General features: G+C 42.3%; 1 pseudogene; it reads right to left on the minus strand.

Annotated features, from left to right (window-relative positions):
- Positions 1–15,290: 15,290 nt before the first annotated feature.
- On the minus strand, positions 15,291–42,614 carry LOC116675094 (deoxyribose-phosphate aldolase-like; annotated as a pseudogene).
- Between the last annotated feature and the right edge of the window lie 24,149 nt (positions 42,615–66,763).

Here is a 66,763-nt window from a genome sequence, read left to right on the forward strand (position 1 = left end):
TATAATTATTTGTTGTTATAATTTTCCTCTGTCCAGGTCCCAATTTGATGGAAAATAGATATTGAAACAGTTGTATTATATACACACCCAAGAACTTCATTACAGACAACCAGTCAATTTAAAGCATTGTTAGAATGTCAATATCTAATATAGCAATAATCTATTCACATCTCTCTTTGGCCTCTGTGTCCCTGCTGTTCTTTGGATTTGCCATCCTTGTGACCGCCTCCGTTAGTCCCTGTTAAAAGACAGTTTACACTAGAAACAGATATTTACCGTTATGAATGCTAACACAACTTATTACATGGGAAACTACTCATACATGTTAGCCTTCATTGAACATGCTAGAGAAGGTAACAAGGTGCAGTGTTACCACCCGTCTACAGATACAACTAGTGATGATAACACAACAATCTCTGCTAACGTTACGCATATACGGTAACGACATAAAAAAGAGATGAAAATGCCACCGGACATTAAACTTTACAAAGACAGTAACCTAATGTTAAATGATAGGTTCAGTTAGCTAACGTTAGGTCGGGGTGTATCTACTTAATTACTATAGCAATTTGTACCAGCATTAAAGCGTTAAGCTTTACATTAACGGAGATTAATTCTGTCTTTGGAGGATCCTTCCTTGACATTAAGAAACGGATGCTGATTCATCTTCTCCATCTCAACAAAATAATTGAACAGCACAGTTAACACAACCATTTTCCAGTATTTTTGAAATACGCGGCAAAACGAATTCAATGACGCAAGCCCGCAATGACGTGCACTTGATAGCCTGTTCCATTGTACATGTTCTCCAAATGTTAAGGAGGACTCTGACCTGCTTCTGAAGGATCCTTCCTTGACATTGAGAAACAGCACCTGTCCTGGTTCTCCCTCAGGGCCTTTTTGTTAGAAAATTTCAAGATGATGGTACACTAAAACAATGTGTGAAAGGCCATTTAACAGAGACAAAGGGCCCAAACAGCCAGGGTGCTCAGCAATTAACCCAGCAGGCGGTTAGTACAGGGGGTCGCTAGTCAATAATACTGTTGCAAATGTTTGGATGTCGCCCTATTTGTATAACTATTGTTGTTTCACAGACTCTGGTGACTTGTTTTGCAGCAGTTGGTTTTAGTATGAACTGCAGATTGAGGTCAATTTTTACTTTGACCTTTCTTTGATCCTTGATCTGTCTTCACCCCGTGCCAGAAACAGGCGGGTCTTCAGATTGTTGTTACGTGACTACTGCCACCTCCTGTGGTGAGTAGGTACCCTAAACACCTGCTTGACTGTGTCTCTTTGTGAACAAATAGCAGAGAAAACGCTGAGAAAACAGTACTGAGTGTCCTGGCTAACATGGATCATTAAATTAGTAGCCTTGGTTCCTGGAGTAGACTGCTCTGCTGACACAGGAGCCCAGCTGTGAGCCAACACCCAGCCTACGGCCCACCAGAACAGCAGGCCGCGGCGGGCATTTGGCAGTTCAGCCAAGGAAATGGTTGTGTCTGTAAAATAGAATGTAGAATAAGGTGTGTCATGGAAGTACAGAGCTAACTCTGCTTGAGTGACAGCTGCTCAAAACCTCTTGCAGACTTGCAAGATGGCACCTGACCTGATTGTTGCTGCATTTGTGTTGACTGTCTTGGTATGTATTCATCTTTTGGATTAGCTCTATTGTTTGACAGCTGTCTCTTTGCTGCTCGGACTATCTATCGGATCGATATCTATGCACATTGTTGGGCAGCAGACTCTTTGACAGCTAGGAGAGTTTCAACAAACCTTTCTGCCCCCTTTTGTGTGCCCTGCCTCCTCAGTGAGTACCTGCGCCTGTTTACATCCTGGCGGCCTGGAAGTCCCAAGACAAGCAGAGGAGAAGGTAAAGGTACTTTATAGTCACATACACGTACATGTAGCGAAATTCATTCTCTGCATTCAACCCATCCCTCAAGTGAGCAGTGGGAAGCCAATCACAGCGCCCGGGGACCAACACCAGATCTGAGCCAGTGCCCTTGATCAAGTCAAGACTGGGAAATAGTACTCATGTTTTTTGTGGGGGGAAACTGGAGCACCCAGAGGAAACCCTTACAAACTCCACACAGAAAGGTCTGGAACGACCCGGACTCTAACCCAGAACCTTGCTGTGAGGCCACAGTGCTAACCAATGGGCCACCATGCTGTGGAAGGGGCCGGAGCTGTCATAGGTAAGTAATATTCCCTCTAGCATACATAATAAGGCAGTAAAGGGCAGTAGTGGAATGCAACTAGTACATTTACTCCAATACTGTACTTATGTCCAAATGTTGAGGTACTTGTACTTTACTTGAGTCTTTTCTTTTCATACCACTTTCTACTACTACTTCGTCGAAGTATCCCCTGAGTTGCCCCCAATTGTTGCCCCCATTGGAGTGTAATGTGTGAATGTTTATCTGATGAGCGGGTAGCACCTTGTGCTTTTTATGAAACAAGTTTTGCGTCGAAAGTGGCGTACGCACGTGTTCAGCCCCGTTTTGTGCTTACCACCACGTTTAGAAATGAGACCCCTGGTGTTTATACTGGATTTTCACTATTTCACATTAGTATTTAACGGCTCGTCCAGTCTTGGAATGATTTGGGGATTACACCACAGGATTAATAGGGATATAAATATTTATGGTCTCTATCATGCAGCTGTCTCAGCTGCTAATCTGTCTCACATAGAAGCCCTCTTGAGTTTTATGCTTTTGATTTGGGTTCCATTTACATTTAAATGGCTTGTAAATCTATTACTTTAAGTAAATTGTATCTCAACAGTTACCTTTAACCCTTTGGGGTCTAAAGGCATTTTTACTACACATGTAATCACATGTGCTATAGTACAATAAGTAACGTAAAATCTTTAATCTTTGAATTAAGGGGCTTCTTGTTAATTACTCAACAAAGTAGGCTTATCAGCATTTCTATCATTTGTGCTTTGGTTGTTGTGGTTTCCTTTCTCTCGCTTTGTCATGTCTTACATTTTATCACTTATTGCACTATTAAGAAGCACCAACCATCATCAAGGCAGAATGGCATTTCTTCCAAAACGTGTTTGCTGTTGTAAATAAATAGGATATGAAACTAAATGGGAGTGGCAGTAGTTCAGTTGATAAGGAGTTGGGTTGGGAACCGGAGGGTCGCCGATTCACATACAGACTAAAGTATGGGGGTGGACTGGTAGCTGGGTACTGCCAAGGTGCTCTTGAGCAAGGCCCTAAACTCCAAACTTCTTGGGGCGCCTTTCCATCGGCAGCCCCCCCCACTCTGACATCTCTCAATTTTGACATCGCTCCATTTAGTGCATGTATAGGTACTGAGCATGTGTGTGTAATAACAGAGTGTAATTTTCCCTTGTGGGATTAATAAAGTATACATTATTATTATTATTATTATTATTATTATTATTATAATTATTATTAATCTACTGTAGATGTCCAGGAGACAAGTTTGGACAGTAGCTCGCTACCCCAGCTTAATATGTTTTTACTCATATTAATTTAATGTCTGACATAAAGTGAAACTAAGAGTGTTGATGAATCAATAATTGTAAATATGTCGTTGACTTCATGCTGTAAAGAGCCCTGGTTCTGTTTGAATAAGGTTAGTAAGCTGCTGTCTTTAGGCTCCAGCTCCTTACCCAGTACTGTGTTGTGTTCTATAAATCACACCGCTGGGCAGAGCTGCACAACGTTCCTCAGCATGGGTAACCTTTGAACAGAAGAACATTTTAAAGAAGGGAAATGAAAGAAAAATCAATGAGGGTGGATTTTAGTTTGAGCAGGCCAGTGTGAAAACTACAGCCGAGTATTTCACATGCAGCGGAGCCCAGCGCTGACCTCCATACAGCGGCAGATCAATGGGCCGGACGCAGGCCACCGGGGTATGGTTTGATTAATCAAAGCTAATGTTCTTTTGATCAGCCTATTAACCGGCGGAGGCAGAGTAAAACCGCGTGTTTTTTTTACTGCTTCAGGTCCCGGGTTGACTCCTGCTGCAGACTTCAAACAGACTGGGACAGGTCTGTCCTAGCTGGGATTGTTGGAACACGTTTCCCTCACAGCACTGTGGCTTGCTTTTAATCATAAGCAGTTTGTTAAAAACATCTCTGAAAGAAGACTTTCTCTTTTGAACATGTGCCATGTGTGTTCTCCGTACTGCGACAAACACATTATTCAATTTAAAGCATTTCCTTTACCTTATTTATGACTTTGTTGGTTTGATTGTTCACTAAATAATACTTCATCACAGCACCAAAATACAGTAGGCCTACATAAAAGAAGTTTCAAGAAAACACATTGCTGCTGCTGAAATGCTTGTATGCATAGCACTATCGGTCATGAACTACTCCCATTTCAGCCTTGAAGATTTATTTTTTACAGAAACTGATTTGATTCATTTCGCCAAATTGGTACACTCTCTTGGCAGTTCTCTGGAGTCCCAGAGGGCCATGGTTGAGTTTTTGAAATTACTTTTCCTCACATTCCAGAAAGTACTGTACATGTCCAAGACACATCCGCGCCGTCTTAAGGCCGTTTTATGGTCGTGTGGAAGCTCTACGCAGAGCTTTTGCCATAGCCTAAGTAAGTGGCTGGATGTTTATACTTGTACAAACAACGCCACAGCCAAGAGACGTGGATCCGGGGTCCTCCGTTGATTCTACGCACAACTATAAAACAACCTTTATCCTTGTTTACCATGTGGTACTGATTGTGTCTTTTTCCTGGCATGAAGAAATGGCATCCATGATGAGACGTATTTGTGGACTGCAGACTGAGGCAGGCTAGCTGTTTCCCCCTGCTGCCCCCCTTCTTCATGCTAAGCTAGGCTAACCCCGTCCTGCCTCCAGCTCTGTACTAAACACACAGATGTGAGACTAATATCCACCTGCTCATCTCATTGTCAAAAAGCAGCAAAATGAAAAACTGTTCCTCAAACATTTGTTTCTATTCTAAATGGTATCAGAAGGTTTTGGCTAACTAATGCCGAAACAATTTAAAGTTCATGAAAACGTATTATGAAGGAACAAAAACTACTACGAGGGAACACAGAAGTTTCAGAAAAAATGCTCCCACTGCACTTCCCCCCTTTTTTGCATTTAAATTTTTTTTAGATATGAGGCTCCATCTCCAACGCTACATTTTGGTTGTTAAGCGTTTGAGTTTTGAGGGTTTTTATCTCCAGTAGAAGAACTAGTCTCTTTAACTCAAACCTCATATCTCATCAACATTCTGGTATACTGGACATAGACAAGAGGCAGGGTGGAAACTCTACTGCTGGCAGTTGCCATTGTAACATTAGTAGCTTTAAGTCTCAGAGAACGAGACGTCGGGACCGATAAGACCCAATCAGGTTGAGAAACGTTGGAATCAGTATCGCTGTTGCAAAATATCTCCGTTTACAGTCGTTGGGACTGAAACACAACCCCGCAGATTCCAAATGCCAGAGCAGGGGAAATGGGAGGGGGAAACGTTGCAGAAGATATTCCTTTTTAACTGCAGCAATGTGAATGTAACCAGAGTGTCAGCATGTTGAAAGAAGAAATAAGATTGTTGCTAGGTACCACTATAGGTTAAGTAGTGGACGACACACCTTAAAATGTTAATTGTAGTAAATACATCGTCCGCTTATCCAGTGTCGGGGGCAGCATCTACACCAGGGAACCCCAAACTTCCCTTTCCCGAGCCACATTAACCAGGCCAGGTTGGAGATATAATACCTCCACCTAGTCTTGGGTCTTCCCCGAAGCCTCCTCCCAGCTGGACGTGCCCAGAAGCATCCTTACCAGATGCCCAAACCACCTCAACTGGCTCCTTTCGACACAAAGGAGCAGCGGCTCTACTCTGAGCTCCCCACAGATTACTGAGCTTCTCATCCTATCTTTAAGGGAGACGCCAGCCACCCTCCTGAGGAAACCCGTTTTGGCCGCTTGTAGCCTAGATCTTGTTCTTTGGGTCATGACCCAGCCTTCATGACCATAGGTGAGGGTAGGAACAAACACTGACCAGTAGATTGAGAGCTTTGTCTTCTAGCTCAGCTCTCTTTTTGTCACAACGGTGCGAAAAACTTAATGTAATACCGCACCCGCTGCGCCAATTCTCCGTCCAATCTCCTGCTCCATTGTCCCTTCACTCATGAACAAGACCCCAAGGTATTTAAACTCTTTCTGTTGGGGTTAGGACTCATTCCCTATCTGAAGAAGACAATCCATTGGTTTCCTGCTGAGAACCATGGCCTCAGATTTAGAGGTGCTGATCCTCATCCCAGCCGCTTCACACTCGGCTGCGAACCGATCCAGTGAGTGCTGAAGGTCACAGGCCAATGAAGCCATTACATCATCTGCAAAAAGCAGTGATGAGATGTCCATAAATACTACAAACAAGATTGGTGACAAAGCGCAGCCCTCACCTGGAACGGGTCCGACTTACTGCCGAGAACCCGGAGACAGCTCTCGCTTTGGTCATAGAGATTGGATGGCCATGAGAAAGGACCCCTTTACCCCTTACTCCCGCAGCACCTCCCACAGTGTGTTTCGGGGGACCCGGTCATACGCCTTCTCCAGATCCACAAAACACATGTAGTTCGGTTGGGCATACTCCCAGGCTTCCTCCAGGATCCTTGCATGGTGAGGATCTGATCCGTTGTTCCACGACGAGAACGGAATCCGCATTGTTTTTTCTTCAACCCAAGGTTTGACTATTGGCCGAACCCTCCTTTCCAGCACCTTGGAGTAGATTTTACAAGGGAGGCTGAGAAGTGTGATAACCCTGTAATTGGCACACCCCTCTGGTCCCCCCTTTTGATGAGGGGAACCACCACCCCGGTCTACCACTCCCTAGGCACCTCCCAGACTTCCATGCAATGTTGAAGAGACGTGTCAATCAAGACAGCCCCTCCACATCTAGCGCTTTCAGCATTTAGGACGGATCTAATCAATCCCTGGGGCTTTGCCACTGTGGAGTTGCTTAACTAACAAACTCAATACTCCAACTCAATAACAAAAAAAGTTCAGTAATAATTCTGGGGATGAGAGGCTGAATAATAGAGCAGAAGAGCTGCTGTAAGTGCTGCTGAAGGCCAGTCCAGTCCTAATCAGCCTCCCAGCTGTTTCTCCCAGCATGCACAGGAAGGCAGAGCAAGCTACCAACCACAACACGGCAATCAGCATCATACATTATGTGTTGCATGCTGCGCGGGGGGGGGGTGGGGGGGTTGTTCATAATGGAGGAGCTGTGTTGTGTTCTGCCACTGGGCTGTGTTGAGGGGAATGACACTGTTCTCTGCTGAACCTTCAGACCACCTCATCCCCCCCCCCCCCCCTTTTTACCAACAGAACTTGTTTTATTTCCAAGTGCAGATATTCAGCAACCCCCTCCTCCCCTGAAAGCGCTGCTTATCATTTCTGAGGTGAACGCTCCTCCATCTTCCTTCATTTGAGAAGCCCCTCATCCCCATTCCCGCCCTTGACTCTCTACAATGTCAGCGCTCACTTCAAAGCCTCAGAATGAGTTCTGAGGACTCCGTGGAGATTTCCCATTGCTAACAATTATTCTGTCCATGGTTATTTGACAGAGATTTCTTAAGATTTATATTACCAAGCCATGAATCAAATATCTCTGTCTCAGTGGGGCCTTGTGCGTCACAGCGATTATGCTATTGACCAAAACCTTGAGCTGAATGTTGATTATCCTCCGTTGAGGGATCAACGAACTGATTTCAGAGTAAGATTTTGGAGAGCAGAGTTAGGGAAAAGAAGATATTAGATCTAGGCGTCTTACCATTCAGAGTTTTTGGGTTGCAGAAGTTCCCAACTACTATGTAACTTCTGAGTGTTTCTGATGCAGCCCTCCTCCCTCCAGTCTCCTCTTTCCCTGAGCTCCCAGCACCTCTCTGGCCTCTGTACCTGGGATCTCCACCTGGGCAAGGGGAGGCTTTCATGGTGTGCATCTGTATCATCCAAATACATAAGAAAGCTGTTGCCACAGGAAGGCACTGTGAATTCTCCCCAGCAGTGGTCCCACACAAGCATCCAATGAGAACAAAGCCTGTAGCTTTAAAAGAAGCTTCAGCCCAACACAGCCCCTTTCCCTCAGGGAAGAACCCGCACAGATACAGCCATGTCCTGGAGGGGAAATGAATGGGAGTAAACATGGCTGAATAAATAAATGCATCAACTTTCTTTTTCTGAATTTCAGATTTTTGCTGGAGGACTTTAGAACGAAGTTTGAATCCAACGCGGGCCCACCTGAGACATCATGAACGCCCTTTGTTATATATCATGTTCTTATGATTCAATGCAGACTTGTTTTTACTGCTCAACATTTTTCAAAGGATGCTGTAAAATAATACTTTAAAATCTGAGTTGTGTTTCATACCTTCAAACGTGGGTTTCCATTCCTTATCTAATAAAACTAACCGAAGACATTATTGTTCATTTCCGAGCTCCAGGTCGAGGTGCAGATACACGGTGGCTGGGTTAGCTCAGTTGGTAGAGCAGGCGCACACATGTAGAGGGTTACTCCTCGACAAAGCGGCCGCAGGTTTGAATCCGAGCTGCGGTCCTTTGCTGCATGTCATTCCCTCTATCTCTCCCCTATCACATCTTCATCTGTCCTGTGGACATAAAATGCCCAAAACGTAATCTTTAAAAAGATGTACAGATACAAGAATATAAAAATTAATAAATATAAATATTCTATATGCTATTCCTGCTCATACATTCCCTTAACACACACACGCAAACACTCAGGCACACACGCAAACATGCGCACACACACACACACACACACACACACACACACCCAGCTGTCATCCTTTCTCACTAAAGTCTTCACTCGCACATACAGCACATTACCATGAATAGAATAACAACTATAACATAACAGAATATGCATAAGAAATGATTTCCCCTTATCAAAAACTGTAGGTATAAAAAGGCCCATATGGTGTGAATGGGTCACACGTGAAATACTGTCAGTCTGTCCTCAGTGGACCCAAAGAACTCCTGTATCAATTTATTTCAAGGATTATCATTCCAACATCTGGGGAACAGCTGAGAGGTATCAGTGTTTGGCCCACTACACATTAGCACAGCAGTCAGGACTGATTAAAGCATGGTGTCAGTACGTGTACAGTAGATATTGGTTAGTAAAAGGTGTCATTTTGTTGAAGGGCACCACTGCGTCTGGGAGCTGAGCTCAATCAACTTCTCTAATGAACACGGGCTGGAAAACCTGCGTGGAGACAGGTGAGCCTGGACTGTTTTGATCTTTCAAACATGTATTCCATCTCTTCTCTCACCACAAGGGTGCCTCCAACCAAGGTCAGCGTCAAAGGCAGAGTGCACCATGGGAAATGAGCCCGGGCGAGTGTGTGGGATCAGCGCGGCATCAGAAGCTTCAGGCTGACACGAGTGAAGTCTCTCGGTATTACCTATCACTACCTGTTTGTGCCTCAAAGGAAACCAAAGGCTGCTCTAATTCTATCATTAATATCATCGCCGTCTGAGGGCCAATTATTCTCCTTTGGGTTCCAGCTGCCCAGTCTTGAATCAGCCTCTGCTCGGATATTTGAGCACATGATGGATGGAGAGCTGTTCAGTCATCTGTGATCAAAGCTGTGTGGATTGTGGCTTCGAGATGCAGCCAAGTTGAACACACCCCAGTCCAGCATGCCTCCGATGGCTCCTGATGGGAAAACAATGCAGTGTGATGCAGAGGCTAATGATATTCTTACATGAACATCATCTTAACTCTCCTCAACTTTGTTTCAATTTTAAATACACCTTCAAAAAGCCCTTTAATCAAGAAGACACAGTCTCTGTAGCATGAGGAATCCACAACAACGAGGTTAGTGTGCTGGATAAGAAATGTGATCAACATCTTTGTCAGATCTTTCAATTTAGAAAAAGAATAACTCGAGGGAATTCTACTGTGGATCTTTAATTCCTGGTATTAACTGGGAAAAAGCTTGGTTGTTAGTAGTAGTAAAAACTGAATTACAAAAAAAAAGTAAAGTAGGTTCAAATAAAAATTATTGATTAAATATACCCCGTTACTGTAGCCAAATATGCAACATAAGTAGTGCTTGTTACATCTGTGGTGATACGGATGAAACATTATCACACCTATTTTTTGAATGTGCGAAAACTTTCATTTCTCAGGGACTTAAATAGTCACCTTTCTGATTCACCTTACTCTCTTAGCATAACAATTTTTCGTTTTTATTTTGATATTTTCCTGATAATAGCACTTTAGAAAATATAGTTAATCTTTAAAGTTTTTTATTCATAAACACAAATGGCAAAAGGTACAGCCTTCCTTCCAGGTATTTAAGTTAGAAAATAGAATTGCTCCTTAAATCACTTAATTTCATTAAAAATAAGCAAAGAATTATCGGCTTATGTGTCTCCTCTACACAGTCTGTAAATCCTTAAAAGTTTTCCTCTTTGTGTTGTATGTTAAGTCTTATACAGCTAACCAGCAAGCTAGCTAAAAACGGCATAAAAACTACCAGACATTTTGGCACCTTGAAATGAGAATTTAACAAGAAAAACCGCGTAGTAACACACCGTATGCCGCCTACCTGGCAGGATAACTGAAACAAGAGGGGAAAAAGTGGCCGGTCAACAACACAACTACACACTATAACAGAAATACACACAACAGAAATACACACACTGCAACAGAAATAAACCCTACAACACAAATATATATGCTATGAAGACATTTGCACCATAAACTGAAAACTAAGTATCAGTATTTTAATTTGTATCATATTATTTATATTTTTATTGTATTATTATTCATGTATTAAATTATTATAGAATTGTTATTTATGATATTATATTTGATATTATGATGATATATGATATTATCATTTTACATTATTAAAGGTGGACCCTTGTAACTACTGGCATCACTCCTCTGCTGTAAGGACCGAGAGCAGCGCTGCATTCCGCGATAGGGGTGATCCGAGTATCCGGCTGAAACGAGTATCCGGTACGGATAAAGCACTTTTGCCGAGTACAAGTATTATCCGAGTAATATGAGTCAATATCCGTGCTCGGATTGAATACAACTCCTCAACTGGCCGCGCAGCGTTCTGTGATTGTCACAGCGCCCCACCCCCCGCCAACAAACCCACTCGGATCAATCACACACACACAGAACATGGAGAAATGCTCTCTCTCTCTCTCTCTCTCTCTCTCTCTCTCTCTCTCTCCTCTCTCTCCCTCCTCTCTCTCTCTCTCTCTCTCTCTCTCTCTCTCTCTCTCTCTCTCTCTCTCTCTCTCTCTCTCTCTCTCTCTCTCGCTCCGTCAGGCAGGCAGTCGGGTCTGCGGATCTGTTCCGTTAACGTTTAGGGTTTCTTCAGCTTTAGGTTTGTTTTTAACTTCGGTTTGTAGTCCTTACATAGTAACCAGTAGATTTCTGGTGAACGTGGGGTTTGTAGTCCTTACATAGTAACCAGTAGATTTCTGGTGAACGTGGGTTTCAGACATGCTGCTTGGTTTAAATGCGACTCCCGTTGAGTCTCTGCCATCGGAGATTTGTTTTTTTTTTTACTGTCAGCTGCCCCTTGCCCCCTCTCTCTCTGTGTCTCTCTCACACACACACACACACACACACACACACACACACACACACACACACACACACACACACACACACACACACACACACACACACACACACACACACACACCTGGTGTGGAAATAAAAAATAAAAAAAGAACAAAAAATAAATAAAACAATCACACTGATCATAAAAAAATAAATAGTTAAAAAAAGAAAGTTATACTGAGAATTAAAACTCTTGTTCATTACATTTTACTTCATAATTGCAACATGTGTTGTATTCATTGTTGCAAACTGTTCTGTATATAGTTTGTTTGTTACCATGACAACACCATTGATCTGAAGCTCAATGCTGTCATGTAAATAGTTTTCAAATCAGCAATACAAATAACAATTTTTGATCAACTCATATCAATTGCATGCTTAAATAACATACCGTTTAAAGCCCCGCACATTTCAAGAGAACCTGACCCACTTCCTGGTTAAATCTGACCACTTCCGGTTTAGGCCCCGCCCAGTCCGAGTACGATCCGGATACAGATAATTCATGTGGTAAACAGATACAGATACAGATAATGCTGTACTCGCTCATCCCTATTCCGCGATATTAATAAAAGCATGGGTAGCGTCTTCTGCAGCCACACACAGCATGACGGGGACTCATAATGGACACAGTCCAGCCATTACTGCCACTGTCCCCCACCAGCCATCTTTTCTCCATCATGAAGTGTGTGTGTGGGGGCTCAGAATGTGTTGATTCCTTTCACACCTGCTGCCGGCTAACGAACACCGATGAATTAAACAACAGCATAGCAATCAATCCGAGCGAGCCGACCTGTCAGGTGTGAGCGCTGGATCAGCAACGGCTGCTGCTTGTTCATCCAAACAGCCACCTCCACTGGTCCAACGAGCTCATGGTGTCCTAACCGCTGTGGTCAACGTGGAACAGTCCGCCGTGTGTCTCTGTGGCACACCAATGGGACAAACAAGCATTTTACATATCCAGACTCAGCTACCATGATTGCGATGAAAATAATATTCTCATCAGTCCTGAGCATTAGAAACTAAATGTGTACTTGCCATGCATGGAGTTTTATAAATAAATAAATAAATACATGAATAAAGCACTATATAAATAGACTAAATGTGTTGCCAGGAAAATTGGAGACAATCACTTTATTATATGCGTGTGTGTGTGTGTGTGTGTGTGTGGTGGTGTGTGTCTCATCAGGTGGCAGTGTGCTGCCCGATGGTCCAGATTTGAGATGATCTACACGCCGGTACGTAAATGGGATTAATCCATCAAGAGCACACAACAAGCGCTCACTCCATCATCCCTGCTCACACAGAGCACTGTTTTGCTGTAAAGTCAACAATTCTTTCATTCTTTGGACTATGAACTTCGAATTATAATGGCCTGAATAATAAATCAGGCCAGCAATATAATTGCCTCCCACCCCAAAACCCCCCTAACATAACTCAGTTGCAGCACTCAGGAAAGCAACTATAATCACACAGGATCCGAAACGAGTATCCGGTACGGATAAAGCACTTTTGCCGAGTACAAGTATTATACGAGTAATATGAATACTGGCCGCACAGCGTTCTGTGATATAACTTAATTTGGATTAAAAAAAAGGTGTGGATGGAAACTTATCTACTGTTTTGTTTGTTCTTTGTTAAAAGTTGGGAGCAACGGGCTCGAGCGCCCGACAGTAGCCGGGCAGACAGCACGGTCACGGCGTGTGTGATTCCATGTTGTAAATGTGCGAGCAGTGAGAAAATAAACACCGTTTGTGAATGGACAGTCTTGGCTGTGGTTAGTGCCGAGGCTGACCCACGGTGGCAGGGAGACCTGCTACAGCTTCGTTAACCACACCTGAAGGCCAAACAACAGCAGTTTACAGATATAACACCTGAAACACATTGAAACAAGTATCCAGCAGTCCATTCTCTCAAGGAGAATAAACAAGAAAAGAAGTCTGCGTTGTTGATTTATCTCTGCTCCCAGGAGCTTTAATCGCAGTGATAGAAGGGTACTCACAGAAGGGACTTTAGGATCCTGAACATGGGTGTATTTTAAACCATGGGAATAGAAATTGGCCTAAAAAAAACAACTAAAAAGCCCACATGCATTCTTTTTCCAGAGCTTTGAACCACTTTTCACTTCACTTTCCTAATGTCCAGAGCATAGGCTTTCATCCACCAGAACATGAACAAAGAGCCGTGGGCCCGGGGAATATCAGAGAAATCCAACCACTTTTTAAACTAGGACTTTTTTTTGAAAATAATCTAATTGCGATTTTATTTAATTTTTTTCCCACCACCATTGCGATTTAACATGAGATTCTTTTTTAAGCGCTTTGTCTTCTGTATTATTCAACAAAGATAGCAATAAATCATGGTATAGTATGAACAAGACAAGATTTGATAGATTAAACCAGCTGTTCTTTCCTGTATGTGATGATGAAAATAGGTGATGCATAAATGTACATGAATGACATCTTTTACTACTTCAATCCCTGTAGTATAATGACCAACCAAGCCGGATGGAAACATCACATGAAAGTCAGAAACAAATCACACAAACCAAAGTGTAGATTGCAGAAATATCAAAACAAATGTGGCTTCATCCACACTTGTGTTTACATTATTATTTACTGTAATAAACATGTGGATTGCACTTTTAAATACTCTCTTTGAACTTTATCAGACAGTTAATAAGTATATTTATACAAATCTTGGAGTTTAAGATATACACAGCAAATCGAGTCTAGTAGTTGAATGAGATTAGTTTGTGTTGTACTGAGAAATATAGAGCGAGCAGGAGACAAACTTAAATAGAAATGTATTTCAAAGTTTCAGGCAAGCACAGACTTACTACTAATGAACTATTCTGCAAAATAACATTGAAAGGTGTGTATGTGTCTGTGTCAAACAGCCAGCTATCCTTCCTACAGTGCATGGCCTCATTCCCAGCCTTCCACCACTGTCCTGGAGACAACCGTCTCCCACCAGCATCTCATTTAATCCCACATTTTCTCCCCAAAACTCCACCACCCCACCCCACCCTTATTAATTCACTCATTTATCCTCTGTTCCAGTTGAGGTCGAGGCCTGTGATATCTTCATTAAAGAAGAAAAGGAAGAAGAAAGTTTTCAGTCTTCAAATGAAGCCTCACATTTGTGAGCTGTTCAATGAGATCTTTTAAACTCGTTTAACCCCCGATTAATCCTCGGCGCTCTTCAGTTGGCCAAGCTCCCCGCTAATGAAATTAAGAGCAAAGACGCGCCCATAAGAGATTCAGCACATGTCGCTGGGACAATCACGCAGCAGCATGAACACAAGAGTGATCCCTTCATTTATCACTGTTATCCAATATGAGAACAAAGGCACATACATTCAAGCACAGCACAGCTCTAAGTGCACCGTTTTCTAAACTGTACCAATGGTTTTAATGTCATCTGGGTTGCGATATCTCTGCTCTACAATACAATCCTGTGTTAAAGATTAACTGTTAAGTGTTGACAACAGCCGTCAGTTAAGTTATGTTTGCAGATTTTATTTTGTCAAAGATCAGCAAGGAAAAAGATTAAACACATTATCTGGATTTGAAGGACAAATTGATTAAATTAACTGCTGTAGATTAAATCACTAGTTTTTTCAGTGATTAAGCAAATTAGGTGTAACTCAGCACATCATTCACAATGACACAGTTTATTATGAAACAAAATACTGTGACAAGTGACTAATGTAGTACAGTAATATGCTTCTGAAGAAGCCATTCTCTTTGTGTCACAGACATTGGTCCCAGTCTTCAGTTAAAGCACTGAACAACACAATCAGGCTTGGCTGGTGAGTCTGAGGTCATTAAAAAAGGAAGTTACAGCATCAGGCCATAGGCAGCTCATGATAGGCCGCATACTGTCCTGTCACATGATGGTAGATCTGTCCAGACAGGAAGAAATGGAAAAAAAATCAAAATGGTATTGGCAGAAAAGTCAGCTATAGAAATAGGTGTGTGTGTGTGTGTGTGTGTGTGTGTGTGGCCCCCACCTGCCTCTCGATGTCAGCCAATAGGCTGCTGGCTCCAAGGCGGAAAAGGTGCGGGCAGAGCCAATCGTGTCCCAGCTCCTCTTTGATCAGTGTGAGCCACAGTAGAGACTCGTGAGCCGTGCGGATCCCCCCCGCTGGCTTAAAGCCCACCTGAGGAACACACACACCTCTGTCACATGACACACACTTCACTGTATAATAGTTTACCTGCTATGTAGAAAACCGTAGGGCTGTAATGATACACCCAACCGAGGGTTCGGTATGATTTTGACCCACGATTCGATACAAGCCTTGATTATTTCTTCTTTTCTTTTTGGGGGGGTGGTTCTCAGTAAACGTAATACAACTTTTTTCTGCCACATGGCATTGTTTTGTCATTGATTACATCCCACTTTGCCGCACAGTTATACAACAGATACCTTATTTATTCACATTGATTTCAATAGTGATCGGTCCAACATCAAAGATTATTTTGTACCTTAAATAATGTTTCCAAAATCGTTTCAGTGGTTCATTAACTCGTTGGAATGAGACATAAGAATAATGGCAATGTAACAGTAATGGACTATCCTCTTCCAACCCGTAGGGGGAACGAAAAGGAAAATTCTTGGTGGGTAACGTAAGATTACAACACGCTCAGTTATTTTTAGAGTGATTGTTTGACCATGGTTAACAACTCTGGAATAACGCACAAATTCATCAGTAACGTTAACCGTACAGATAGATGACTAATCTAACGGTACTTTAGCCAGCTAGTACATCCCTGTCTTCTGCCTCAGTCTCCCAGCGCTGCAAGGCTTCAGTTGGGATGCGAGCCACAGCCACGTCCAGTCATTCCCCAGCCAGCTAGCAACCATCAACTACCATTACAGCCCCGAGGACACATCCACAGTCAGCCCCCAGCCAGCTAGCAACCATCCACTATCATTACAGCCCCGAGAATTGAGAAGTCATCAGGTTGCTCCTGGCTGCTGATTCCGGATCAGTTGTATAGAGCGTTGCCTGAACTCTTTGCATTAGTTAGTTTGATGTTAGAAGTGAAATCATTCTGGTTTATAGATCCATCCACACTTGTTAATCCCTACATCAGCATTGGAAAGACACTCTGCCTATAATGGTTTTTAATTCTCAGTGGTGTCTATGTTTAGTAATACCTGTTTTTTGTACTATAGTTCATTGTTGTGAATATGTAGTGATCTCCAGACACTACAACAGAGTCAGATGTGTGCACACATTACAAGATCATTACATACATTTCAGAGAAATTGACTTTTGATTTAACATTTATGTTTGAATCAGGTTAAATAAGGTCATGTTCATGTCAGGGAAGTCCTCATGTTGGCTAAGCATCTTTTACTAAAATAAAAACCCATCGTATTTATCACTGTCTAAAGTATTGACATATTTCAAACCACCCTGTTTGATGAAGGAAACGCTTCTGTTGACTGTTTCTGTGTCTGCTTTTTGATCCACCTTCTGCCATGCTAAATGTGTAACAGCATGACACGGTCTACAGTGTGAGCAGCAGAGGGGATAGCCTGACGTTGTCATACTCAGATTCTAGTCAGAATATGAGCCTGATACTGCTCCATTGCACTGGGATTATGGTGCGTGTTTCAACCCAACCAGGAAAGAAAATCCCTCTGCACTCAATTGGATAGACCTACAACCAATCAGAGAAACTGAGTGTATGCCGTATGTTGAACTTTTGCCGAATCTCGTAGGAAAGACGTCAAAAACATCTTTCCGATCAACAAATGCCTTGATTGCAGTTCTCTGTTCCTCTTTCAAAATGAACGTGCTGTTGATATCTTCCATAACAAAGGCTAGAGAGGAATCTACACATCTCAGTTGTCCAGCAGCAGCCATCTTTATTGTAAACAAATTCAAACCAAGCGCTCTTTGGTGTTGTGGTTGATTACATTACTGTTTATTATCATCATCTAGCCATCATTTTATTAAGCCCGACCTGACAATCTAATTTGAGTACAGTTGCTCCACAACGGATCAAGTCCAGACCGAACTTCCCAACCTCAAATCGTGGGTGGGGCTAAATTTAACTGGCATCCAGGCTACAGATGAAAGGAACTATGTTGCTGTTAGAGAAGTGGTACACAAAAGGCAGAAGTACATGAGCTGTACCTTATGGCCTGTACACAGGTAGTAGTCCCGGATTGCCCTCACCATCACTATGGCGACAGGGTATGTGGCGTTGACAGACTCCTTTCTGTGGATGTCTTGATGAAGTCCGAACCTGTCAGGGTAAAACAGGTGACATGTACTCTTTAACACAGCAGACTCTTCCTTTATCCATCAGTGTGTTCAGCTGTTGTACAGGACATCACTCTGACAGTCGGACATTCCTCTGACAAACAGACGGGACATTACTCTGAAAGCTGGACCTGGTGAGAACAGAGAGGACATTACTTGACAGCAGGACATGGCCAAGGACAGCGAGGACATTTCTGACAGCCTGACCTGGCTGAGGACAGACAAGACATTACTCTAACAGTCTGAGAAAAGACAGGACATTACTCTGAAAGTCTGAGAAAAGACAGGACATTATTCTGACAGCTGGACCTAACCGAGGATAGACAGGATATTATTCTGACAGCTGGACCTGGCCGAGGACAGAGAGGACATTGCTCTGACAGCCGGACCTAGCTGAGGACAGGGGGACATTACTCTGACAGTCTGAGGACAGACAGGAACATATGCTGCTGATGAGGGCAGCTGCACGCTCATCAATTAAATCATCCATTTTTCCTTCCCTTCCTTCACAGACAATTATGTTTTATCAGCTTTCCTGATAAAAATAGAAGATTAAATGACACTCTTTAATAGATTACCCACAAACTGGGAGCTGCAGGGAAAAAAAACCCATCCCTTCTGCCTTGCTGTAATGACTGTTCATTACTGAACAGAACAAGATGAACATTTTCCAGTTCATTAAAGAAATGTTCTATGTGTTTTTCCAGTCAGGTCTTTCTTTCAGCCTCTTTCCCCTCTTCCTCAAACTGGCATAATCCTTAAGATTCGTTATGGGGAGTCTTAATTACCACATAATGGATAACGGTTATTAAATGCGGGTGGCGGTAATGAAGCTCTATTCATTTGCGTGAGCAGGGGGATACTGGCAGGGAACAGCAGAGTAAAATAGCCTGCATCAGAGATTAATAGGTGAAATTATCATTCAATTTCAGGAATCTCATACGCAATTCATAGGAACAAGGGGAGATTAAGGAGCGAGTGTGTCGACAAAAGCAATGCATTTTAATAATGATCTCTATCAGAGCCCCTGACAATTTGGTTCTCTAATCGGCTTATTATGTGATGGCTAGTTAAGCATGCACGTGTTGTGTGTGTGTGTGTGTGTGTGTGTGGTGTGTGTGTGTGTGTGTGTGGGTGTGTGTGTGGGTGTGTGTTGTGTGAGAAAGAAAGGACCTTGCATGAGAAAGGTTAAGTAGCAGCGCCACAAGCTGGAAGACCGCAGGAATGAGACCAAGCCTTTTACCGACTTTAAACCTTTTAAAACCTCTTCATGTCACATAAAAACACACGCATGGTGGCAGCCTGCCTTTCTGAGCGCTGTCATACAGTAACCAGACTGAAATGGTTGAGCCGGCTCAGCCACTGACATCATGGACCATCATCACAGTTTAACAAGTTTCAGCACAGAGACCAAAACTCTACTTCAGCTCCAGCTGCTGACAGAGAAGAAGAGGCTTTCAGACAGCGGCCCATGTGTCCACACAGGAGGCGGAGTGACTGCAGCCTTTATCCTCACTCTGTCTACACAAGATGCGTTCAGGCTCAGTATTGAGTGGAGGTCACCAGTGTTTTGGCAGGGCTCAGACTTCAACACACAATCACTGTAGTTACATGTGTAAAACAGAAGGAAAGGGTTCGTACACATATAGCGTGACTGAAATGCAAGCAGTTCCTCAGCCTGTTATTCTGTGTGAATAAAAAAACCTTTGTTGTGATTATGCATATTATAACATATTTTCTGATGGCAGCACAAGATATGTTGTATCATTTAACAGACATTCGTCTGATAGGGAAAGGGAAACGGGGAAAGGGGAACAGGGAAGATTCCTACACAGCCAGTTCAGCAGAGTGGACCAGTCCCAACACCAACTGCTGTAGAGCTGTAGGATGTTACTGCCAATTTACACGCAGTACTACAATTCTGTCTGACTCTTTGACTGATTTATAGATATAATTTGGCATTAATGGTTTCCTTTAAAGACATGAACTTTGATAAATAAATCCAGTCATTTGAAGACACCATGCTGTTATACAATGGTCACAGAAGGTGTTATCCAGCTGTCGTGTAGCTTCAACAGCTAACAGAGCATCCAGGGCCCCTCACACATCTTCAGGGTGACACCTTGACATGGTTCATAGTCACACACACATATATATTTAAGGCAACAGCTATATTACAGCCCACTGTGGAAACATGTATTCAAGATCAGTTAGTTCAGTTCAGTTACTGCTGCAGGGAAAGATCTCCAAACTGCCAGACTGATAACATTCTTCTGATCTCACTCTCAGAGAAGAAATAAGTCCGGTATGAATGTGTTACTGTGTGAATGTGATTAGGGCATTCCTATAAAATAGAGGCTTCCTCTGATAAATTAAGGTTAAAAAACACAAAAAAGCCTAAATGCTAAATGTTGTAAATAATCATGGCAACTCATCCTTGAATGACACAACCACTGACTATGACAAGCAGACTGACCGGCCATCATGGCTACCAGGCTGGCCTTGTACACATTGGTGAAGGTGCCCAGCTCTCCCACGGCCAGGATGGTCTTCATGTGGGCGTCCCCACAGGCTTCCCGGAACTGACGCACCTCGTCGTACATGGCTGTCAGAGGGAAAAGAAAAGCCTTACTAAACAAACTTCATCCATGATAAAAATGGGAACAAAATGTCAGCACATCAGCAGAACACCGGCTGAACCTTCTCAAACTAGGGGTGTCACAATTCTCCCATCCTCGTTTGGATTACATTTTCAAACTGAGGTCATGGTTGGTTAAAGCACAGGTTGCTATGCCATTTTAGACTGCAATATAATATTCTGACCTTTGTTTGCAATGTACCACCAAAAATCACAAAAAATAATAATAATTAAACATCCATGTCCATAGTCTTCTCTGAACAGTTAAGTGTCTTATACGTACATAGCAGAGCTTGCAAACTGAAGCTTTTTTTGTTGACAACATGAACATAGTCAACATAACTCACTGCAAATCCAAAATGTCTCAGCGTACCTTCCCACTGTCCCGTGAGCGCCAGCGTCCTGTTGATGACTATTTCGATCTCCGTGGCTCCGTCAGCCACCGCCAAGCGGACTTCCAGCAGCCGGGTCTCCAGTGCGGTCTGGCCTGCTGGGAAACCAGTGGCCACTGGGAGACGAGGAAGAACACAAGTCTTATTAATGTTCTACAACGCATTTCAGCTCACCATTCATGTCCCTCTGGCAGCAGACGCTTCCTGTGGCTGTGACTCAGCGTCAGTTGACCCACCTAGGCCACAGCTAGGCTGGAGTTGGCTGCTTTCAGTGACTGAACGGCATCAGCCACCGAGACGGATACACACACACGGCTGCAGTAGTTAGTCCTGAAACACAGCCAGAAACAACAAAGATGGGGATAAAGTGGTCTGTGTCGCCCTCTGCAGGTTGGAGTCAGAGCAACAATCTGAGATGACCAAAAAATAACATTTCCCTGTCCACCTTTGTCTCGTCTATAAAAGTGTGATTCCCCAGGGCCCGTCGGATCGTCTGACTGCTTCCCTTTCTTATCATGCTGCTGACCTGTTTGCCCTGATGTCACCATGTTCCCACAGCTTTTAACGTATTATTACTGAGATAACTCTATAAAATAAAACTCAAATTAACCTGTATTATGTCTGTACTATGTTACGCATATCTGAAACTATCGAGCCAATTAATCAGTTAGTCAATCAAAAGCAGATTAAATGACAGTCATACTTATTTGCTATCATTTCTAAAGCAAATACCAGTGATATGCTTTTCCCTATTTTATATCATAGTTAACTGAATACTTTTTGGGCTTCTTAACTGTTGGTAAAATTAGATACTGGGATCTGTATTTTTTACTATTTTGAAACATGTCATATATACCAAAGAACTGATTGATTAATTAAGAATGTATTGAGTGTTTATTATGTGTTAATTCTCCCTGAAGTTTGCATAAAAATCACTGTAACCCATCCCAGTGACCAGTGTTAACAGGACGTCCAGCTGCCTAGATGTCTCTGGCAGCACACCTTGGTTGTGCATGTCCATCTTGTTGAGCAGGTGGTATGGGACCGGCTGGATGGCTTTCAGACACAGCCGGTGGACGTTGGACGGTGTATCATCTCCAGCGAGAGTTGTCAGGTCGATGCATGTGACAGCCTTCAGCAGCCAGGCTGCCTGCGCCACAAACACAACATCAATGTCCCATCCCTCTGCTGGCACACCATCTCACATGTTGTTATTATGTGGAGGGTTAGAAAAGGATCTATAGTTTTCTCTCACACTGTTAATACTTGGTCCCCTGTAATAGACATTTCTGAGCAATGTTTCATGTTCTGTGACTTTATACGTACTCCCCACTCCTAATCAGGGCCCATCATCATGTCCGAACTGATAAAAAAGCCTCTTGGAGCCATACCCTAACCAGCGATGTTCAACTGGGGGTCCACAACGATACTGCAGGGGGTCCCCCAAAATTGTAAAAACAATTTGTGTTTTCTTTTTTTATATTGGCAATACTAAAAACAATAATAGGCAATAATAAGCTAGCCTACTTAAAAACATAACACTTTATTCCCATGATACCATGGGTGATTAGGATACCGCCTTTAAAAAAAAGAAGAAGAAAAAGAAAATGGGGTGCACGCTCTTACTGGGTGAGCTAGAGGCTGCCCAAAAATAGTAAAGCTTTTTAGCTGTCGTGGAACGGAGTGGGCATGGCAAGGTGTCAAACCTTAATGTAAGGCCATGACACAGGAAGTGGTTTGTAACTGGACTGTTTTTATGAACCCCACAACTTTGAGGCAAGGCCCGCCCTTCAATAGGATTCACACACTAGTATTGATTACACAAAGTAAAGTAACACGATTTGTTCAGGTCTTATCCCCTGACCAATCGACTAGCCTAACCTTAACCACTCAAGGTCAATGCCTAAACCCAACCAATCAAGCTGCTTTGTAGGGCGGGACTTGCCTAAAAGTTATGTGGGATCCATATCACGCGTCCCATCTTCCTTAAACTTCATTCATATAGTCAGAGCGCCCCCTTCTATCAACAGGAAATCAGAGCAACTTAATGCATGTTTAGTGTGTGTGGACACACACACACACACACACACACACACACACACACACACACACACACACACACACACACACACACACAACACACACACACACACACACACACACCTGCCACTGTTTCTTGGGGTCTTGTGTCCCTGGATGGTCTGAGCTCTCTTCAGGACGGCCTGTGTGTTCACTTTCACTTTAGATATCCACCCAGGTCTGACGCCCAGGAGCAAAAACAAAATGAGTTGTTAAAATAGAGAAAGTATAATATATAACATATATATTACAAAAATTATAAAACAATCTCACAGTTAGCATTTGGTTAGATGACAAAACTGACTTTTATCTTGATGTATCCACTTCAGACCCTCCCCACAGTGTGTTTAGCCAAGCTTAGCACCAAAGCGTGATTTATGGTCCTGCGGGGGCTCTGCGCTGAGCTTTCTCAGTACCCTAAGTGGCCCGAAGTTTATACATTGCCTGTGTCTGTGTGTGTGTGTGTGTGTGTGTGTGTGTGTGTGTGTGTGTGTGTGTGTGTGTGTGTGTGTGTGTGTGTCAGGCAATGGATAGGAAATGTCACCCCAGTAAACAGTTGCTCTATCCCATAACATGTAACAGTTGTTATATAGTATGTTATCGTATTTGCCACTGTGTTTGTGTGTTCCAGCATGTTCCGCGGGTCAGTAACCTCTACCATTACGTTACTTATTAAAGTGTCACGAGCTAGGGCTAGCTAGCTTAACGTCCCTTTCCTGCCTGTTATTTTGAAAGAAAACTTTAATGGAACATGCCAAGGAGATGTTTTATTTTAGGAATGAACACATAAACGTTACATAATGCTGGTCAAATGAAAAGCGAAAGGTAACGTGAGATGTCCACATGTGTACGGTAGCTATATGTTAAAGTTTACGTCACGGAAAGATTGCTAACGTTCCTTACCGAGCTTCATTCCTGGGTTCCTGGCAGACATGTTGAAGGACAGATAGGATCTAACCACAGGCAGATGTTCCAGCCACCTTTAACCATTGACTGGAAAGTCCAAGAGACCTGTCAACACCATTGACAGTGGACGAAGACACTAGTCGTCGTCGTCGTCTTCTTCTTCTTGATTAATGGCGGATTGCAAACAACTTCTAGGTGCACACCGCCACCTACTGTAAGGAGTGCGTACCATCATGTCATTTTACTATTTCTACGGCAGTGTCTTTTCCTGGGGATTCTGTCCAGCCAATAAAACACGTTAACCCTTGGGTTGTCTTCCCGTCAAAATTGAAAAGCAACACTTTTGTTGACACTTTTTAATCAAGATTTTTTAAATTTTTCTTACGGTTTTTGTCCCTTTTTGTCAACACTTTTTTTTACGTTTAACACTACGCAACACTAATTTATAAACTTTCCTTTTTACGATTACTTTTGGAATTTATGGTCAATAAACCTCATTTTTAGGAAATTATAGGCTACCCATGTTCGAGTTAGAAAAGCAGAAATTAGGATTATTTAGACTAAATTTAAGGAATGTATGTTGATGGATAATCGCAGACTGGAATGTGTCAACTTTTACTCAATACTACTTCAAACCACTTCATTTTTTTTTTCAAACGCTATAAAATTGAATAAGACACCATAAAATGAATGGAAGTAGTAGAATGTTATTTTGGGTTATTACAATTGGGTATTAAAATAACATTGATATAGGAAAATGGGTCAATTTGACCCGAGGACAACATGAGGGTTAATTGGACATTTTAGCCTTTAATTTTAAAATCCCACATCAGAATGCTCTGATATTACCTAAGTAACCCACTGGATATGTTTCATCTCACCCTGAGTTGGAATGAATCCGGCTTAACAAGAGGATTCATTTTTAGTGTACCCTGAACATGAGTAAAAATATGGCTTTCATTAACAACCTAATAAAAAGTTAAAATACAACTATAATTAGACATTTAAGCATTTAATTTTAAAATCCTACATCAGAAGGGTCCGACATTACCTGAGTGACACACTGGATATGTTTCGTCTCACCCTGAGTTGGAATGAACCTGGCTTAACAAGAGGATTCCAAGAGGATGTCCCCAAGAGGATGGTCAATAAAACTAATTTTTTTTGTTCTCCGAGAGGTTTTTATTTTTTATAAAAAGTTCAGGAGCAGGGTTCCTTCATCATGTGTTAAGTGCTTATAATTGATATACCCACCATATTTAAAATCATTAATTTTTTTTAAAATCATTGTACTGGGGAGGCCATTCCAGTCAATTTTAAGTTTACAATATTCATCTATAAAATCACCGTAATTAATAATATATTCTGGTCCTTGTCTTGCTCGGCCTCTCCTCTTCCTCCACCTGGAGGAGTCACCAACCCAGAGAGCATTACTCGATATTGCTGCTGATACATTTTTTACGAAGGAGATATATAATTTTATTCCCACATCCACTGCCCCCATTCTCTGCTTTTATACATGATCTCTCTTTTTGTAACCTCTCTCGTTGTGCCCCATACCAGATTTACACATTGTTTATTTAATTGGATTATAATTTTGTGAGATGGAGGAAAGATGTTAGTGATAAAAAGGAGTTTGGATAGGATGAAGTTTTTTGATGATACTGACTCTTGATTTATAAGTGGTGTTTTATTTTCCCATTTTTTTACTTCCTCTTTTACCTCACCGAGTTTAAGCTCCCAGTTTCTTTCACTACCGTCTTTATTACAAATGGTTAAACCCAGGATTTTAATTTCATCCTTTACTTTAATGTTAATATCACGTTTTGCATGTTTCGATCCTATCCAAACACCTTCTGTTTTATTATGATTTAGCTTTGCACCAGAAGCCAATTCATAGAAATTTTAAAGATTGGTTAAAACATCCATCTCCCTCTGGTTTTTGATAACTACTCTGACATCGTCTGCATACGCCACGGCGGTGACTTTGGGCGCGAGCCCGACATTCGTACCTGATATAAGGCATCCATCCATCTTCATCCGCGTATCCGGTATCGGGTCGCGGGGGCAGCAACTCCAGTAGGGGACCCAACTTCCCTTTCCCGAGCCACATCAACCAGCTCCGACTGGGGATCCCGAGGCGTTCCCAGGCCAGGTTAGAGATATAATCTCTCCACCTAGTCCTGTATACAGCTTGGATGATTCCCCGCTTCCCCCTCCTGAGGTGGCGAACGGTTTTCCAGAAGCACCTTGGTGCCGACCGAAAGTCCTTCTCCATGTCTTCTCCGAACTTCTCCCAAACCCGCTGCTTTGCCTCTTTCACGGCAGAGGCTGCAGCCCTTTGGGCCAGTCGGTACCTTGCAACTGCCTCCGGAGTCCTCTGGGATGGCATATCCCGGAAAGACTCCTTCTTCAGTCGGACGGCTTCCCTGACCACCGGTGTCCACCAGGGTGTTCATGGGTTACCGCCCTTTGAGGCACCTAAGACCCTAAGACCACAGCTCGCCGCCGCAGCTTCAGCAATGGAAACTTTGAACATTGTCCACTCAGGTTCAATGCCCCCAGCCTCCACAGGGATGCACGAAAAGCCCAAGGTGTGAGTTGAAAGTCCGTCGGACAGGGGCCTCCTCCAGACGTTCCCAATTTACCCGCACTATCCGTTTAGGCTTACCAGGTCTGTCCAGAGTCTTCCCCCACCCCCTGACCCAACTCACCACCAGATGGTGATCAGTTGATAGCTCTGCCCCTCTCTTCACCCGAGTGTCCAAAACATACGGCCTCAGATCAGATGAAACGATTATAAAATCGATCATTGATCTTTGGCCTAGGGTGCTCTGGTACCACGTACACTTATGAGCATCCCTATGTTCGAACATGGTGTTTGTTATGGACAGTCCATGACTAGCACAGAAGTCCAACAACAGACAACCGCTCTGGTTTAGATCAGGGAGGCCGTCCCTCCCAATCACACCTCTCCAAGTATCTCCATCATCACCCACGTGTGCGTTGAAGTCCCCCAGCAGAACTATGGAGTCCCCTACTGGAGCCCCATACAGGACTCCATTCAAGGTCTCCAAGAAGGCCAAATACTCCGAACTCCTGTTTGGTGCATATGCACAAACAACAGTCAGAGTTTTCCCCCCCATCACCCGCAGGCGTAGGGAGGCGACCCTCTCGTCCACCAGGGTAAACTCCAACGTAGCGGCGCTCAATCAGGGGCTTATGAGTATACCCACACCCGCCCGGCGCCTCACACCCTGGGCAACTCACTCCAGAGTAGGACAGAGTCCAACCCCTATCCAGGAGTACGGTTCCAGAACCGAGACTGTGCGTAGAAGTGAGCCCCACCAGATCTAACTGGTAGCGCTTAACCTCAACAAGTTCCGGCTCCTTCACCCACAGAGAGGTGACATTCCACGTCCCCAGAGCCAGCCTCTGCCACCCGGGTCTGGTCTCTCAAAGCCCCTGACCTTTGCTGCCACCCTCACGGCAACGCACCCGACCCCATTGGTTCTTCCCACAGGTTGTGGGCCCATGGGCTGGAAGGAGAGGTGCCACGTAGCTTTTTCGGGCTGTGCCTAGCCGGGCTCCGTGGCAAACCCGGCCACCAGGCGCTCGCTTACGAGCCCGCCATCTGGGCCTGGCTCCAGACGGGCTTCCACCGGGCAGGGTCCCTCGATCCCTTCCTTGATTTTCCATGAGGTTTTTGAACCATTCTTTGTCTGGCCCCTCCCCTGAGACCACTTTGCCATGGGAGACCCTACCAGGAGCACAAAGCTCCAGACAACACAGCCCTCAGGTTCATAGGGACACACAAACCTCTCCACCATGATAAGGTGATGGTTCCCGGAGAGGCTGATATGAGGCAGTCTGAGTTAATGGTCTTAATCAGGGGCTGATGGCCAAGATGTATAGAGCAGCACTCAAGGGGCAGCCCTGTTTTACCCTCTCTCCACTTTAAAAGGCTCCGTTAATACGAACACTGGACTTAACATACAGACAGTCGATTAACTGAATAAAGGTTTCTGGGAACCCATAATGCCTCATCACCGCCCATAAATAGTCTCTGGAGACATAATCAAAGGCTTTCTTTTGGTCCAGTCCTGATTTTTATAAAAGTCTTTTTTCCCAGGTTTAGTTGTCATTTCTCTGTGTGCAGAGGTTGTCCCACATCAAATGACCTTTTATGAAACACGTTTGCTTTCGCCCTATAATTTCATCTAATATTTTATTCAATCTATTCATAATTACTTTGGCTAATATTTTATAATACCTGTCTTTCCACCTCGTACCATGTGCAGTATATGAAATGTTCAGCATTTCCTTTAACCCCACAGTTGTCACCATCCATCCATCTTCATCCTCTTATCCGGTATCGGGTCGCAAGGGCAGCAGCTCCAGCAGGGGACCCCAAACTTCTCTTTCCTGAGCCACATCAACCAGCTTCGACTGAGGGATCTCGAGGCGTTCCCAGGCCAGGTTGAAGATATAATCTCTCCACCTAGTCCTGGGTCTTCCCGAGGCCTCTCCCAGCTGGACGTGCCTGGAACACCTCCCTAGAGAGGCGCCCAGGAGGCATCCTTACTAGATGCCAGAACCACCTCAACTGGCTCCTTTTGACGCGAAGGAGCAGCGGCTCTACTCCTAGCTCCTCTCAAATGACTGAGCTTCACACCCTATCTCTAAGGGAGACGCCAGCCACCCTCCTAAGGAAACCCATTTCGGCCGCTTGTACCCTGTTCTTTCGGTCACAGTTGTCACAGTTTCCACTATTCCTTTTCCCCATTAAAAACAAGGTTCCCTCCAGTCCTGTGTGATTCTTGTCTTTATCATTTCCTTCCACCTGGTCCTTTCCCTATCATTCTTTTTATTGACAGACTTTCGTATTTTATAATACAAAAGTATTAATAATCTTTCTCTCACCATTTCTGCCATATTTTAATTCCTTTCTTCTTGACCACAGCTTTTCCCTCTTCTTCTCCAAGAATGGAATGGAATTAGAACTGTTTTTTTCCTCTTTTGCTAGTTTGCACCCTTGTTTTCTTTCACCCCCTTATGTGCACACCCAACCGAACTGAACATCTCTTCCCCCTGGTGTAAACTTAGCAGACTGTTCTAAAAGTAGGTCTTGACTGACATATGTCATTGACTGTATGCTAAAGATCTGAGGTCTGACCTGTTCAAACCACTGGAGTGCAATGATGGCTGTCACTATTTTTGCTGTATACAAAAGTGTTTGTTCTTTGATCCATTTGTGTACATTTTGACATAGCTATAGTAACTATTTCTCAGGTAAATGCTTGCTTTAAGTCCCACTTGCGCTATTCTCTATTCTCTTTTCTTTTCCAGGATACTAACATCTGCCTTTACCTCTGGAAAAAGCCATGGTGGAATGTTGATAACTGGGGTGGCAGTGGTTAAAGCGAAGGCTTCCATTTCATATTCCCTCACTCTCCTTTCCCTTGTCCATTCCTGCCCAAGTTCCTCAAACTTGAAACACTCCTAACACTCCTGTATTGTCTCCTTTGTAGGGTTGTTATTCCCAGTTTCTGTCTTTCTCTCTTAACTCCAGTGGTGTCTTTGAGTAGGCTATTACGTTTATGGGGGTTGACTTAATAGCTCCAACGCATACACGCAATGCTCCATACTGTAATTTTTTAGTTTTTTCCAATGTTGATTTAGCTGCTGCTCCATAAACTACAAAACCATAATCTAAATGTGCTGTATTTATATAGCGCTTTTCTAGTCTTAACAACTACTCAAAGCGCTTTTACATCATATAGGAAACATTCACACACAGTGGCCGAGGCTGCCGTACAAGGTCTGCTCATCAGATAAACACTCACACACATTCACACTCTGATGCGCAGCACCGGGGGGCAACTCGGGGTTCACTTCGACATGGGACTGCAGGCCCAGGGATTGAACCACCAACCTTCTGATTGGCAGGCAACCGCTCTACCACTGATCCACAGCCCCCCCAATCTATTTGATGGATCAAAGCTGCTCAACAACTGTGGAACAGGCTGTATGGTTGGGAACACAATTATCAACCCCCTGATGTACGCAAATAATGAGGTCAAATACTTAGGGCACTGTATGACTGATGACCTGTCTGATGATAGGGACATTCAGACAGTACTGTATAATGTATGCACAAGCTAATATGCTGAATTGCAAATGTATTATGTGTTCATTGTCTGTGAAGACCATGCTTTTTAAAGCTTACCCCAATGTATACTGCCCACTTGTGGAGGCGCAAAAATAAGCAGTATGCAGAAAGTCAATGTCGCATACAATAATGGCATGAGGCTGCTGCTTAAAACGCCACAATTGAGCAGTGCAAGGTGTATGTTTTGTAACTGTTGATGTATCCACCTGTCCTGCTATACTCAGGAATCTCATGTACAGATCTATGTGTAGACTAACTGAGTCTTTCAACAGCATAATTGGAATAGTGAACCCTGCCATGAGTGCAGAGAGGTTCACTTTGAGATTGTGGAACCATTGGCGTGTTAGTCTATATGCTAATATCGGAACACTCTTTCTGTGTATTGTGGAACTCTGTTTCTTATTGTATGTGTTTTATCTTGTATTTGTCTGTTGTTTGCTATGTTTTTCTATTGTGCTATGACCATTTTTGTGTGTGTAGATAAATAGATGATGATGACGATATTGTTGACCTTATGCATGCCCTATGTCAATTAATGACTCTTATCCTCCCCCAGTCACATCCAGCCACAGCTCTCAGCAGGTTCATGACTTTTTTGCACTTAGTTCCAAATGCTTTATGTGTTTACATAATTTTTTAAGTTTCAGACAGACAGAATGACATAGAGACAGAGAAGAGAGAGACAGACACACAGAATGACAGAAAGACAGAGAGAGAACAGACAGAACGACAGAAAGACAGAGAGACGAGAGAGAGAGAGAGGGACAGACAGACAGACAGACACACAGAATGGCAGAAAGACAGAGAGACAGAGAGAGAGAGACACACACACAGACTGACAGACTTTACTTAGCACCATACATACGTGACCCCAGACTCAGAAAGACTCTGAGCAGGTTCAAGCTGAGTGGACAGTCTGGCTGTGGAAACCGGTCACCACAGAAGATCTGGCTGCCTCGAGAAGACAGGCTGTGTCAGCTCTGTCCACAGAGACAGGTGGAAACAGAGCAACTCTTCCTGTTTCAGTGTAGCCCATGTACTGACAACAGAACTCAGTTCTTTACCAAAATTAAATGAACAATCCCAGATTTTGATACACTCTCTGACCAGACAAAATGAAACCTCTACTTGGAGAAAATAGTGTGAGCACTGTAGAAGCAGCGAAATATGTGAGTGCATGTCCCAGCCTGAGAGACAACCAGCACAAAACACGTAACATCTGGAGTTCATCTCCCCACAGTTTACTCTTCCTTCTCATCTAGTCCTCTACTTCATGAATTTTTAATTGTTTTTGTTTGTTTGATTCTGTCTTTGTTTTTTCATACATTTGACACTTGGGATCTTACTATACACTCACCTAAAGGATTATTAGGAACACCTGTTCAATTTTTCATTAATGCAATTATCTAATCAACCAATCACATGGCAGTTGCTTCAATGCATTTAGGGGTGTGGTCCTGGTCAAGACAATCTCCTGAACTCCAAACTGAATTTCAGAATGGGAAAGAAAGGTAATTTAAGCAATTTTCAGCGTGGCATGGTTGTTAGTGCCAGACGGGCCGGTCTGAGTATTTCACAATTGGCTCAGTTACTGGGATTTTCACTCGCAACCATTTCTAGGGTTTACAAAGAATCGTGTGAAAAGGGAAAAACATCCAGTATGCGGCAATCCTGTGGGAAAAAATGCCTTGTTGATGCTAGAGGTCAGAGGACAATGGGCCGACCATTCAAGCATTGATTCAAGCTGATAGAAAAGCAACTTTGACTGAAATAACCACTTGTTACAACCGAGGTATGCAGCAAAGCATTTGTGAAGCCACACCCCGCACAACCTTGAGGCGGATGGGCTACAACAGCAGAAGACCCCACCGGGTACCACTCATCTCCACTACAAATAGGAAAAAGAGGCTACAATTTGCAAGAGCTCACCAAAATTGGACAGTTGAAGACTGGAAATATGTTACCTGGTCTGATGAATCTCGATTTCTGTTGAGACATTCAGATGGTAGAGTCAGAATTTGGCATAAACAGAATGAGAACATGGAACCATCATGCCTTGTTACCACTGTGCAGGCTGGTGGTGTAATGGTGTGGGGGATGTTTTCTTGGCACACTTTAGGCCCCTTAGTGCCAATTGGGCATTCTTTAAATGCCACGGCCTACCTGAGCATTGTTTCGGACCATGTCCATCCCTTTATGGCCGACATGTACCCATCCTCTGATGGCTACTTCCAGCAGGATAACGCACCATTTCACAAAGCTCAAATCCTTTCAAATTGGTTTCTTGAACATGACAATGAGTTCACTGAACTAAAATGGCCCCCACAGTCACCAGATCTCAACCCAATAGAACATCTTTGGGATGTGGTGGAACGGGAGCTTTGTGCCCTGGATGTGCATCCCACAAATCTCCATCAACTGCAAGATGCTAACCTATCAATGTGGGCCAACATTTCTAAAGAATGCTTTCAGCACCTTGTTGAATCAATGCCACGTAGAATTAAGGCAGTTCTGAAGGCGAAAGGGGGACAAACACAGTATTAATATGGTGTTCCTAATAATCCTAAAGGTGAGTGTATATTGATACACAGTAGTTAGGTATAGGCCTAAAATATATAGCCTATCTAATCACAACGTTCAGGTACAGCAAGTAGCCTACTTTTTCTCTGAAAGGGTTGTCACCAATACTATGTACTGTTTTTATAATTACAAGTTTGTGTATTTGGGGTTTCTGTATCCAGTGACATTTTTTTTTAGTGCAAATGTAATGGCATTGTATTTTTTGGCTGAGGCTCATTTATAAATACAATCCCAATTATCATCATTGGTTTTTAGATGTTACTTGCTGTGAATACATTGTCTTTTGGCTACAGTATTGTGCTATAGTATCAGGACATCCTGGCTAGTGTCTGTTGTGCACGGCTAGGGTTGATCGCGGATGATGGCCCATTTGGGAGAAAGTCTGTTGTTGGCTTTTTTTTAGCCCCATCCGTCCCTGGCTGATGGTGAAGCTAACTAACCAGAAACAGTGTTCCTCATCAGTTGATGGTGAAGCTAACTAACCAGAAACAGTGGTCTCAGTCAGCTGATGTTGAAGCTATCTAACCAGAAACAGTGGTCTCAGTCAACTGATGGTAAAGCTAACTAACCAGAAACAGCGGTCTCAGTCAGTTGATGGTGAAGCTAACTAACCAGAAACAGTGGTCTCAGTCAGCTGATGGTGAAGCTAACTAACCAGAAACAGTGGTCTCAGCCAGCTGATGGTGAAGCTAACTAACCAGGCTCACATCTGTCAGACTCAGACAGACAGGTCAGAGAGAGAGAGAGAGAGAGACAGGCTCAGTGACCACCAATTGGCCATAGAGACATGAAGACTCAGAGAGAGAGAGAAGAGAGAGAGAGAGAGAGAGAGAGAGAGACAGGCTCAGTGACCACCAATTGGCCATAGAGACATGAAGACTCAGAGAGAGAGAGAGAGAGAGAGAGAGAGAGAGAGAGAGAGACAGGCTCAGTGACCACCAACTGGCCATAGAGACATGAAGACTCAGACAGAGAGGTCAGAGAGAGAGACAGGCTCGGTGACCACCAACTGGCCAGAGACATGAAGACTCAGAGAGACATGGCTGCTCAACAGGAGAGCTAGAAACTGAGATACACTTCTCTCCTTCCTGTGAAAAATTCTCTTCTCTAAGTGATTTACACTATGGAAAAAATAGCCAAAAATAGCACATTTCCCAATGTTAACACCAGAAGAGAAGCTGGTAGTTCTCCGAGCAGAAGGGGCAGCATCTCCACTGGCAGCTCAATATGGATACACCTGAGGGACTCACAACTAGAACATTCCCACATTAGACAGTGGTTTAGGATTGTACAGTAAGTAAGTTGTACAAAACTGTTAAGTATGATATCGTGTTACAGTTTTGTAATGCAATATGTTGTATACTATCAGTGCATAAAATGTATAAATCTATGTGACCTACTGTATGTATATTTTTAACATGTGATATGTACTATATATGCATTTTCTGTAAACTGCCCATGCCAATAAAGCAAATTGAAATAAACTGAATTGAGAGAGAGAGGGACAGACAGACAGACCATAACGTTTTACTTTCCCTATTGCTTTCCTTACATTTTCAAACATACACACCTTCCATTCTCTCATCCAATTGGCTCCATTGTCTGTGTATAGCGCTGAGAGACAGACATACAGAACACGTCACTTAGTTAACCCTGATGCTGAGGCCTGCCCAGCTATTTCTTTTGTTCCAAGAACATTCTGATTGTGCATGTTATCATGGACTGTTCCCATAATGTTTTTAACAGGAAGTTTTCTGTTGGTTCGCACAATGGGGATGTATTGTCATTTGTTGATGTATATTTAATATGTATTATACAGTAAGACTGGTATCTATTTTGACAATGTTATTAATTGGTTTTTATATATTGGATATACCAATGCATAACATATCAGTTTGTTTATTGTATTCAGTATATTTATAAACCATTTATATATTATATAGCCAATGTAATGTCTAAAGTTACGGGTTAGGATCTTGTAGTTTTATTGAGATATTTATGTAATTATAGTGTATTTTATAATTGCATGTGTTAATTGTCCAGTGCCCTAGTGGGTGCTAGGCCTATCTGTTGGCATGGTTAAGCAAATTATTTTTTCAGAAATTAACAGCCAGCGTATTTAATTAAATTTCTTTATTTCCACTTCTTTCCAGTCCCCAGTGCTACCCAGCCTGTGGCTTTGTACCTGCCCAGATTCCCTAGGTTTGAGGCCGGTAACACTAGGATAACATTGTATACAAGTGTTCTAAAAAAAAAAATTGGGTAATAACCTTCTTAAAATGTTTCAGTTGCACATTTGTAACATTCCCAGAATGTTATTTTAGAATAGGCTATGCTTTAAAACCATGATTTAATTGTTTTATGGCAAGAAGAGGCGGACGCCAGAGACTGGAGCGAGTGCGAGAGTCCGGGGGAAGCAGAGGAAGCTCTGGGGGGAAACGGGGGAGACCGAGGGCAAGAGGCCTAGGGGAAAGCACGGGAACCCGGAGAGCTGCAGAGGGGAAGGCTTGAAGCACCTGGAGGCAGGGAGCCGTTAGGAGGGGACCGGATGGTGAGACCAGCTGACTTGACGTATCAAGTGGTCAAGATGATGGCTGTAGGAGCAAACACAGAGAGAGGGATTAGACAAAAGGCAATAACAAGGGATAGTCCAAAGAGCTGTTACGTGTGTCACCAGGTTGGCTGAAACAACGGATGGTGAGTTTATCCGGAGTTGAAGTACTGGTCTTGATTGGAGCTAATGACAGGTCAGTACGGCAGGAGAGGTGATGATGAGATGAGGAGCAGGTGTGGAAAGTCAGCTAGCCGGTGCAGGCAGGGGACGGGGGGGGGGGAGGAAAAACAAGGGAGAAAAAGAGAGGCAGGGCAAACAGGGAAAACGTCAGGAAACCAAAGCAGGAAACACAAAAGGGAACAAAAGAGAAAAACTTGTGTTATTAGCATTGTCATTGCAATCAATCAATTACAATATTGTTATTACGTGTGTGTGTGTGTGTGTGTGTGTGTGTGTGTGTTTTGTCCCTTTTGCGTTAGTGTTTTGCTTTATTGTTTGTGTGGAACCATCTCGGCCACCGTACAAACCCACTTTAACCCTATAACCCAACATCTGGATGTCAACATCTGGAAGTCAAAATTAACAGTTTCTTATTTTGTTTCACAGAAGATTTTGATCCCAGGATTCTTGTCAACTTGTGATTCCACTGAAGCTGTCTGGAGTATGAATGTGAGGAGACCTAAAGAGAGAAGCCTCCTGCACTCAATTAGCTTGAAGACGACAATGGGTTATCCTTGGTAAACAGTGACATCTAGTGGTCGCATTGCAGGAGAGGAGGCTCACTTTCTACAGCCTTTAACCCTCATGTTGTGATGTCTGTGATTATCCATCAAAATCCATTCCTTTGATTTTAGTCAAATAATTCCTAAATTCTTCTTTTCTAACTCAAACGTAAGGTATAATTTCCTACAAATCAGGTTTACTGCCATAAATTCCAAAAATAACTGTAAAAATAAAGTTAATAAGTTAGTGTTGAAAATGTCAAAAAAAAGCAACAAAGTGTTGAAAAAGGGACAAACGTAAGAAAAACTTGAAAACAGTGATTAAAAGCCTCAACAAAAGTGTTGATTTTCAATTTTGACGTGAAGACCACACAAGGGTTAAAAATAAGACTATTTTGCAAGAGAACTGTTTCTGCTCCAGTTTGAGGCTATGCTCCGAGAGGTTTTTGATCATCCCGATCACTGCGGTGACGCATCCCGCCACCTGTTGGAGCTCTGGCAGGGAGTCCGTACTGTGGCAGATTTCTCGGTTGAATTCAGGACCCTGGCCGCTGATGTGTGTTTTCAGGAAGGGACTGAATTAAGTAATTAAGAACAAATTAGCGTCAAGGGATGAACCTTCCAGTTTGAACTCTTTAATCTCTCTGTCTATCCGGCTCAACAACCACCTGCATGAGCGGCGGAGGAAGCTTGCTAACCGGCCCACCACAGGTCCTCAGTCTCGTCGCCCACTCACCAACAAATCTCCCGTTTCCAGTCTCACCCTCTGTGCCACAATCTATTTCCAGCTCGCTACCTGAACCCATGCAGTTGGATCGGGCTCGGCTGACTCCTGGGGAACACTCCCGCAGACGCAATCAGTGCCTCTGTTGTGGCAGCACGGTTCACTTTATGTCCTCGTCCCTGGTTCGGACAAAAGCCAGGCTCTTCAGCGTGGGCGTACTGAGGGGCCAACACATCAGTCCCACTAACAAACCCTGTTTATCCCTGCCACTCTATGCACGTCCTCGATTTCTCTGCCACTCCAAGCCCTAATTGACTCCGGTGCTGAGGGAAATTTCTTTGATAGAAGCCTGGCCTTTCAGTCTAACTTTCCTCTAGAACCCCTCCCCAAGCCCCGTACTGCCCGGGCCGTAGATGGCCACATCCTAGCCCATGTTACCGAGTTGACCAAACCCCAAAGTGTTGACCAAAGTGTTATCTGGAAACCACAATGAAGAAATCTCATTTAATGTTATCTCTGAATTGGCTGAACTATAATTTGCCTAAAGATGATTATTTTGTTGTTTTGTCTGTCTCATTGACTGCTTGTGTTAAAAAATAAATTAGACGTTACTCAGCTGTTACTCAGCACTTTTTTACTCTCACTCAAGTATTTTTTTGGATGACTACTTTTTACTTATACTTGAGTCATATTATTCTGAAGTAACAGTACTTTTACTTGAGTACAATTTTTGGCTAATCTACCCACCTCTGCTGACAACTTGTCTTATCCTTCATGGTAGCTTAATGACAAATCAAATTGTACCACTTATTTGAGGTCTAATAGTATCATGACAGCCAGTGTTAGGAAATATCCTGTCACACATCTGAAGATGTGCTAGAATTGGTCTCCAACCATGCACATCTAATTATAATAATCATTGTGTTAACATTTTATTGAATACAAAAGAGTTGGATTTTCTGTTTACATCAAGTTGTCATGACAAAGACATCCCAAACTAATTTAATGTCAACCTGTCATGACCAAGACAACTTCTGGTAATGTCACCTTGATTAATGTCAAGTTGTCATAATAAAGTCAACACAAACAACTTGTCATGACGAAAACCGAATGACCTTTAATGACAGAAGTCATGAACGTTTAGGACTTGTTTATAAGGTTATACGGCACATTCATGACAGTGTCTTGTCATAGCTATGACAGTGTCATGTCACAGTTAAGTTGATACTGTCAAGAAATGGGTTCCTAATGGAACTTGGCATTTTAAAAATCACTCAGTTGTCTTCTCTATGAGCTCTGGAGGAGTCAAAAACCTTTTTTCTCCTTCACGCTGCAACAGATTATAGAAATAAATGATTTTCCTGTTGCCATTCATCTAAGTTGATGAAAAGTCTAAATTATAAAATTTAAATGTAGGCATTTATTTTATCTACAGCTTGTTAAAGAAATAGTTCAGATTTTTTTGAAGTGGGTTTGTACGACTATAGCACATGTGTGTAGGAAAAACAACACAGAACAGAAATATTCATCCACAGTCTTTTACGTCTGGCTAATGTTAATGCTTTGATCTCCAGCGGTTGTGACAGTCGCAGGTCTTTGTCAGTTTTTTTTTTTAACCCTTTTGTTGTCCTTGGGTCAAATTTGACCCGTTTTTAAACATGTCTTTATCAGAGAAGTGGGTTTCTTTCAAAAATTTTGAGAAAGATAACACTGATTGTTCAACACAATGCTCTTCATAAAAATACTTTTTGGGGGATTTTTGACCCCCACCTAATACATTCCACTTATAACTACTGACATGAAAGGGGAAAGAGAGGAAGGATGACATGCAGCAATGGGCCACAGGTCGGAGTTGAAACCCGTGGGCGCCGGGTCGAGGAGTAAACCTCTAAATATGTGCTCCTGCTCCACCGGCTGAGCTAACCTGGCCAAACTCTGTCAGTTTGAATATGGTATTCTTATAAAATAGATCATCAGGATAAACACCTGGTGCCAGTTTATTAGTTCTAATTATATAATTTCAAAGACTATTGTTCTGCCCTGGCGTTTTTGGGTCTATTACTCATGGCTATTGGAACTGAGTGTAAGATGACAAATCAGAATTAAGCAGTTTGCTGGGTGTGTGATTGAGTGAGTGTGTTTCTAGAAAAAAAGTTAGGTGTGAGGCTGGCGGGAATTGGTAAAGTTTTTTGTATTAAGATATCTCATTTGTCTGTATTGAACAAGAAGCTTAGCACCAAAAAGAAGAAGGCGAGAGGAGAGGTTGAGATGAAATGACGCTCCAGATTTCAGGGACTGGGTGTTCAGGGTTTTTCCATATTGGTGACGTCATCTTGAAATGATTTGTATAAAACTTATTGATTGTTGTTTGCAACGAGGGAGCTTTCATTAAAGCAAAACTTGTAGAAGTGACTTGGTACAAATAGACAAGTATGTGCAGGAAAAACACACAGAACAGAAATATCCATCCAGAATCCTTCAGCTCTGGCAAAAACTGTTAATGCTTTCAAGTCATGTTGTTGCTACAGCAATGAACATGTATGTGTATGAGCATGCAGCATACTATGAAAGATGTTCTTCAGATGTTAATTAAAAAATGCCGACCTGACTTTTGACATTGAAAATTAAAACAGGTGTTAATAACTGGTGTAACTAAGTGGCTCCTTTCCATGTTTTAATGTTCGTCAGTCACGTAGGTGCGTGACTGTACCTGTTTTACGGGCATTGTTTCACATCTTCTACTTCACCGCAAACGTAATCGTGGGTATGTACTGAAACCAAGGCCCCCGTTCCGACCTGGTGTTATGATCCGATGTGAGTAATCAGATCAAGTTTTTGTTTTTTAAGAACATTTTTGGGGGCATTTCTATAGGTGTTTTCCACAGGACAAATAAAGACATGAAAGGGGAGAGAGATGGGGAATGACATGCAGCAATGGGCCGGAGTTGAAACCCGTGGGCGCCGGGTCGAGGAGTAAACCTCTAAATATGTGCTCCTGCTCCACCGGCTGAGCTAACCTGGCCAAACTCTGTCAGTTTGAATATGGCATTCTTATAAAATAGATCATCAGGATAAACACCTGGTGACAGTTAATTAGTTATAATAATATAGTTTCAAAGACTATTGTTCTGCCCTGGCATTTGGTGTCTATTACTCATGGCTGTTAGTTGAAACAGAGTGTAAGATGACATGACAGAATTAAGCAGTTTGCTGGGTATGTGTTTGAGTGAGTGTGGTTCTAGAAAAAAAAGTTAGGTGTGAGGCCGTTGGGAAATTGGTAAAGTTTTTTGTATTAAGGTATCTCCTGTCTGTATTGAACAAGAAGCTAGGCACCAAGAAGGCGAGAGGAGAGGTTGAGATTGAATGACGCTCCAGATTTCAGTGATTGGGTGTTTAGGGTTTTTAGAGTGCTTAGTTGCACATGATGTCATAAGCTTAGTTGCATATTGTTGATGTCATGTTGCAATGATTTGCATAAAATGTAGTGATTTTTAGTTGCAGCGAGCTAGCTTTCATTAAAGCAAAACTTGTAGGAATGACTTGGTACAAGTAGACAAGTATGTGCAGGAAAAACACAGGACAGAAATATCCATCCAAAATCCTTCACCTCTGGCAAAAATGTTACTGCTTTCAAGTCATGTTGTTGCTACAGCAATAGACGATGTTTATGTGTAAGCACTTTAAAAAATGCAAACCTGACCTTTGATATTGAATTTAAAATTGGTGTTAATTACTGGTGGAACTAAGTGGCTCCATTTCATTTTTTAATGTGCAACAGTCACCTAATTACGTGACTGTACCTGTTTTGCAAGCATTGTTTCATTCCCTATTCTTCCCCGCAAAGGTAAATGTGGGTGTGTAGTGAAACCAAGGCCCCGTTCCAACATGGTGTTATAATCTTATGTGAGCAATCCGATCACAAAATCATAGGCAAGGTCAATGTTTATTTAGGTCAAGGTCAAAGTTTATTTATTTATTTACAATATTTACAATGCAACATTGAGTTGAGTCACTACTGCCCCAAAGTGCTGTAGAGAACAGCATAACATAAAAAGCATAATAAATAGCCCGAAAAAAAACAGATAAAAACTTTACTTAAAGAAATAACAACAATAACATGTCACAGCTCAGCGTAAGTTAAAAGCCAGTGCAAAAAGATGGGTTTTTAAAAATGATCTAAAGCTCTGAATAGAGGTAGCTGCTCCAATGTTGAGAGGAAGAGAGTTCCAGCAACTGATCTGCAGCAGCATTCTGAACTAACTGGAAAGGGCATGCACAACTTTTTCCAGTTGGCAGGTAAGGCTTGACCTTCCCAAGAAGTCTGAGCTGAAAGAAGCTTGTTTTTACCACTGAACTAATCTGTTTATCGAGTTTAAAAGAGCTGTAAATAAAAACACCAAGACTTTTTACAAATGGGCAGCAGTTTGAGGATATTGGGCCAAGAGCACTGTTAAAACCAGAGATACCGGGCTCCCCAAAAATTATAACTTCAGTTTTTTTGTCATTTAAGTTTAAAACATTAAGTGACATCCAGTCTTTTACTTCATTTAGACATGTTCTCAGTGCTTCAACTGAGTTCGTTTTGGTATTCAAAGGTAGGTAAATTTAGACGTCATCTGTGACACCAAGACACTTCCTAGTATTGCCACACACAAGTGGACAGCTCTAGTTACGGGTGTTCCCACCTGGCAGCAGAATGTGTCTCCAAATGTGTCCTGAGTGCACATGTGATCGCATTTCACTTTCCTGCTCTATATGCGGTTTTTAATGTGGGGTAACACTTTATAATAACCATCATTTATAGATGGTAAATTGATAGTTAATTAATCTTCAGTTAATTATCATTTAACTGTTAGGAAACAGTCAGTTTACTGTTAAACAATTAAATAATAATAATTAATGTTTACTAATTGTAAATTAACAGTTTATTAATTAGCATTTAACTGTTAGGAAACAGTCAGTTTACTGTTAGGGTTTCTAGTTGTTCTGTAAACCGTCTATAAACAGTGTCTGGATGGTTATTAAAAAGTTTCAACAGATGACTATAACACCTTGTTAAATAGTTAATACTTTGTAAAACGTCTATAAGAATTATTGGAATGCCTATTATAAAGTTGCAACTGGTGGGTGGTTTATAATAATTAGGTAATTATAAATAAGTGTATAAAGCATCAAGTTACTTTATTTGGTACACTTAAATCTTTTATTATTGGTCCATAAAACTATTATTTGTGCACTGATAATATAGTCTGATCAGTGAATTGAACCAATTTGTGAAGAAAGTATTTGTCATGCAACAATATACCGCAGATGAACACGGGGAGACAAGAACAAAGGGATTACTAAAACAAAGTTAGTACAAAAAATTTGCATACAAAATAAAATAATCTATATACTGGGGTAGGGGTACTTTAGAGACCAAAACAACAGTAAAAGACACAAAGCGATTAACATCACAAGCTCCAGAAACTTGACATAATTTATTTCTATTTATATTGCTTAGCAATATCGTGGAGCAGGCGTCCTAGTGGACCATCATGGTGTTTTTTACCCAACCATTCATTCCACTCGATTACAATCAAATGGTCTCTGAACAGATCCTCCGTGCGATTCCCTCGGAGTACCGATTGTCTCCTCGTAGCTCCTCCAGGCCCTCTCCATGTGTTGAGTGTGGCAGCCCGTTTCAGTATTGACATATGCCACACTGTGGTTAATTGTGTAATGCTTGTATCCAAATGCCGGCAGAGCCTGACGGTAGGCCCGCCACTCATCACTTAATATTGTGGATCCAGCACGAACGTGGTGGAGAATCAATGGGACCAGTTCTCGTTTGGTCCGTCTTGCCACCAGGCGGAGAACAGGCATGGTCCTCTGTCCTCTGTGCTTCACGCCAAGCATCCCAAACACCCACTTCTTCCTTTTCAACCCACCAGCCATTCTTCCACGTCTGAACTGTCAAAATATTTAAATTGGACACATATTAGAAATGGCAATTATTCACATTCACATATTTGACCATTAAAACACAGAATGCTGACAAGTGATTAACTTTCCTGAATTATAAAATTATTCTATCCCCATAAGTATGGATTCACCCCCCACCACTACGTCCACAGATGCTTACCGTTGGGGATTTCAATACAATCTTTTATAATTTGCTGTTACCATTTGTGACCCCTGGAGGAATAACTTTTTATTTGTGGTAGCAATTACTGCATCTCCTTACAGCCATGCAGTGACAACACCTACAAATAAATCTATATATGGACGATAAATTTGTCATGATGACCTAGTGTGGAAATTTAGATTTTTCTGGTATTTCAGTTTTTACTTTTTTCTTTTTTTAATGTTGTTCAACTGTATATCTGTAATCCATTACAGTTACAGAAAACAAAATGTAATTAAATGACAGTTACAATGAAATCAAAAGTTTGGTAAGTATAAAGTTATAACACCATGGGACACAAAACTAGTTAAAACTAATAATTGTACATTTATAACGCCGAACAGAATGCTGAGTTACCTTACAGCTGGCATGTAGGTAAGTAGCATGTAATTGTTTATGTTTTGCAACTGAACCAATTCATTCTGATTCCTTAATATATTGGTATAACTTTGTGGGTCAAAGCAAAGCCTATAGTAATCAAAGCATTTAGTATATACAAGTGGACATAGTTCTCCTGAAAAATCCTCCTCCTGATAGTAGAATAAGTCACTATCAAAGTTAAGTCAAGCAAAAGAAAAAAACAAATACACTGACATACCTTGAAACGGCTAGAGTTGCAAGTTCTGTCACTTAAATAGAATGGCTGGAAAGTATTGGGCTTGTTGTGGGAATTATCATAGAATTTTTAGCTGTATGGTGTTTACATTACCCTTTCTTTTGTGTCTGAAGTGGCTTTCATCAATAACCACAAACTCGTTCTACCCTCCCAGCTTTTCTTCTTTTTCTTCTCTCCATTGCCTCAACACAGACATCTCGCAGCTTTTTTGCCATATTTGACATATTTCATCAGTTATCATGTCAATTTGGTCTTATGCAAACAATACTTCAGTAATCACACCTGGCACAGCATTCTAATTGTTAGGGTTTTGTCCTGTTGTCTCCTCCCTTCCCTGTGTTCTCAGGTTTTTTCCCTTCCCATTGTTCCTGTCAGTCTTGTTTGTGTGGGTGTGTCTTCCCCTGGATCTTCATCACCACCTGCTGTTCATCACACCTGTGCCTCATCACCTCCTGCAGCACACCTGTTATTCATTGCTCATCACCCTGGCTGTTAAATACCCTGGATCTACTCTCACTCCTCGCCAGTTCGTCAGATTACCGTCATGGTATTATGCTCCGGCCCTTTCATTGTTTTTGAGTTAAATTTGTCGTATCGCTAACTGTCCGTTTTCATTCCACCATAGTATCCTCCCTATGCCACTCATTCCCTGCCTGCCTGCTCGTCTGCCTGCCTGCTCGTCTGCCTGCCATCCCGTCTGCCTGCCATCCTGTCTGTCTTCCCGGTCCACTCCTCTACAAACATCCCCTGAGCTCCGTCAAGCCTGGATTCCTTAAAACCAGTTGGCTCTTCCTGTTTTATCTAATAAATCTTGCCTGATCTATACTCCAGTGTCCGCTCCTGAATCCCTCCTGTGTACCATAACACTTATGGGCATGAGAGTGATTAAAAATATGTAAAATGGGAGTAATACTAGTAAAATTAGACGTATTGTCCATCCACTGCCTAAAACAACAATTAACATGTGCTTTGCCATGTGCCACTAACTTGCACTTGTGCAAGCTATTGTGAAAAGCTATTACCATATGCACTATAAAGTAGCTTACATTAAGTGTGTTCAATTTATCCAATGCATATAAAAAGTGCCAGTATCTCTTTGGATGCAGCAATTCCCTGTGCTTTTCAAAGAGATGTCACTTGCCTTTAGAATATTGCATCAATAAAATTATGTATATTGGCTTTCTGTACACTGTAGCTTACCACTGGTTTTAATGTAAAAATTATCTGAATTGCAGGCACTTTGATTATTTGTATTCATGTAGGTGTATAGCATGTTATTCTTGAACTTAAACTTGATTTCCATACCATGTCGGATGGATTTTCTGACAACGGCTCTATGTTTGGCCCTCTGTTGACATACCCTATGGAACATTGCACAACTTGAGATCCAGTGGAATTCAAAGATATACCATAATTGTTATGATTTTTGTCTAAATTGTTTTGCTTCAATGCAAGACTACTTTTTTAAGAATAAAAAATGTTTGAGTAGGAGACTTGAGATTGAACAAATGGCAAACATGTATATTGTCATTGTTTTGTTCGGTCTTGTGTCAATGCTTCCTAAAGCATGGACTGGAACCTTTGGGGTACTTCAGGGGTAACAAGTAAAATGAAGAATGCTTTTACTATTATTATGCTCACCTAAATGCTACCACTGAAGTCTACCAGAGTTATGTAAGCTACACAGTCTTGTTACGTTATCTTCGCTATTTTTCCATTTACAACATTTTAGTGCTAAATGAAATGTCTTAAGGCCACTATTCATCTTGTAGTTGGTTGAATTGGTTCTAGGCTTAAAACTATGTAGGCTAAGAATTTACTGAAACCTTAATGGAGTAAATTAAATAGGGAAAAAAAAAAGTGGTCGGTCACTAAAAGTATCAGTAAAGAAATTTAATAGATACCTAAGTAAACAGTTAAAAATATACAAAATATACTGTTAAATAGATGCTAAATATAGCCTACAGTAAAAAAGAAGAAAACTAGGCCTATAAACTACAGTGACAAAAGAAAATTCTTAAGTAATATCAGACCTTTAGGCCATATGCCCATATTAGTTAGGCCTACATACCATTCACAGAGGTCTCCACAACTGCAGTGCTTCATCTTCATTTTGTGGTGGCAAATGTTGCATTTCATCTTCTGTTTCAGAAGTTGTCTTTTCTTCTAATGACTACTAGCCAATCAGAGGCAGAGTAGGGCGGGTCTAAGCATAACCAGGGAGCGTTAGCAATATTGTTAAATCAGAGGTTTCAAACTAGCTAGCTACAGAGTATCTGTACTGATATTTCTAACTAACCATGTCGGCAAAGAAAAGACATTTTACAACATCTGGCAAAGCATTAAAAATGGATAACAAATTAGGGACACCACCGCGGTTGACGAAAGAAATGGCTGCACCTGACGTTACCATCAGCAGCATGGATGATGCTAACATCGGTGAAGGTGCATGGACAGCAAAACCTGGAGAACGTTAGCAAAAACATTAATGCCAAAGTTACCAGCGATGAGGATTACCCCGCAAACAAGAAGTGTCAAAGTTTTGAGAGGGATAAAGGCGGTATTTTATTTGAAACCAGCGATGACACAGACTGTGAACACCAATCTCTGAATTCAGGTGATTTTGCTAACGTTAACCTGTTGGCATGTAGCCTACTTTAATTGTCACTAAGATTTCTAAACAGTAACGTTATGGAAAAACATGGAATTTTATTTGAGTAATTTACAGGTCTGGATAGCATTGAACAATATTTGTGCTTCCAGACTATTTCCCATATTCTGTCTTCTTAAATATACAATTCTTAAATGTCTTTATAAGGATCATATAACGTTAAGCACAGTTCATGGCGTTTAGAGTTAGATAGTTCTGTTAACTTTTAATCTGTAACGTTACTACTTAGTGAGTGCGCGTTACTACTTAGTGAGTGCGCAGGGCAAGACAAGAAGTGCACACACTCCTACGCAGAACTGGCTCCGTGCCTGTTTATCACAGTTCTGCTCCAAGTGTCTTATAATTTATAACTGTTCCAAATCCAGACATCCAAAACTAAATAAGTGTGAAATTTTTTTGCAAATATTGTTAGTTTTCATATATACATAGCATCACAAATAACCAAATACCAAATATTAAGATTGTCTGAGTTATGCAGTGATGTAGTTATCATAAAATTATATGGACTGTGTTTTCTGTAAGGAAAGCATGAATTTATGTCTGCATAATCATGTAGACTGAATGGTCACAATAGGTCAATGCTGTTTTTCTGAGGGCAAACTATAATCAATAAATAAATATGGTCTAAAATAATCTACTGAGAAGTTTAAAATTTCTTAATTGTTCAGTGGAAATCGTGTTGGAACATTTGTATTCACACAGAGCTGGTTTAAAATCAACATGTTTATTAACCAGCAGTTCACATAAAGAGGACATGTATTTAATGTTTGATTTTTAGATGCACTTAAGTTTGTTTCTCTTATTATTTCCAAATTTAAATTTCTAATGCAATTTTCACTACTAGAATGGGCATTTTGTAGTTAACCCTAGTTAAGCTGTGATTGAATTTTGTTTTTTGTGGGTACGCTATTTGATGTTAATATTAACACTATTATTTTAATTATACTATTTCCTATTGTTTTAGCCAAGAATACTGCTGTAGGGACGGAGTCTAACCAAACTACATTGTCATCAGCATCTGCCTCCTCCTCATCCACCACCTCCTCCTCTTCATCTTCCTCCCCCTCTTCGTCTGCCTCCTCATCTTCAGAGGACGAGAAAAAGAAAAAAACGGCACAAAAAGAAGCATCACAAAAAGCACACAAAAAAGAGATAAGAAGAAGACAAAAGAAGAAGGTGGCAAAAGGAAGGACACCACTTGGCAAATGAGGTGAATTAAGGGGCCAAAATACATTTACATTTTTATAAATTGTGGTTAAACTTACAGATCTGAAACATTTCTTCTTTGAATTTTAGATTGGGTGCAAACCCTTTTTATGACCAAAGTGGTTTTACTCATCAAGGATATAACGTTTAAAGGAAAGTTTACCAAAAGCAAAAAACAACTACATGTTTTTACTCTTGGAGATATTAACCGTAGATAAATGGCATTTGGTTTGTTCATCCATCCATCCATCTTCATCCGCTTATCCGGTATCGGGTCGCGGGGGCAGCAGCTCCAGTAGGGGACCCCAAACTTCCCTTTCCCGAGCCACATCAACTAGCTCCGCCTGGGGGATCCCGAGGCGTTCCCAGGCCAGGTTGGAGATATAATCTACACAAAACACATGTAGACTGGTTGGGCATACTCCCAGGCCCCCTCCAGGATCCTTGCGAGAGTAAAGATCTGATCCGTTGTTCCACGGCCAGGACGGAATCCGCATTGTTCCTCTTCAATCCGAGGTTCGACTATCGGCCGAACCCTCCTTTCCAGCACCTTGGAGTAGACTTTACCAGGGAGGCTGAGAAGTGTGATACCCCTGTAGTTGGCACACACCCTCTGGTCCCCCTTTTTGAAGAGGGGAACCACCACCCCGGTCTGCCACTCCTTAGGCACCGTCCCAGACTTCCACGCAATGTTGAAGAGGCGTGTCAACCAAGACAGCCCCTCCACACCCAGAGCTTTCAGCATTTCTGGACGGATCTCATCAATCCCTGGGGCTTTGCCGCTGTGGAGTTGTTTGACTACCACAGCGACTTCCGCCAGGGAAATTGACGACAACCCCCATCATCCTCCAGCTCTGCCTCCACCACAGAGGGCGTGTCAGCTGGATTTAGGAGTTCCTCAAAGTGCTCCTTCCACCGCTCTATTACCTCCCCATTTGAGGTCAACAAAGTCCCATCCTTACTGTATACAGCTTGGATGATCCCTCGCTTCCCCCTCCTGAGGTGGCGAACGGTTTTCCAGAAGCACCTTGGTGCCGACCGAAAGTCCTTCTCCATGTCTTCTCCGAACTTCTCCCACACCCGCTGCTTTGCCTCTGTCACGGCAGAGGCTGCAGCCCTTCGGGCCCGTCGGTACCCTGCAACTGCCTCCAGAGTCCTCCGGGATAACATATCCCGGAAAGACTCCTTCTTCAGTCGGACGGCTTCCCTGACCACCGGTGTCCACCAGGGTGTTCGTGGGTTACCGCCCCTTGAGGCACCTAAGACCCTAAGACCACAGCTCGCTGCCGCAGCTTTAGCAATGGAAACTTTGAACATTGTCCACCAGGGCTGCCAACTTTTCCAAAAACCTTGGAGTGAGATTTGGGGGGGGCCAACCCATATTTTGTCGCGTACAAAGCAATTTCTTTTGGTCTTTATCCTTTAGGGTTTAAATTGGGATTTGGTATATGTGGGTGGATGGGGGACTCCCTAGGGGGGTCTGGGGGTATGCCCCCCCAGGAAAAAAAGTTGAAAAATAAACCATTAAATGGCACTTTCTGGAGAGTTTTTTTGCAAAAAAAATGGAGAAATCAAGTCTTACATGATATGTGCAAAACGGTAGGGTTAGGAGCCTTTGTGTTGTTGTATCAACAGGTTTTAGGGCATTCAGCATTTACATTATTAACTTCTTATGATATAAGAACTGACCCACACAATGTGCCAAACATAATGAACCACATGAAGAGACAGTAGCATATGTCAGCAACAGCTGAGAAGATTTGGGTCTGTGGTGAACAGGTCCAGGGGTCCCTGGTGTAGGGACCAGGGACCCAAAGTTAAATTAATGTTGAGGGATCAACTAAGACCACTGAAATTCTAAAGAATGAGAACCACTAAGTTACATAAATTCTAATCCTTTAACCTTTGTGCCAATGTTCAGTAATGTTTGGCTGTCATCCTCTGGCCCCACTTACTGTTTTTACTTTTTTGTGAAAATAAAGACTATTTGTTCATTTTAAAAAACATCAATTAATTATTTACAGTTACATTTAGAGATGCAGTGGTTAGAGATGCACAATAGTGGCCCAACGTTGCAGTATATATATATATATATACTGCAACGTTGGGCCACTATTGTACTATAATATATATATTATAGTATATCACTGATTCTTGAGATTAGGGACAAAAGTACTTTTGAAAATGGAAAAACAAAACCTACACTACATTACTTTGAATTGGATACCTTCATAAACACGGGTCTCATCTATCATACCATGAAAAGGAACAGGGTTTTTTTTTAGCCAATTTTCATAAAAATTGACATTTACTCACTTAGTAACTTGACATTTGTCAACTCCGTCCGACACCTGACAATATGTTTTTATGTGTGTTTGATCAACTGAACAACCCTGTAAAGTATTTAAGTGTGTAGAGATGGTGTGTCTTATCAAGGTGAATTGATAAATTGCATTGTATACACTTTTAATATTATTTGACATTGTTTTGGAATTTGCCATTTTAAATTACTTTGATTTAGTTTACTCACTTTTTCATTTTTAATATATACAATCAGTAGTTTTGTGCACACAAGACACTGATGCATGTAGATAAGTTGATGTTTTAATGTATGAACACACTCAGTTGAACAAAAGAAACTCACATTTTTTTATAAAAATGAAAAACCTCCGTCTTACGGTGTTGACACACAACTGACGGTGTTGACACACAACTGACGGTGTTGACAAACTAATTGAGAATCAAACTGATTAAAGATTTTTACCTAGTTTTGACATGGCAAAGGGAGAGAGTATCAAGGGAAAGGTAAATCCAACTTTAAACAAGTATTATAGTATCTGGTGACAGGATATTTAAGGCACACATGAAAATGTGAAAATGTTCCTAATATCAAAAGAAAAGAGCAAATGTATCTGGAGGTCCTCTATTGGTCATCTATAAACTAAATCTAACTAATGATTTGCAAGAGGACACAATAAGCTGAGAACTAACTAAGAAAGTTATGTAATAGTGTTAATGTACAAATATTGAAGTATAACAGGATCTAGAACTCTCCCCATCTATTTCCTGATTCCTTCCAAAGGCTCACTGCAAAAATGAAAAGTGAAGAATTAAGACTCATAACGTCAGTGTTTCTGTAAAAGTGTTTCTGTAAAAGTTGAAATTGCTATGGCACTATACTTACACATCGGTTGAGACAGGTAATTAATCTTATTTCTATAGGGTCTCAGGTAGGTACTGTAAGTTCTATGAGTTCTACTTCAATTTTTCTCAACAAGTAAGTAAATATATAGAGAGAATTTTATCTTTCATAACTGCCTTCAGTTTAGAGCCAAGCATTAGAAATGTATGTAATACTTTATCTAACCTGTGGGACATGGGCATTGGACAAGAGGTGTTGAACATGCCTACGCTCTATGAAGTCCATAACATCCGGGGCTATGGCATAGAGTTCCCTGGTCCGGCTTGCTTGGACGGGACAAGCTGTCCCTGTCAGTTTTAAAATGAAATCTTTCACTGGACAAAAACAGAAATCCCTCCTCCCATGTTTTGGGTGAAAATTGGCAGTAGGAACACGAGGATGCATAAACTCAACTTTCACATCTTGGCGTTCTATATCTAGATCAATGGACTTTCCCAACCACCAGTGATCATCATACACCCCTGCCAGCCAATCCCCTGTCTCAATACTGCTGATAGTCGTGTCAACAGTAGCACCCTCAGGACCTTTCAATGTCTTCTCTTCCATTTCATCTACCGAATCTTCCATTTCTTCAACCGAGTCCCCCACTTCTCCCAACTCGTCTTCCATCTCCTCCATCTACATGGCCAATGGCTCTTCCTGGCACTTTTTTTTCCGCCATTCCTGCTTTCTTAGTTTGTGTTGCTCTTTTGTTAATTTCTTAAACTTTTCTTTCAATGCTTTTATCTCCGTTGAATGTCTTTTCCTGGTTTTTCTCCTTTCCCTCTCAGCTGCAAGGGCACGCCTGCTTGAAGTAGGCTCCTCAACAGTCTGGTCCAGAGGACTTTCTGGTGGGGGGTCTATTTCATTTAGCCGTCTATTTTGCATAGCTCTGGACCTTTTCTTTGCTTTCCTCCAATACTTTCTGGGTTGCCTCTTTGCTCTTGGTCCTAATTCTCCTACTTGTTTTACCTTTTTGTTTTGGACCCTGTCCTTCCATCTCTGTCTCTCCTTTTCTAACTGTTCTCTTCTGCTTTCTGAGTCACTGTTAATTCTTTCTCTCCTTTTTCTCTGGTACTCTGTTTCTTTTTCTTTGCACACCGACCGTTTCTGTCTAGCCATGTCTGCCTACAGTACAAATAAAACAATTTTAAAAGTTATTTGGCATTTAGATATATTAAGATATGTTAAGTCAATCAACATGTATACTTAGATAATATGATCATGTTATCTAGTTGTTCTACATAACTTAATAAGTATTTGGGGCGACTTTTCCACTCCGTCAGCTTACATGTCAACACCGTCAGACAAAATATCTGACAGAGTTGACGTCTGACGGAGTTGACAAAACAACATGTTTTTTTAACTTAATCATGTCTAGTAAATGGTAGCCATTTTGATTTTATTCACTTTCCAGCTGCCACTAAACTAAACCAAAATACCAACATAGATTCTAAAATTCTTGATTGAAATCACCCCTACGTTGAAGACAGTGTTGACACATAAAAGCTGTGACCACAGGGATTTCAACTAATTTGCTTAATATTTAAAAAAAATTTAAAACTTACAAGACCATGTTTTGGATTGCTGCATCCATTGACAGGAAGAAGTCAAAGGGGGTCCTCAGGGTTAAAGCTGACCAAAATATGCCTGATTTATTTTTAATTTGAAAAATTTCTGACGGAGTTGACGTGAATTGATGACAGATTTTGAAAGGCTGTGTTAATGTACAAAATAATGCAATGTTCACTTTAAGTATGTTGTGATATTTTATTAAGCCATGCAATTAACCTCAAATTCATATTTGTGCATTTTGTGCATTTTAAAACCCTTTTTTTTGCAATTTGGTACTGTGACCTCTACTGAGGACAAGTTCATTTGCATGGGCTTTCATAGTACAGTGCCGGTATTTTGTAAAATTACTATGAAATAATATAAATATATAAAAAGCTAAGGGTCTACACATACATAAGTCTTTCATATTCAACTTTTAAAGCTTTTTTAAAACAAATGATTTATTGTTTTTTAAGGCAAATTGCAACATTTTGATGGGGGACATGTTTTGTCCCTTATTTCAAGAATCAGTGATATATAGGCTAGTATAGCTCAGGTGTGTTTCACCAGATTTCTGCTCATATTTACAACTTTGTGCACATAACTCCTCCCATCTCTGTGTCCGAGATGTGGAGAGTTGTAATATAGTCTGCTGTGCATGTCATTCCTCCGCTGATATGATGGATCTCATTCAGACCGTCTGACAGACGCAGAGGCCCATTTGGGTCTCTGGTCTCTGACAGAGTTTAGAGGTGGCCGTACGCTGCTCTTTATCAGAGGTCTACGCATGGATGCAACGCGTCACTGCCCCCCAGAGCGAGTCCACTACAATGAACTGAAGTTGCTACACTACCAGCCGCGCTGCTCACCTCCATCTTTACAGAGAGAGTGGACACGAAGCGACGGACGGTCTGTGATAATCAGAGCTCATACCTGAAGCGCCGGACGGGTCTGTAATACTCAGAGCACATACCTGAAGCAGGGGAAATGCACCTGGGATGGCTCGTGAAAAAAATATTCTCATTTTGCGACAATTTGAAAATTCCACAGACAGGGAGCGCTCTTGAAGCCCCTCACAGTCTCTGAAAGCACAACTAGTCGATCACAAGTGGCTCAACAGGTAAAAACATAGATAAACTCATCTTTCATAAATTTGACCGACCGGGTTGACACTTCAGCGTGAGAAATCGGGGGTGTGGCGTGTGCGCGTGTGAAACCAGTCAAATGCGTGTGTCTCACGGCCAATGCGTGAGAGTTGGCAGCCCTGGTCCACTCAGGTTCAATGCCCCCAGCCTCCACAGGGATGCACGAAAAGCTCCGCCGGAGGTGCGAGTTGAAAGCCCGTCGGACAGGGGCCTCTTCCAGACGTTCCCAGTTTACCCGCACTACACGTTTGGGCTTACCAGGTCTGTCCAGAGTCTTCCCCCACCCCCTGACCCAACTCACCACCAGATGGTGATCAGTTGACAGCTCTGCCCCTCTCTTCACCCGAGTGTCCAAAACATACGGCCTCAGATCAGATGAAACGATTATAAAATCGATCATTGACCTTTGGCCTAGGGTGCTCTGGTACCACGTACACTTATGAACATCCCTATGTTCGAACATGGTGTTTGTGATGGACAATCCATGACTAGCACAGAAGTCCAACAACAGACAACCGCTCTGGTTTAGATCAGGGAGGCCGTTCCTCCCAATCACGCCTCTCCAAGTATCTTCATCATTGCCCACGTGTGCGTTGAAGTCCCCCAGGAGAACATTGGAGTCCCTACTGGAGCCCATACAGGACTCCATTCAAGGTCTCCAAGAAGGCCGAATACTCCGAACTCTTGTTTGGTGCATACGCACAAACAACAGTCAGAGTTTTCCCCCCCAACACCCGCAGGCGTAGGGAGGCGACCCTCTCGTCCACCGGGGTAAACTCCAACGCAGCGGCGCTCAGCCGGGGGCTTGTGAGTATCCCCACACCCGCCCGGCGCCTCACACCCTGGGCAACTCCAGAGTAGGAGAGAGTCCAACCCCTATCCAGGAGTACGGTTCCAGAACCGAGACTGTGCGTAGAGGTAAGCCCCACCAGATCTAACTGATAGCGCTCCACCTCCCGCACAAGTTCCGGCTCCTTCCCCCACAGAGAGGTGACATTCCACGTCCCCAGAGCCAGCCTCTGCTGCCCGGGTCTGGTCCGTCGAAACCCCTGACCTTCGCCGCCACCCATGTGGCAGCGCACCCGACCCCTTTGGATCCTCCCACAGGTGGTGGGCCCATGGGCTGGAGGGAGAAGTGCCACGTTGCTTCTTCGGGCTGTGCCCGACCGGGCTCCGTGGCAAACCCGGCCACCAGGCGCTCGCTCACGAGCCCACCGTCTGGGCCTGGCTCCAGACGGGGGCCCCGGGCTTCCACCGGGCAGGGTCCCTCTATCCCTTCCTTGATATTCCATAAGAGTTTTTGAACCATTCTTTGTCTGGCCCCTCCCCTGAGACCTCTTTGCCATGGGAGACCCTACCAGGAGCACAAAGCTCCAGACAACACAGCCCTCAGGTTCATAGGGACACACAAACCTCTCCACCACGATAAGGTGATGGTTCCCGGAGAGGCATCAAGAAATATATATTGGAAAAACTCAACAGCAATGTTTCTTTCCAGAAATCATGACATGGTTACACAGGATGCCATCAGATCTGGTTGTGAGCAGTTTTATTGGAAACTATTTTCCAACAAAGTACCATGCCATTATAGTTTTCCAATAAACTGTTCACAACGAGGTCTATGGATTATTGTTAGTTATTATGTCATGCTTTCTGAAAAAGGTGTGGAAATTCTAAATGTTATTCTTGGTGCATTGAGCTACATTTATTAAAGCCTATCTCCTTGGATATTTCCAAACCTCTGCAAATCACACCAAACCTATGCTGGCTAGATGTACCTTGCTGGGTGAAAGCCTGACATCTGGCATGTCTGGCATGTGCCAAATGTCCCTCCCCCCCACTGCTACATCAGGCATAAAACCGTATAGCCAGACCTTACTAGAGTTCTGAAACTGCACTGTGGAGATAGGTCTGGCAATGTGAGAATATCAAATTAAAACAGGAAGTAGAACAAACAGACACTTACCGGGGAATCACAAGACAGAGACAACCACACAAGACTGGGGAGAAAACCGAGAACACACACAAGGAGGCAAGAAAATAAACCCAAACTGATAGAGAATTCATTTTGATAAAGTCTTTTATTCCTTATTTCTTAAAGTGGTTTCTTAAGTAGTGTGACTTTCATGCATATTATGTGTACATTTTAACAACTGTCTTGTCCAGTTTCTGCTGGTTAACAGATTAGGTGGTAGAGTACAAAACGTGTATCCAAAGTACACGTTGCACAAAATGTCTCCATTCTGAAAGCTGATACTCATAATATAGATAACCACATCCCAATGTCTGTATTCCTTATCCTTGTGTGTGTGTGTGTTAATAAAAAGTCTGAGCTACAAAGAGGATTTCGAAGTTTGTTAGGAGCAGCGCTGGTGAAAGGTTGCTCTTATGTTTTTTTTTTTATGTCGGAAGAAGCGAGGAGACAAAAGGTGAGGAGACAGGACGAGAGGGGCAACGTGACAAGACAAAGGAGGAGAGGTGACAAGACGAAGGCGACAAAACAAAAGACGAGAGAGGGACACGAGAGAATAGACGAGGCGGGAGTCGATGCACAGGGAGACAAGACGAAAGAGGGGACGAGGCCAAAGGGCAGTGAGATAAGAAAGGGGATGAGGAAACGGGAGAGGAGACAAGACGGAGGAGAGAAGATGCAAGAGGAGAGGTAGCGAGACAGGAAAGGAGGGACAACGAGAGTGGAGATGGGACCAAAAACGAGACAAAGAGAGAGTACGAAAAGAGGGCGCAAGACAAGGGCACGAGGAGAGGGCAGAGGGAAGGGGCACAGAGGAAGACATAAGGGAAAACCAGAAAGAGGACTGGGGACAAGGGAGGGACAAGAAAAAGGGGGAGCAGAGAAGAGACAGAGAGAGAAACAAAGACAGTGGCAGAGAGACAAGGCAACAAGGAAGGAGACGAAAAGGGACAGGACCAAGGAGAGGGGACAAAACAAAGACAAAACGGGGGAGACACTGACACGGGGACCGAAGAGAGACACAAGGAAGGGAACTAGGAGTAGAGGGCGCACAAGGAAGCCCGTAGAGGGGCGCACGAAAAAGCCCAGTAGAGGGCGCACGAAAAAGCCCGCGGAGGGGCGCACGAGGAGCACGAGGAAGCCCACGGGGGGCACACAAGGAAGCCCAAGAGTGGGCACACAAGGAGCACGAGGAACACCAGGAAGCCCACGGGGGGGGGGGGGGGGGCACACTAGGAAGCCCATGAGTGGGCGCACAAGGAGCACGAGGACCACGAGAAAGCCCACTAGAGGGCGCACGAGGAAGCTCGTGGACGGACAGGACCGGCTTAGACTGGACAGACGTGGACGGGACAGATTGGGACGGAACACACGGAGACAATGTAACTACAGACAAATCAGGTTTAGGACCAACTTGGATGGGGCGGACGCCGGGACAGGGAGAAAAAACAGGGACAGGAACGGTGACAGGGACAGGAACGGTGACAGGGACAGGGACCAACACCGGGGCAGAGACAAACACAGGGACTGAGACAAGCACGGGGACGAACAAGGGCACAGGACAAGCACGTGGACACGAACGGGCACAGGACAAGCACGGGGACACGAACGGGCACAGAGATAGGGACAGGAACAAGACTAGGGGGACTAGGACTACAGGGGGCTAAGACATGGGGAACTCGGGTTCCTGAGGGCCTGGGACAATGGCCAGGACCGGAGGAAGCCAGGGAACTGGGTCCCCGGGGACCCCTAGAACCAAGACCAGGGGGACCACGGGAGCCAATGCCCAGGGAAGGCAGATGCCTGGACGCCGACTGGGGGTCGGGGGCGCCGTACGAGGGCCAAAAACGTTGGCCGTCGGCCGGGGGCCAGGGCCACCGAGTGCCAGCCGGGGGTCAGAGGTGCTAGACCTCTAGTCAGGGTCGTGGGGGCTGGTCGGTCGGTCTGAAAGTCCGGTCGGCCGGTCTGTCAGAGTCGGGGGGTTCGGTCGGCAGGTCTGGCGTGAAGCGCCAAGAAGTCCGACGGGGGCCCCGACATCCCCCTTCACGTCCCCGGCCCCCACGGTTTCAAGAAAAAACAGCCAGGTGGGTGCCCTCTAAGACCTGTCCATGCTTTTCCTCTTTCTGTTTGAGCCACCCATGAAAATGCTCGAACAGAGAGCTGCACACCCTGGACTCCTCTCCGGGGGGAGCCGTGGCAGGTCTGGGAGGAGCTGGTGAAGGAACTGGCGGGGCAAAAAACACTGCTCCAATAGCCACTGTTTTGGTGGGTCCAGGCGTAGGCGGGCAGGTGAGTGAGCCAGTAGACAACGTTGATCGGAAACCCCCTAATCTCTTCCTAATGTCTTCCAGACAAGGAACAAAGTGGCTCACCCACGGCCTCTCCTTGAACCACTTCTGCTGTGTGGCAATCCTCTCAAGAATGGGAGACTGCTCGGTGGGGCCGGAGTTTGTCAGTGCGGCAACAGTTTCTTCAAACTCCGACACCCTAGCCTCGAACAGGCGCCTCTCTGCTGGGTCCATACTATGGCTTTTTCGTTCTGTTATGGTGGACCCAAATGCAGAGAAGAGAGGCAGGTTGAAGCAAGTATGCAGGGATTTATTCTATGCCAGTTCAACATACAGGAGACAAAAGGAAAAGCCAGAGCAAAAATCCAAACAAATGTCCAAACCAGGAAAGGGGGAGGCTGAAGTCCAAACTAAGGTCCAAACCAGGCACAGGGGAAGACAAAGTCCAAACTAAGGAAACTCACAGGGGAAGGCAGGACCACAGGCAGGGAAACGCAGACTGAGCAAACTCACACGAACGACGAAGTGGACGTCATGCAGAACGGGACAAAACGATAAAGCACTAGACAAAGGAACACAGAGGTTAAGTACAAGAGGTAACGAGATAACAGGGAACAGGTGAGACATCAGGTGAATCACATTAGGGCGGGGCTGGAAAATCAGACGAGAACAAAGCAAAGCTGGACAAGACTAGACAAGACAGGAAACTACACTATCAAAATAAAACAGGAAGTAGAACAAACAGACACTTACCGGGGAATCACAAGACAGAGACAACCACACGAGACTGGGGAGAAAACCGAGAACACACACAAGGAGGCAAGAAGGGAAAAATAAACCCAAACAAAACCCCAAACCACAACAGTTAACAGTAAACTGACTGTTTCCTAACAGTTAAATGCTAATTAATAAACTGTTAATTTACAATTAGTAAACATTATTTATTGTAATTTAATTGTTTGTTAACAGTAAACTGACTGTTTCCTAACAGTTATATGTTAATTAACTAAAGATTAGTTAACTAATCAGTTTACCATCTATAAATGATAGTTATTATAAAGTGTTACCCAACATTGTTTTGGGGGCATTTCTAAAGGCGTTTTCACACATTTCCACAAGACAAATAAAGACATGAAAGGGGAGAGAGATGGAGAATAACATGCAGCGATGGGGCACAGGTCGTAGTTGAAACCCGCAGGCGCCGGGTTGAGGAGTAAACCTCTAAATATGTGCTCCTGCTCTACCAGCTGAGCTAACCTGTCCAAACTCTGTCAGTTTGAATATGGCATTCTTATAAAATAGATCATCAGGATAAACCCTGGTGCCAGTTTATTAGTTATAATAATATAGGTAATATAGTCAAAGACTATTGTTCTGCCCTGGCGTTTGGTGGCTATTACTCATGGCTATTGGAACTGAGTGTAAGATGACAAATCAGAATTAAGCAATTTGCTGGGTTGTGATTGATTGAGTGAGTGTGTTTCTAGAAAAAAGGGAGGCTGTTGGGGAATTGGTAAAATTTTTTGTAAGGTATCTCCTGTCTGTATTGAACAAGAAGCTTAGCACCAACAAGAAGAAGGCGAGAGGAGAGGTTGAGATGAATGACGCTCCATGATTTCATTGATTGGGTCTTCAGGGTTTTTAGTGCTTAGGTGCACATGACGTCATAAGCTTATTTGCATATTGGTGACATCATCTTGGAATGATTTGCATATAACTTAGTTATTGTTGGTTGGAGCAGGTTAATTAGTTATAAGAATATAATTTCAAAGACTATTGTTCTGCCCTGGCATTTGGTGTCTATTACTTATGGCTGTTAGTTTAAACAGAGTGTAAGATGACAAAACACAAGCAAGCATTTTGCTGGGTGTGTGTTTGAGTGAGTGTGGTTCTAGAAGAAAAGGGAGGGGTGAGGCTGTTGGGAAATTAGTAAAGTTTTGTGTAAGGTATCTCCTCTGCCTGTATTAAACAAGAAGCTTAGCACCAACAAGAAGAAGGCGAGAGGAGAGGTTGAGATGAAATGACCCTCCATATATCAGTGATTGGTTGTTCAGTGTTTTCTCTGGGTTTTTAGAGTGCTTAGTTGCACATGATGTCACGAGCTTATTTGCATATTGGTGATGTCATCTTGTAATGACTTGCATAAAACTTAGTGATTGTTGATTGCAGCGAGGGAGCAAAAGTAGACTAGTATGTGCAGGAAATATCAGAAATATCCATCCAGAATCCTTCACCTCTGGCAAAATTATTACTGCTTTCAAGTCATGTTGTTGCTACAGCAATAGAACATGGATGTGTCTGAGCACCAGAGATGGCAAAAGTACTCACTTCCTGTACTCAAGGCAAGGCAAGGCAGCTTTATTTGTATGGCACATTTCAGCAACAAGGCAATTCAAAGTGCTTCACATAAAAAGATTAAAAAAATAAAAGTGACAGTGCAGTACAAGAAATTAACATTAAAGAGCAGATAAAATCAGTCAACATAAAATATGAAAATAAAAGTCACATTGCAGTATAAGAAATTAAACATTAAAGAGCAGTTAACAAAGTTAAAAGCAGATAAAATAGCAGATTTTAGGCTGATAGTATGGGACAGTGTATAAGCCGCTGCTCCACTCACGTTATTGGAGCGCAATAACCAATTTGTGGAAACCCAAACTTTGTTCACCAATAAGTAGACACTCTACACAAGCAGAACCATATGTCTTTACCATCTCATTCACCACACGCCCCGCAGGTTCATGTGACTCTGTTACCCATAACCAAGAGTGGAAGTACTTCTCTTTACACTACAATATAGTTGTCACTATTAGGCTTACTTTAATCACGGCAAACTTTGCAAAATCCTGAACAGCTCCAACAGTTTCTTGTAGATTTTACCAGAAAAATCTATGTCACACCCGCATTGGAGAAATTCCCAGAAATATATTCATTTCCTGTTCAGAAATACCCCAGAATGGCCACAACCCTAATCTCACAAATTGTTAACTCAAGCATCTTAAAAGGCACTAAGTTACTCAGTTCACTTCAATATTTGTTTCAGCCAACAATGATAAAAAATCCCTTTTTGTTGCTTAATTGTTTAGAAATGTTCATCAGAACAGTCAAACCACTGTCTAATCAAGTCATGTAATTTTAAAAATCAACTTCAGTATAAGAAATGAGCAATCATTTGAAGAAAGGCAACATCAAAAAGAAAAGTCTTGATTTAACCCTTGTGTTGTCTTCCCTGTGACAATGAAAAACACTTTTCCCCTTATCTCAAAGTTTTTGTTGCTTTTTACAAAGTTGTTTGTCAAGTTTTTGTATTTTTAAGAATTTTTGATTTTTTCATCGATTTTGCCGCTTTTTCCAACATTTTTCACCCGTATTTTGACTTCCTTTATTTCAGATATTTTAAAAAACTTTGAAAACGGGTCAAATTAGACCCCAAGACAACATGAGGGTTAAAAGAGCTGAGAGTTGCAGCGGACCTGCAGTTTTTGGGAGATTGTTCCAGATATGAGGAGCATAGAAACTGAACGCTGCTTCCCCCTGTTTAGTTCTGACTCTGGGGACAGAAAGCAGACCTGTCCCAGATGACCTGAGAGGTCTGGGTGTTTCATAGTTTACTAGCAGATCAGAAATGCATTTTGGCCCTAAACCGTTTAGTGATTTATAAACCAGCAGAAGTATTTTGAAATGAATTCTTTGAAGCAGTCTGAGTATTTTTTTTTTTTTTTAGGGAGACCTGTAAAGACACTGTAACAGTAGTCAAGTCTATTGAAGATAAAAGCAAAAAGCAAGTTTTCCTAATCCTGCTAAGACATAAGTCCTTTAACCCTTGATATATTCTTAAAGTTATAATAGGCTGACTTTGTAATTGTCTTAATGTGGCTGTTGAATTTCAGGTCTGAGTCCATGACTGCACCAAGATTTCTGGCTTTGTCTTTTGTTTTTAACATTGTTGTTTGAAGCGGAGCGCAGACTTTCAACAGTTCCTCTTTTGCTCCAAAAACAACCACCTCAGTTTTTCCTTCATTTAATTTAAGAAAGTTCTGGCATATCCAGTCATTAATTTGTTCAATGCACTTAGTCAGTTTTTGTATTGTACTATAGTCCTCTGGCGATGAGTTTATATTATTTATTTTATATTTATATTATTTGGGTATTGTCCGCATTGTTTTCATAATCTGAGTCTGTGGAAGCATGTAGATGGTAAACAGAAGAAGCCCAAGAACGGAGCCTTGGGGAACTCTACACATCATATTTGTATGCTCAGAAGTATAATTACCTATAGACACAAAATAGTCCCTATTTTTTAGGTAGGATTCAAACCAGTTTAGTACTGAGCCAGAAAGGCCAACCCGGTTTTACAGTTGGTCTAGTAATATGTCGTGGTCGACGGTATCAAATGCTGCTCTGAGACAGTAAAACTGAATTACTGTTAAACAAATAAGGTTGTGTACCTTTTCACATATTAGCTGGAAATCAAGTGCTGTAAAAAATATAGACAGTGAGTTTTAATTACACTATAATTGGCCATTATGTTGTGGGTTGGGGTTTTTGTTTGGGGTTATTTTCCCGTCTGGCCTTCCCTGTGTTTTCGTCCCGGTTTTCTCCCTAGTCTGGTGTCATAGATTCAGTCTTATGTTTCCATGTGTGTGTTTGTTATGCTTCTGCTTTATTTTGGTAGTCAGCTTCCTGTCTTGTCTTGTCTTGTCTTGTCTAACTTCACTTTGTTTGTCTGATTGTCTAGCCCCGCCCTAATGTGATTCACCTGACGTCTCACCTGTTCCCCATTACCTCGTTACCTCTTGTATTTAACCTCTGTGTTCCCATTGTCTTGTGCTGCACCATTAGTTTCGTCCACGAGCCCGTTGTGCTACATGTGTCCTCGCTCCCGGAGTTTTCCCGTCCCGTCCGTTTGTTTTTGCTCTCTGTGAGTATTCCCCTGGAACCAGCCCTGCTCTGTTTGTGTGTTTTTGGGTTTTTTGATGTTCCTTGGTTTACCTGTTTTTTGGGACTTTGCCTTTTCTGTGTTTTCCCTTGGACTGCAATAAACACGTTTTTGAGTTCTACCCGCCTGCCCCGCCTCTGCTTTTGGGTCCTCCTCCTGTTATGTCCCGTAACACATTATTAACTTATCTAACATGATGTTGCCAAGGTGCTACTTACCACCTTCAATGAACCACAATTAGATGACACATGATGCCCACATCTTCTCTGAAGCCTCATAAAAGCATACAGGTCTGTAGCATACCTCCGTTCAACAGCTCCTCAACACGCAGTCTTTTTCATTGCCAGGTCTCATGTTGCCCCACGGAAACAACAATCAGTGCCCCAACTAGAGCCATGTGCAGCATTAACTGGAGCACTGCTGGGGAAACTTCTCTTGAAGGAGCTCACGCTGACAATACAGGATGTCACATACTGGACAGATTCCACAACTGTTCTCCATTGGTTGCAATCCCAGTCATGCCACTTCAAGGTATTTGTGGGTACTAGAGTGGCAGAGATTCCGGAGTTGACCGACTTGAAGTCATGGCGATATGTAGACTCTGTCAGGACACAGATACAGTCCTACCATATTTACCAACCCATCACCTATTTATAATGACTGTACCTGTTTTGCAGGGATTGCTTCACTTCCTCTACTTCCCTGCAAAGGTAAATGTGAGTATGTACTGAAACCAGGGCCCGTTCCGATGTGAGTAATCCAATAAGAAGTGGACAGCTCTAGGTACGAGTGTTTCCACCAAATGTGTCCTGAGTGGATTTGTGATCGGATTTCACTTTCCTGCTCCATATGCAAATGAACATGTACCACATTTAAGTTTGCATATAGGCTGACTGGTTGTATGTATTTAGAAATGTCAGTTGTTACTCTCACATAAATCAAGTAAAAAAGGAAATAGTGCTGTCCACAGTCTCTCTGTGTGCTGACATTACACAGTAAAAGTGGAGATTGGCTATGTCTGGCAACGCAATACTAACAGATGAAGATTACATATTTTATAGTAATATCCTACATTTTTGGCGGTCTTTATATGGACATTCCCGTTCTCATCCAAATGTGTTTTTTAAGATTGGATCTTAATGCATTCTCAATGCATCCTGAGAGTGTTTTCACCTGTACTTAGATGCCATTTTTAGATGCCAGTTTTCTGTTTTTTTGAAAGTGTAAATGATGGAAATAAAATCTAACTTTTTGTGACACAATATACAAATGTCTTATTTGTCATTTGATGCATTTTGGAGATTTTTCCATCTTTTCTTGGTTTCTTTATGCACATTAATACAAATTTTTACCTGGGGTGCCCAAACTTTCGTGCCCCACTGTATAAGATTGACATAATTTGTACATTTAAGCTACAGTATGTCTGCTGTTGCATCTGATTATATGGTATGTATTTTTAGCAAAGGCGTAAGTTAGAGTTCCTCTTGTGGCATCTATTCTCTTTAATGATACAGTCTTTTAAATTAATTTCTAATCCTCCATACTTCAATTTCTCAGATGTGTTTCAGCAAGATTTCTGCTCAGGTTCAAACCTTTCGTCTTTATTCAAAATATATCTTATCCCCTCTGTATTCTCCAAGATTTTGAGTACTAATAATTGTGATTTAATGAGAATAAAGTCACAACATTTTAAGAAAACAGAGTTTCCAAAGAGGAACAACAAAACATTTGGAGGGTGTTGGGAGATGGCCTTGAAATACAGGAGAAACCAGGGAAAAACAAGAGTGTTGGCAGGTATAGTAGGAACAATTCAATTCTTCTAAATGTTCATTATTGTCCATATGCAAACCTATAATACACCATTTAGCCATACTTGTGGCTCCATCCAATCTCCCTGAAGATTCCTTTATTCGACAAATCAGGCTAAGAAAATCCACAACATCAGTCCACCAATTGCGTCCAGACTGAAATGTGTCAACTACTGGATGGATTGCCATTTAATTTCTTACAGACATTCCTGTTATCCTCAGGTTGACTTGTAAAGACTATGGCAAACCCTTCTGCTCACACCCTCATCAAGTAAAGATATTATTTTGTCTAACTTTGCGTTTTGACAAAAACCTGGAGAACTAATGACATTCCCATCAATATCAGCATTAGCTTTACTTCGTGTTTTGTGAAAATGGCAAGGTGGAAGGTGGAGGAAATGAAGCTGAGTTTTGACAGTACGGCAGGACACAGCAGGTTTTCTGTCCGTTTGACTGAAGCGTTCTTGTATAATAGATGATTAAGAAAATGTAGCTGACGCCAGTCAAATTGTAATGCGTTACAATACTTTTGCATTACTTTTGAGTTACTTTTACCAAAATAACACCGGAAGTTTGACTTGGCAGCTATTGTGTGAATTTTACCACCGATCAATAAAGTCTTCTCCTTATCCATACATCATAGATTTTCATAATATTTTTTCAAATGTATATGAAGATGCAAAGTAAAGCTATACAAATAGATAATTAAAACGTACAATAGGCAAGTAGGAGAAACTGAAAAAACTCAATTAAAACTACTATGTAATTGCGTTACATTTGTAAAGCGTTACTCCCACACTGCTCATGGTAATTATTGGAACTTGGAGTATGACGACAAAACTGAAACAGGCAGTATGTTGCCTGTGTGTTAGGGAGTGTGTTTGTGTTCCTAGGGTACAGAGGAGGGATGTGGGGGGAATTAGTAAAGTTTGTCATTGAATCTCCTCTGTCTGTATTGATCATAAGGCTTAGCACTAACAAGAAGAAGGCGCTCCAGATTTCAATGATGTGTTCAGGGTTTTCCCTGGGTTTTTACAGAGCTCGGGTGCAAATGACGTTAGATGGTCATTTGCATTTGGCAATGATTTGCATAAAGCTTAGAGATTTTTGTTGAGGCGAGGGAGCTTTTATGAAAGCAAAATTTTAGGGCGGCTTGGTGCCCTAGTAGATGAGTGTGTGTAGGAAAAAACACAAAAAGAACAGAAATATTTAACCAGAATCCTTCACCTCTGGCATAACCATCACGGTTTTCATCTCATGTTGTTGCTACAGTAAAAGTACATGGCTGTACATGAGCACTGAAGCTACTATGAAATATATTCTGCCGAGGCTATTTGAAAAATGCCGACCTGACTTTTGCTGTAACAATTGAAAATAAGCATTAATAACTGGTGGTTAGTGGCTCCCTTTTATATTACTGCTATTGTTAGCATGTTAGCATTTAGCTTAAAGCATTGTTGCGCCTACAGCCTTTGTGTTCAAATTGTAAACTAAGAGTAACATCCTCATCACAATATACTTTTTCATTTTCCCCTGCTCGTGTTGCTCTCTCGTGATCATTACCTGGCAGCAGTTTTACTGTCATTTTAAATGTAAGTCAAAGAAAATAATTTTTTCTGTCACGGCATGTCCTCTGTAGGTATGATAATGATAATGAATGTAGCAGACGCCAGTCATAATTATTTAAATAAGACTGTTGTTCTAACCTTTGGCAGTCACTAATGGAAATAGATTTGAACTGAGAGTACAATGACAAAACAGGGTTTGGCTGAGTGTGTTTCTAAGAAACACATTCTCATGAACCCTCTCACAAAACCAGAAAGAATAGTGAGCTTTAGATTAGCTAAAGCAAGGTTGTCAAATTCAACTTCACTAAGGGCCAACTGGAAAATGAGAATCACATCAATTGAAAAAGTCCAATATATTTGATTGTGTTATTGCTTGTATCATGCAGCCTTCTTACTTACAGTTTGGTTGACATAAAGCCCTAAAAAAAAGTTCCTTTACCATCATAGTAACCATCATAGAGTTCAGCAATCAAGCTAAACTGTTTCACAGCCTGAAAATGCACATTGGCCAGTTGTGTGGGGATGTCTGATTGTCAAAGTTGGCGAATTTAGCAAATTCAGCTTTGAGTGTCTCGTAATCCCTGTTTCCCGTTTTCTTGGTCTGGAGCACATCTAAGCGGGCCAAAATTTATTGTGAATCTAAATTATATGCGGGCCAGATCAGAATTTGCAAGGGGCCGGATTTAGCCCGCAGGCCTTGAGTTTGACACGTGAGCTAAAGGGTGGATTTGGTCACCTTTGGATAGAGCCAGTTATGCTGGCTGCAGTCTTTTCTTAGGCCCAGATCGGTTAAATCAAGCTAAGATAAGGGTCTAAAAATGAATTCAGATTTTTTTAATAGAACTTTTTAAAATGATCATTAATCAGTTCATAAACCAGTCTAGGTTGGGAAGCGTGCATTAAACATCAAAGGAGAACATATTGGTATATTAAGTACATCATGTTTTATTGTCTTGACAACACACAGGGTTT

This window comes from Etheostoma spectabile, unplaced genomic scaffold (assembly GCF_008692095.1).
Source record: "Etheostoma spectabile isolate EspeVRDwgs_2016 unplaced genomic scaffold, UIUC_Espe_1.0 scaffold00001461, whole genome shotgun sequence".
NCBI classification, from domain to species: domain Eukaryota; kingdom Metazoa; phylum Chordata; class Actinopteri; order Perciformes; family Percidae; genus Etheostoma; species Etheostoma spectabile.